At 39.6% G+C, this 72,089-nt stretch overlaps 1 long non-coding RNA gene across 1 annotated transcript; it reads left to right on the forward strand.

The window, feature by feature from the left end:
* Positions 1 to 11,508: 11,508 nt before the first annotated feature.
* LOC123378740 lies at positions 11,509 to 45,526 on the forward strand. The gene is made up of 4 exons (XR_006582720.1): positions 11,509 to 11,583; positions 26,521 to 26,622; positions 28,380 to 28,533; positions 45,130 to 45,526. It is a non-coding gene; the product is annotated as an uncharacterized LOC123378740 (long non-coding RNA).
* Positions 45,527 to 72,089: the final 26,563 nt, after the last annotated feature.

Consider the following 72,089-nt stretch of genomic DNA (forward strand, 5'->3'; position numbering starts at 1 on the left):
CACTAAACTGGGAGGAGTGGTTGATACGTTGGAGGGTAGGGATAGAATACAGAGGGACCTAGACAAATTAGAGGATTGGGCCAAAAGAAATATGATGAGGCTCAACAAGGACAAGTGCAGAGTCCTGCACTTAGGACGGAAGAATCCCATGCACTGCTACAGACTAGGGACCGAATGGCTGGGCAGCAGTTCTGCAGAAAAGGACCTAGGGGTTACGGTGGACGAAAAGCTGACTATGAGTCAACAGTGTGCCCTTGTTGCCAAGAAGGCTAATGGCATTTTGGGTTGTATAAGTAGGGGCATTTCCAGCAGATCGAGGGATGTGATCATTCCCCTCTAGTCAGCACTGGTGAGGCCTCATCTGGAGTAATGTGTCCAGTTTTGGGCCCCACACTACAAGAAGGATGTGGATAAATTGGAGGGCAACAAAAATGATTAGGGGGCTGGAACACATGACTTATGAGGAGAGGCTGAGGGAACTGGGATTGATTAGCCTGCAGAAGAGAAGAATGAGGGGGGATATGATAGCTGCTTTCAACTACCTGAAAGGGGGTTCCAAAGAGGATGGATCTAGACTGTTCTCAGTGGTAGAAGATGACAGAACAAGGAGTAATGGTCTCAAGTTGCAGAGGGGGAGGTTTAGGTTGGATATTAGGAAAAACTTTTTCACTAGTAGGGTGGTGAAGAACTGGAATGGGTTACCTAGGGAGGTGGTGGAATCTTCTTCCTTAGAGGTTTTTAAGGTCAGGCTTGACAAAGCTCTGGCTGGGATGATTTAGTTGGGTTTAGTCCTGCTTTGAGCAGGGGGTTGGACTAGATGACCTTCTGAGGTCCCTTCCAACCCTGAGATTCTATGATTCTATGATTCTGTAATTGGCAAGCCATTCACAGTCTTTGTTTAATCCTGAGCTGATGGTGTCAAATTTGCAGATGAACTGGAGCTCAGCAGTTTCTCTTTGAAGTCTGGTCCTAAAGTTTTTTTGCTGCAGGATGGCCACCTTAAGATCTGCTATTGTGTGGCCAGGGAGGTTGAAGTGTTCTCCTACAGGTTTTTGTATATTGCCATTCCTAATGTCTGATTTGTGTCCATTTATCCTTTGTGGCAAAAAGACCACCTTGGCTTAACCTTGGCTTAACCATGAGATCTTGCATGATCTAAACAATAAAAAGGAGTCATATAAAAAAATGGAAACTAGGACAAATTACAAAGGATAAATATAGGCACACAACACAGGAATGCAGGGGCAAGATTAGAAAGGCAAAGGCACAAAATGAGCTCAAGCTAGCTACAGGAATAAAGGGAAACAAGAAGACTTTTTATCAATACATTAGAAGCAAGAGGAAGACCAAGAACAGGGTAGGCCCACTGCTCAGTGAGGAGGGAGAAACAGTAGCAGGAAACTTGGAAATGGCAGAGATGCTTAATAACTTCTTTGTTTTGGTTTTCACCGAGAAGTCTGAAGGAATGCCTAACATAGTGAATGCTAATAGGAAGGGGGTAGGTTTAGAAGATAAAATAAAAAAAGAACAAGTTAAAAATCACTTACAAAAGTTAGATGCCTGCAAGTCACCAGGGCCTGATGAAATGCATCCTAGAATACTCAAGGAGCTAATAAAGGAGGTATCTGAGCCTGTAGCTATTATCTTTGGAAAATCATGGGAGACAGGAGAGATTCCAGAAGACTGGAAAATGACAAATATAGTGCCTATCTATAAAAAGGGAAATAAAAACAACCCAGGAAACTACAGACCAGTTAGTTTAACTTCTGTGCCAGGGAAGATAATGGAGCAAGTAATTAAGGAAATCATCTGCAAACACTTGGAAGGTGGTAAGGTGATAAGGAATCTGTTCTCTGTCTACCATCCTCAGTCATATGGCCAAACAGAAAGAATCAACAAGATTCTAGAGCAATTCCTATAGTGTTACATCAACCATCACCAGGGTGACTAGTCTGCAATATTGTCATATGATGCGTTCTCCTATAATAATGCAGATCATGCATCCACAGGCCACAGCCACTTCTTTGTTAACTATGGGTACCACCTAAGTTCCCTCTAAGCTGTGTGGCTGCGCAGCAGCCTATTAAGTGCCACACAGGCACTCAGGGCTCCGGCACCCCTCCCCATCGGCCCCAGTGCAGCCCAACTCTGGACCCGCCGCAGCCAGTGGAGATGTGCCCCTCCCCTGGCCCCAACCCAGCCCCAGCCCAGACCTGCTGGGGCAGGGAGAGGCGCCTCTCTCCCTCAGCCCAGGTGTTGCTGCAAGGAGAGAGACATGGGGGAAGTCCTCTTTCCCTGCTGTAACCCTGGGGCAGCCTGCAAACCCCTCATCCTTGGCCCAATCCCAGAGCCCACACCCCCAGCCAGAATTCTCACCTCCCCCACACCCCAACCCTCGGCCCCAGCCCTGAGCCCGTCCCACACTCCTGCCCCACTCCTGCCACATGAATTTTGTTATGTCACACATAACCTCCATATTGGCGCAGATAACAAAGTTCATTCTGCACATGCATGGGAAAAATTAAAGGGAACCTGGTTTCACCCACAACTAGCAGGATCCTCCCCCAATTCATTGGCCTTGGACCTAGTACAGGGCATTCATCGCATCTGAAAAGAGGTGAAGGGACACCTTGAGAAGGCAAAGGAGGACTACAAAAAACATGCAGACAAGCACAAGCAATAAGGACTGGCCTATTCTGTAGGACAAAAGGTATGGCTTTCTACAGAAAACCTCCATACAGACAGACCCTCTCGGAAAATAGACCACTAGTTCCTTGGTAACAAATCAAGCCTTCTTGATTTAGTCCTAAGTGGAGCACAGGATCTCGTCCAAGCGGTGAATATAGCTGAATTCCTTGGTAATGGTTATCATAATTTATTAAATTTAACATCCCTGTGGTGGGGAAAACACCACAGCAGCCCAACACTACAGCATTTAATTTCAGAAAGTGGAACTACACAAAAATGAAGAGGTTAGTGAAACAGAAATTAAAATGTATAGCGCCAAAAGTGAAATCCCTGCAAGCTGCATGGAAACTTTTTAAAGATACCATAACAGAGGCTCAACTTAAATGTATACCCCAAATTAAGATACATAGTAAGAGAACCAAAAAAGTTCCACCGTGGCTAAACAACAAAGTAAAAGAACCAGTTAGAGACAAAAAGGCATCCCTTAAAAAGTAGAAGTTAAATCTTAGTGAGGAAAATAGAAAGAAGAATAAACTCTGGCAAATGAAGTGTAAAAATATGATTAGGAAGGTCAAAAAAGAATTTGAAGAACAGCTAGCCAAAGACTTAAAAACAAAACTGAGGAACTGTCCCAGATTGAGGTTATTAGAGGAGGTTTGGGAACAAATTGATAAACTAAACAATAAGAAGTCACCAGGACCAGATGGTATTCACCCAAGAGTTCTGAAGGAACTCAAATGTGAAATTGCAGAACTACTAACTGTAGTCTGTAACCTATCATTTAAATCAGCTTCTGTACCAAATGACTGGAGGACAGCTAATGTGATGCCAATTTTTAAAAAAAGACTCCAGAGGTGATCCCAGCAATTACAACCAGTAAGCCTGACTTCAGTTCAGTTCAGCAAACTGGTTGAAACTATAGTAAAGAACAAAATTATCAGACACATAGATGAACATCATTTGTTGAGGAAGAGTCAACATGGCTTTTGTAAAGGGAAATCATGCCTCACCAATACACTAGAATACTTTGCGGGGGTCAACAAGCATGTGGACAAGGGGGATCCAGAGTATATAATGTACTTAGATTTTCAGTAAGCCTTTGACAAGGTCCCTCACCAAAGGCTCTTAAGCAAAGTAAGCTATTATGGGATAAGAGGGAAGGTCCTCTCATGGACTGGTAACTGGTTAAAAGATAGAAAACAACGGGTAGGAATAAATGGTCAGTTTTCAGAATGGAGAGAGGTAAATAGTGGTGTTCTCCAGGGCTCTGTACTGGGAACAGTCCTATTCAACATATTCATAATTGATCTGAAAAAAGGGGTAAATAGGTGGCAAAATTTGCAGATGATACAAAACTACTCAAGATAGTTAAGTCCCAGGCCACTGCAAAGAGCTACAAAAGGATCTCTCAGAACTGTGTGACTGGGCAACAAAATGGAAGATGAAATTCAGTGTTGATAAATGCAAAGTAATGCACACACACATAACACAACATGATGGGGGCTAATTTAGCTACAACGAGTCAGGAAAAAGATCTTGGAGTTATCGTGGATAGTTCTTTGAAGATGTCTACGCAGTGTGCAGAGGCGGTCAAAAAAGCAAACAGGATGTTAGGAATCATTAAAAAGGGGATAGAGAATAAGACTGAGAATATATTATTGCCCTTATATAAATCCATGGTACGCCCACATCTCGAATACTGTGTACAGATGTGGTCTCCTCACCTCAAAAAAGATATTCTAGCACTAGAAAAGGTTCAGAAAAGAGCAACTAAAATGATTAGGGGTTTAGAGAGGGTCCCATATGAGGAAAGATTAAAGAGGCTAGGACTCTTCAGTTTGGAAAAGAGAAGACTAAGGGGGGACATGATAGAGGTATATAAAATCATGAGTGATGTTGAGAAAGTGGATAAGGAAAAGTTATTTACTTATTCCCATAATACAAGAACTAGGGGTCACCAAATGAAATTAATAGGCAGCAGGTTTAAAACAAATAAAAGGAAGTTCTTCTTCACGCAGCGCACAGTCAACTTGTGGAACTCCTTACCTGAGGAGGTTGTGAAGGCTAGGACTATAACAATGTTTAAAAGGGGACTGGATAAATTCATGGTGGCTAAGTCCATAAATGGCTATTAGCCAGGATGGGTAAGAATGGTGTCCCTAGCCTCTGTTCGTCAGAGGATGGAGATGGATGGCAGGAGAGAGATCACTTGATCATTGCCTGTTAGGTTCACTCCCTCAGGGGCACCTGGCATTGGCCACTGTCGGTAGACAGATACTGGGCTAGATGGACCTTTGGTCTGACCCGGTATGGCCTTTCTTATGTTCTTATGTACATTGGAAAACATAATCCCAACTATACATATAAAATGATGAGGTCTAAATTGGCTGTTATCACTCAAGAAAGAGATCTTGGAGTAACAGTGGATAGTTCTCTGAAAACATCCACTCAATGTGCAGTGGCAGTCAAAAAAGCAAACAGAATGTTGGGAGTGACTAAGAAAGGAACAGATAATAAGCCAGAAAATATCATACTGCCTCTGTATAAATCCACGGTACACCCACATCTTGAATAGGGAATAGAACTGGCTTGGTCCTTGAGGGAAGAGGATTTCCCTTTATACTAATCCTCACTGAGCTGCACCTCAATACCCAGTCAGGGGCTTCCCATTTTCAGGTGCCTATCCAGCTGCACATCGCAGAGGACCCCGACAGATTTTCCCTCCAACAGGCCCCCATTGATTCAGGGGCAGTGGATAATTTTATGGATGCTGCTACAGCTCAGGCCCTACACATTCCCCTGTGGTCACATCGGACATGCCAAACTATTGATGGCTCCCCACTGTCTTCAGGTCCAGTTGTGGAGGAGACTGTCCACCTGGGAGTTGTTATTCAGGGACCCAGAAAGATAATGATTTGGCATGATCCATTCCCTGCATTTTCCCCTGACCTTTGGCATCTCCTGGCCAGCCCTTCATGACGCCCCCCCTCATTCAGTGGTGAGAATGGAAGGTCATTTTCCCATCAGAATTTTGCCAACAGCATTGCCAGGAACCAGTGAGTGCTACACCCAGGTCCAAGAATGTCCAAGGAGGTTTAGTCACCCACATCAAAACCCCTATCAAGAGAAGTATGGGATTCTCTGGATAAACAACGTAGGCAATCTTCATGGCCTCCTGGATCACTCCCCATCTCAAAAAAGATATATTGGGACTGAAAAAGGTTCATAAAAGAGAAACAAAAATTATTAGGGTTATGGAACGGCTTTTGTATGAGAAGAGATTAATAAGATTAGACTTTTCAGCCTGGAAAAAGAGATGACTAAGGGGGGGTATGATAGAGGTCTATAAAACCATGACTGGTGTGGAGAAAGTAAATAAAGTAAATTACTCCTCCTCATAACACAACACAAGACCTAGGGGACACCAAATGAAATTAATAGGCAGCAGGTTTAAAACAAACAAAAGGAGGTATTTCTTCATACAACACACAGACAACCTGTGGAACTCCTTGCCAGAGGATGTTGTGAAGGCCAAGACTATACAGGGATTCAAAAAAGAACTAGATAAATTAGAACATAAGAATGGGCCCACTGGGTCAGACCAAGGGTCCATCTAGCCCAGAATCTTGTCTTCCAACAGTGGCCAGTGCCAGGTGCCACAGAGGGAATGAACAGAACAGGTAATCATCAAGTGATCCATCCCCTGTCACTCATTCCCAGCTTCTGGCAAAAAGAGGCTACAGACACCATTTCTGCCCATTCTGAATTGCTGCTGCATGCTCTATGGCCTAGAGGGCTTCACATACCAGAAGGAGAAAAGTATGAGACACAATCAGATCTCACTTTTCCAACCCACAACCCAGCCAATGGCAGCAGGTAGAGGAAGAGAAACCTCTTCTCCTTTCCTGCCACATTCACACCCAAGCATGATCTCCATATGCATTCTGGATGGAAGGAGAAGTACCCCAGAGCAGCCAAGTCTGCCATTCCCATTTCCCCACCTCTCAGGACTTCTTTCCCCTGCTGAGTCAGGGTGGGGGCATTTATGTAACATGCATCTGCTTATTCCTGTTTGATCCCTCATGTTAAGGTTGATTAGCATATTCACATACCTACACACACACAAACACACACTTCTGTGTCCATGGTTCAAAACAATAAAAACTTGTACACTACAAAAGTGCAGTTTTTGAAAATGGGATAACATATCTCTGCTATTTTGAAGTGGAACATCTTCTATTATATGTCTCTGAACTTTTTTCTCTGTCTAACTGGGTTGTAAGCGCTGCAAGTTTGGGACCATCATTTTCTCTGTTTTTTTAAAGCACTAAGCACCATGACGGTGCTCAATAAATAATAGTAATTGCAGGGTGAGTTCAAAGCTGATCAACTGCAAGTTTTTAATGCTGGGGAACGCAAACAACAAGTAATGTCTACTCAGCTATCAAGGAAGATATACTATAAGTCCAATCAACCGTTATAATTGTGTGCATTTATTTATGATAATAAATTGTATGTAAATGTGTATGTAAATTAGGTGTGGCCCTCAAGCTTCTGGAAAGTTGCCAATGAATCCTTCAGTGTTGCAAAGTTTGAGCATCCCATTCTGACATATGGTGGTAACTATCAATCTCTGGGTGGGGAGGAGGATATAAGATCTTCATACAGATGGCACAGATTATAGTACCTATAAATGTTTGGGGTTGAAATAGTGAATAAAAGGCCTATTTAAAAACAGTGAAAGACATAGAACCTCCTAAGCACAGTTTATTTAACTATTGAGGCTTCTACAATATGTTGCAATAAGTCATTGGATAATCCTTTTGTAAAAGTCCTTTAGAATTTAATAGTAAATTTCTATATGTTTTCTGGGTCATCCCATAAAATGTAATAGAACTGTATATCCCTACTATAGAAATATCCTATTGAATGGATACCAATTTCCCCACTAAGTTCTATAGGCTCTAAGATTACTTTCTCTAGAATCCTATTGATTTCATCCCTATTAAATTCTAAAGGACTTTTCCATAAGAGCTAACACCAAGGAAACTAATAGTAAAAATACCATTTTCTCTCTCCTACAGTAGCTGTACGTATCTGTGTACATAACCCAATAGGTATCTAGAATAATGATGAAAGCTTGCTTAATGTAAGGATTACCGTGAAATGTTTTCCCCCTAAAATAAGAACCCCATACTAATTTTTGGATGAAATAATGGATTCATGTGTTAAATTCAAGGACTTTCCATCAACATTTGCAAAACAAGATAGAAAATTTCCTTATGAATAATGCTGTGGAATGTGTCTGTTACTGCCAAATGTTATCATCATTGTGATTGGAGTACAGGATTTTTAACTCTTATTCTTATAAAAGAAATTCTCTATTTTTAGAAACAGTCTTGATCCAAAGCCCACTGAAGTCAATGGAAAAAAAAACCACATCTATTGACTTCGATGGATTTTGAATCAGTTCCAGAGTCTTAGATTCTCAGTGCTCCTCAGTAAGTTCTGGGTACAGCAGAAGCAAAAAAGGAGCTGCAATGAGCCACTTGCACTGCCCAGTCCTGGGATGATTTCTATGTTACCTCATTTTCCAGTGTAATTTAGAGTAGCCTCAGAACTACTCTGAAATATGACAGTGTTCTACAAGATCCCCCCACACACACACACACCTGTGCAGGATCTGACTTAACCTCAGAGGAATCCTTGAAAGATGGCTATGCTGCAGTGGGGCTCAGGATCTGTCCCCAAATCTCTATTTTGCTTAATGATTTGGGGATTTTTCACTTCACTGGGTGGTACTAGCTGCTACCCTTCACAGATTCCAGTAATGCCCTATGCCAAAGAATGCTAGTTGGCATTCTCAGTTTCCCCTGTGCATAATACTAGTACAGTGTACTTCCAATAAGTAATCCTTATTCCTAGGAATATAGACAACTGCGTAACTAGACCAGCATGCAGGCAAATAGATACGGCAAAGAACTGGGAGGCTAGAGACCTATCTTCTACTACCTGTTATGTCACTCACTGGCTTTGAAACTCCCGACAAGTTATAATCTAAATACAGTGTTTCAGATTCCCTATTGGTAAAATGACTATAACTTCATAGTTCCATGTTGATGCTCAGTTAGTCAAGTTGGGTGAATAATTCATAGTGAATAACTTATTCAATGAAATTTGGCCTTTGTCTGCTCACAAATTGTTAATTAATAACAACACAGTGAACCCTGCTGTTTTTACTCAGGCAAATTGCTCACTGAAGTCAATAGAACTTTTTCTGAGTAAGAACTGAATATGAATCACAAGACTTGGTCTACTGGGAGTCGAGGGTGCCGGTTGAATCAGACCATCAGAAAGAAGCAACTGTTTAATAGCAGGTTGACAATTTGTTTCAGTCTGATGCACTGCCAACCAAGATGTGTAGATTTTGTGTAGTGTTGTCTGTAATCATTATGGCATAATTAAGGCATTGGGTCAGTCAGGTTAGATATAAGAAATGGGCTGTTTCTCAAATGCAAAATTGGTCAAGGGGTTTCAGATTCTTGGCTTGTTATGTTACAAGAGAAAAGAACATTTATAATTTCTGCTTATCTAATGTTGTAAATTGTGTAGTGCCTAAAGTTTAAAAAATAACTGGCAAGCACACAGTGCGCATTACACTCCACATGATTAGTATAGGTCTGCAGATAACTTGAATCAGCTCAATGAATAAAAATAAGTCATTACTAGATGCACAAGATTTGAGATGGCAAATGTATTAATGGTTGTTAAATGAGGTATGTTGTATAAAAGGATTGTATTCTGAACGGTGTTTGAATGGTTTTAGGAATGAATATTCTGACTAATGTTATTGTTTGTATATTTGGACTGCAATATGATAATACTGCTGTTCCTCAGGATAGGTTTATAAAGACTAGAAACAACTTCTCAGTGTTTTCCCTTTTGCCCTTTAAACAAATATGAGGGTGTAAGAGTGTCTGAAGATGGCTAGATTGCAGCTCCATCTGTTTTGTATTGTATTTAGAGCTGGTCGGAACAAAACCTTTTTTCAGCAAAATATGCCGCAGCATCAAACTGGAAACATATTGATCCTGACTGAAGTTTTAAACTTGGACTCAGAGTAGATTTGAGAGAGAGAGCTCTTTTAGATCTGATAACAGACCCTCTGACACAATTTTGTTTTGTGAACACCGTCACAAGGTTTTGTTTTCATTCCAAAGCACAGGAAAAAATCCCAAAACAAATTTTTAAACCTCACAAGTTGTCACAAAACCAAATTGTTTTCCCCCAATCAGCTCAAATTGTGATATTTGTTGCAAATTTTGTGATGTGTATGCCCAAGATTTGAAAACTCTGTTCTGGTTCTGATGTGACTTCAAAACACTGATATTAATGCAGTGCTAAGGCCGTAGCGTAGGTCCACAGCTATATTAAGGCAGCTTTATGCCATGCCACTGGCACAAAGCACCCCTAAAATGACCAGAGCCATCCACAAGAGAATTGCCTCCTATTCTAGCGATGTAAAAGCAGTGGAACAGTTCCTGTGCCACCCTCTACCCCACAACTGCCTGAGTACGCGCATTACTTGGGATAAGTGAGTGCAGCCACAACCCCCAAAATTCCTGGCTAGTATTACAGCCATTCAGGGTTCTTGGCAGCTGATGTTAATTCTATCAAAGTACCAGCCTGGCACACAATAACAGCAAGATCATGGAGCCAAAAGTTGCCTTACATGAGTGAACAAACAAACAAATAAATAAATCACAATCCCTCGCTCCATAAATGTTGTAACTGAAATCAGCCAGATTCTGATACCGTTATGTGAGACACTCCCATTGAAGTCAATTGTAAGTGTTCTGAGTGCAGTTTGGCATGGGGCTTGGGACAAACATATTCATTAAACAAAACTCTGCTTCTTCATGGAGATTATGATCAGTTGTATTTCTTTTTGAGGAACTAAATTCTCACTCGGGAATTTATTCTTCCTTGCTGTAAGAATCATATTTGCCATTAGGACTTTATTAATCTTTTCATTGTTCCTTGGGTCTTTTATTTATCCTTATTTATTGTCAAACTCATCTTTTAACTCCATTTTGTTTTTGCTTGTAAGCAACTGGCTCATTACTAGCCCAAACTTTTTACCTGTAAAATGTTAGCTTCGATCTTATCTTTAGTTATTCCAATTGATCTCATCCTAGGAGGAAGTGTACAGCTTTCTTCTCATTTTTCTTAGCCTAGGGCCCAATTCTGCCATCCTTATTCATACTGAGTAGCACTTTCCATGTGGATTCCAAGTGAGACCAACAGCACTACTTGTGGAGTAAGGTATTACTTAATATGAGTAAAAGGAGGCAGTATTTGGTCCTTTGTCTGTTCTATGGCTGTGTCTAAATATACCTAAGGCATATATTTCATTCTTTCTTGGAAAAATCCTATTTAGATTATATGTCCTTATTTAACTATTTTTTAGATTCTCAACTTCTAAGGTGTTCATCCATTTTTTTCACTCCTACCTTATCAGTTGAGAAATTATTTCTAAAAGTATAAACTTTTCTGCTCTCTCTGTCAGGCTTGGTCCTCTGCCACTGTTGAAAGCAAACTGGCACACTGTCAGTTTATTTTCAGCAAGTTTATCTATGTTTGTATTTCTGGTATCACGATTTATAGAAACAATTTGTTCCAGGAGTGAACTTTTGTGATCTTTTCAGAGGAACACTTGGCAAGATAGACCCCCCTGGGGGGCAGAGGGAGGAAAAAAAGCTCTATCCTCGCCACACCCCCAAAAAGCCACTTCTGTGTTTTCTCTGTTCTTCTTTTAGACGGTCATCTATACCACCAGCCGGCATTGTCCAGGCACTTCAGTGGGATGGCTCTCAATTTTATCATTTCTTTCAGGTATCTCTCTTTTCCATTACAGTTATTCTCATCTGTGGGGTGGTTGAAATAGTGGATTGTCTAGGACTCTCCCTGCAGTTTAGACGTACTTACAATGCTATCCAAATTGAAACCAGAAGGGTGGGGTTTTGGAATCAGAATGAGAGTGAGTGCATGACTGATGGATCCACTCTGCATGAGGGCATGCATCAGTCATGAAGTGCCTTGGCTGGCACTTTGAGGCAAAGGATTTAATGCATCTCAGATTCCTGTCCGTAGAACAATTAAGAATTAAAACTTTTTGGTACGCAGTATTAATTTATCATCCAATCTGTGTTATTTTTGTGAGGTGAACTGTTTTCTTTTGCGTAATTATCTTAAGATTTCTTTTACAGTTAGTCAATAAAATGTTTTTTTCCTTTCTCACCCCCGCCCCCCGAGAAAATATGATGAGCTTCACTCAACAAAGATCACATGCTTTAAACATGCTATCAGAGATGTTTCTCTTTAGCTGAACAGTTCTGTCCTCAGCTAGTGTCTTGGGCAGCTTTACTATGCCAATCGCCTGAGAGATATGTGGTGTCTAGGAATCTAGACACCACGGTGCAAATAAGTGATGGTCACATCAACACCACCCTATACCGAAAACCTACCGACCGCTATGCCTACTTTCATGCCTCCAGCTTCCATCCCGGACACACCACAAGATCCATTGTCTACAGCCAAGCACTGAGGTACAACCGTATCTGCTCTAACCCCGCAGACAGAGACCAACACCTAGAAAATCTCCACCAAGCATTCTCAAGACTACAGTACCCACACGAGGAAATAAGGAAACAGATCAACAGAGCCAGACGTGTACCCAGAAGCCTCCTACTGGAAGACAAACCCAAGAAAGAAACCAACAGGACTCCACTGGCCATCACATACAGTCCCCAGCTAAAACCCCTACAACGCATCATCAGGGATCTACAACCCATCCTGGACAATGATCCCACACTTTCACAGGCCTTGGGTGGCAGACCAGTTCTCGCCCACAGACAACCTGCCAACCTGAAGCATATTCTCACCAGCAACTGCACACCGCACCATAGTAACTCTAGCTCAGGAACCAATCCATGCAACAAACCTCGATGCCAACTCTGCCCACATATCTACACCAGCAACACCATCACAGGACCAAACCAGATCAGCCACAACATCACCGGTTTATTCACCTGCACTTCCACCAATGTAATATATGCCATCATATGCCAGCAATGCACCTCTGCTATGTACATCGGCCAAACTGGACAGTCTCTAAGGAAAAGGATAAATGGACACAAATCAGACATTAGGAATGGCAATATACAAAAACCTGTAGGAGAACACTTCAACCTCCCTGGCCACACAATAGCAGATCTTAAGGTGGCCATCCTACAGCAAAAAAACTTTAGGACCAGACTTCAAAGAGAAACTGCTGAGCTCCAGTTCATCTGCAAATTTGACACCATCAGCTCAGGACTAAACAAAGACTGTGAATGGCTTGCCAATTACAGAACCAGTTTCTCCTCCCTTGGTTTTCACACCTCAACTGCTAGAACAGGGCCTCATCCACCCTGATTGATCTAACCTCGTTATCTCTAGCTTGCTTCTTGCTTGCTTATATATACCTGCCCCAGGAAATTTCCACCACTTGCATCCGAAGAAGTGGGTATTCACCCACGAAAGCTCATGCTGCAAAACGTCTGTTAGTCTATAAGGTGCCACAGGATTCTTTGCTGCTTCTACAGAACCAGACTAACACGGCTACCCCTCTGATACTGAGAGATATGCTATCCCACTCCCACTGAAGTCTATATTCTTCCTTTCTAGTTTTCACACTGAGAATCATCGTTCCAACGTTTTGATATGCACTGGACAGGCAATCTGTCTCTCTCTCTTTTTTTTTGTACCAATAATAAAGTGTTCTTAGCTCTACAGAATTTGAACACATTTTTTTTCAGTAATTGCTAATTCTTACAATTTATTGAAAGCAAGATTTCAAATTTTGCCAACAACACTAATACGTACCCTATAATTTTGTACATGAATATCCATGGACCTAGAATAATCCCTGCAATATACCAGTAGTAGGGGCGGCTCTAGGTATTCTGCCACCCCAAGCACGGCAGGCAGGCTGCCTTTGGTGGCTTGCCTGCGGGAGGTCCCCAGTCCCGCGGATTCAGCGGCACGCCTGCAGGAGGTCTGCCGAAACCGCGGGACCAGCGGACCCTCCGCAGGCATGCCGCCGAAGGCAACCTGCCTGCCGCCCTCGTGGCGACTGGCAGAGCAGCCCCCTCGTCTTGCCGCCCCAGGCACACGCTTGGTGTGCTGGTGCCTGGAACCGCCCTTGACCAGTAGTAAACTTTTCAGTTGGTAAAGCCTCCCTAGATTGCTAGTATGCAATTCTTTGTTTTATGTTTTAAATCCATTAGACCAACTTTCTACTTATTCTGTGGCTCTATCTTTTAGCATTAACCTCTTCTAGGGAACCTTGTCAAACAATTTTTGAAAATTTAAGTATAGGATGTCTGTTGCATTGCCCTGTCTACCCTGGCAAAAATAGTAATGATCAAGGATTCCAATACGTTGGCCAGACATAAGGCCTCCCTCCCCCCAACCCCAACCCTAAAATTAGATTAGCTTTTCTTAATCAGGCAATGCTTGTCCCAATGTTCCGCTCATTTGATACCTTAAAATATTATCTAGGACATTCTCCATTCCTTGTGTCAAAAGATATGTTTTGTGCTTTCCCAATGTGTCCCCAGGCCATTTTTAAATAATGCCATTATATTAGACTTTGCCAGTCTTCAAGGATCTAAAATTTCTAATATAGGTTCTCCAATTTCTCATCCTACTTCCTTTGGCTCTTTTGGATGTATATTGTTTGATCCTGATGTTCTATCAATTTTAAAAGCCTCTAATCTTTTAATAGCCAATTTAAATGGTATCTGCATGCTTCCTAATTCCTCATTTCCAAGCCCTTAAATCTAGTATCAGATATATTAAAATGAAGGGGACAGGTGTACAAGGATTGTCTCATACCATTTCATTTCTGTCTCTCTGCTTTATTATGCTTAAGAAAGCCTCTTGTTTGTATCATATGCAGTTACAGTTAGGCTTAAACTACAGTTAAGATATTGTGCACAATATTCTGAGTTGAAAATGTTTGTGTGACCAAACTACGTTTACAGTATTATAATGGTGCACACTAACTTTACTATAGCTTAAATTCTGGCAGCATTTCCATTTTAAGCCAGTGTTTGGGGCGCTGTAACTCAGCTGTGAAAATCAGCCCCAGGCTAAAAACTAGGCACTGGATGTTTCATCCAAAGACAGATATTTTTATTTCTTTTATAATGGTTTGAATTTGTTTTTTGAATACATACTTACATTTAAAAAAAAAACTTTTGCAGACCATTAGACTGTAATGGGGACCAGGCTTCATGTGCACGTCTGTTTATTTAAAATAAATCAATAGATATAATGTGACATTATTACAAGGTAAAAAACTGGGAACTGTGCATGAGATGTTACTTTTTCAAATAATGTTTTTAATAAGGATAGACTTTAAAAAAAGTTTAAGCTTTCTTACAGATATTCAAAATGTCAAGCTACCAAAGGGACAGTGAGTGAAACTCCAGAAGTCACGAACCCAATACAGGATGCAAAGCATCTCAGCAACTTGGCTGATATATTGCTTCCCTTTCATCCATCTGTTAAGGCCCTGTTTCTGCAATAGAATTCACTAGAACCATATGGAAGCTTAAGGACTGCTCCAACTTGATCAAGTCATCGACAGCCCCAAGAGGCCACTAACAAAAGCCAAGAATTGCCACAGTACCAGGATATTCCGACTTCACTCCCTACACTGCCCTTGAGGAGCAGCCAAGCTCAAAAATCATGAGACTAGCTGAAAATCATAAGATTTTTCTTTAAAAGATTAAATTGTGTTTCCATCTTTCTTTTGCTTTTTCATCAACTCTCCCTGCCCTCCTTCAATGTATGAGACACAATGGTCATTGTTGCCAACTCTCTCAAATTTACAGTGACTAAGAAAACTTTGTCCCCTGCTTCAGGGGTTCTTGCAAGGAGAGCCAATGCAGATCAAGGCCGCTCTGTGCTTGGTGTTGTATGTAGACACATAGCAAGAGACAGCACCTGCTCCAAGGTGCTTACAAACTAGTGCAAGCATGATGGTAAATCTGTGATGAGGGATCTAGAACTGGGGCTCAAACTCATTTCATATCATTTAGATGTGAACAACTTTAGTTGAGCCTGGTTCAAACTGCTGAACTACCAGAAAAGGCTCTATAGCTCATTAGCAGTGCCCTGAGGCATCCTTTCTCTATAAACACTAATGGTGCACCTTTGAGAATGAGGCTTACTTTCTGGGAAGATGAGTTTATTAAATCAAGTTCTGTCCTTTTTGGATCTTGCATTGGCAGAGTCTTCCATTCTTTGCACAAACAAGCAATATCCCCCACATACTGCTCTCAGTCTCAAACACATTCTTAGTCTATCACACCTTCTTCTGAATGGGATATCTCCCATTAGTCCAATGAAAATAACTTACATCTAACTGTAAAACAATATTAGCACAGCATCCAAATTTACTTTTTTAATAAATATTTTGTTGTATAAAATCAGATCAACAATTACTCTAGGGTCCTTACACACACAAGACATGGGCAAGGTTTGAACCTAAAGATTCACAACATGAACCTCTTCCACATTCGTGATAGGAGTAACTGGTAGTGGAAAGCATGATTTTATCATCCATGTGGACGAGTCCAAGACAAGAGTGAAACACTGGGCATCAGGATTCATGGTTTCACTTCCCGCCTTTGGGAGATTATGGTTTAGTGATTACAGAGAGCATAGCCAAATTAACAACACTCCTTCTCGGGTCATCTTGAGGGCGGGGCAATGAGCCTGGTGCGATGTAAAAGCAGATTTTAAGAACCAGACCTAATAGCACATAAGCAGTAGCAGAGTCATAAACTTTTATATGTGATTCAGGTGCTAATGAGTGTCACGGAACCACACTGTGTTAGTGTGGATTACAGAATCACCTAATCTGACATGCTTCCCTTGAAAGACTGCAGGGCAAAGTGGAAGAGACTCCACTCTCCCATTTTAAAACCTGAGTTAGTTCCCAGTTCAGCCTGAAGCAACTGTTAGCCAAAAGGGCCCGTTGTGCTCTCATCTCGGCTCGTGCCAAAGAGAGAGACACACCTTACATGGCCAGATGGGCCTACCTTTATACCCCGAAACAAACAACTTAGCCTACGTTTGTCTACGTCATTTGGTTGACCTGTAGAACCTGTACATGCATCTATTAGGGGATAATTGGATACGCAGGATACATATATCATTTTGTGGGGGCTACAAGAGACATACAGCTGTTGAGGATACATTTGTCATTCTGAAGGGGACACAAGATACATCCGTTGACCCTTTGTACTAGATACTTTGGATGCATACATGTGAACACAGCTGCATACACTTGGGGAGCCAACATATACTTGGGGAGCCAAACAAAACTGATAAGCGAAATAGCTGACTTAGGTAGATACACGGCCTTCAGTCTAATGAGTTCTGTAAGCTTTCCAACACAGTTTGGACAAGCATAACATAACTTTGGTTTACTCAGGCCTAATACAGAAAGGCTTCATTAGCACTATAATTTTCCAACACAACCTTGTACAAGCTCTCACTTATCTTACCTGTGAAACTGGTGAACGATAGATAGCTAGTCCGCACAAGGTCTGAGACCTTGGCTTACAATAAGAGTTGTTAATCACAGAAATATAAACAGCAGTCACTGGAACTCATGGTCTCCAGGCTTGCAGTTTAGTGCACATTTCACTAGGCTACAGGTCACAGTGTATGTGAGGTCACACACTATGATTTTGCTTTCCAAACATTCAGGAATGCTGGAACTTTTTTCTAGACTGCAAGCAAGAGGGGCCAAAATCAAATTATTCACAATAAAACTGCAGGAGTTGTAAACACCATAGTTGTTGCTACACTGTTCTAAGATCACCCCACATCAGGTGATCCTCCCCACAGAGCAGCTTTAAGGCTGATTTCTGATAGCAGCGTGGCGTGAAGCAACCATGCCGCAGTGCAAAATCTAGCTCTGTATGTTTTTATTACTTCATTGCTTCCCATTCTCCTCTTACCTGGAAACAGAATAGAACATCATCATAACCTTGCTATTCTCATGGTTCATCTTGTGTATGCACCTGAAACGGTCTCACATTCAATGCTATAAACTGCTGGAGTGGATCAGATGTCTCAGCAATTTATAAAACAGTCTTTCCAATGGCAAGTTTCCTCCTCAAGGTTGTAATGATGAGAATTTTAGAGTGCAATAGTTAAAAAAAGTGAAACAGAATCAATATGATGCAAGGTTACCAACAAACAGAGAGCAGGAAAAAGCCTTAAGTTATGAAAGTTCTGTCTTCCAAAATGTCTTCTCACTTGTGACTATCAAGTACTGTCATCACAAAGTTTCCTCTGAAAGACTGTTTAGGACTTCAGCCCCCAATGCCTCAACACAATTGTGAAAGAAAGAGTTAACTCGCTGCTTGCTGGAAAGCAATTTGGGCCAGCATGTACCTGCAGTCCCTCTCCTTCTCCCTCTCTCTCTCACACACACACATGATTTGCAACACTCCTTAACAATGTTGCAAATCATCTCTGCAGTTGTAGCCTAGTGGTAAAGTATATAAAAATGCAGTTGTGTATTTAAAAAGCTCTAAGCTACCTAATGTGTTTAAAACTCAATAATGGTTATTATAGCTCCACAGTAGCTAATAAAATTAGCTGTAATAGTGACATCAATAATTAACAATAGCTCTAAGCTAATACGCGTTGCCATGATGGTTTCAAAAGACATGTTCTATAAACTCCTTTTTATACTTATTTACATGATCAAATCAATAATCATGCCAGAAACTTCCCACATCCTGTTTATATGCCTCTGACAAGCAGGAATGGCTGCAAAAGCAAGAACACCTTGAATTCCTTATTGTTTGTTAGTTTGTGTAATTCACCTTAACAAAATGTAAATATAGTACAAATCTGTTATTTTTACTTAATTCAAGAAACATATTTATAGGAAATATTGGGATAAAACAGTATATAACCATCAGAGGATTTATTTTCTAAAAATAGCATGGAATTCAAGAAATAATGGAATTCAAGAACATGGAATTCAAGAAATAATATTAATATAAATCATTATTGTGACATTATAAAGCCCCCAAACCAAAGGACATATAAATATTCTGATTCCCTGTGTGTTTTGCTACATGTTACATTAACTACTGCTAGGCATGAAATGGCAAAATTTACATCTGAATCTGGACTCCCTTAAAGGTTTGTGGATATTAGGATACGTGATTTGGTCATACTTCTGGCATAACATGCTCTTACCTACTATTTGAGCAATACCCAGAATTGCTGGAAGTACTTAGGAATATAAATAAGAGTACTTTACAATAGCATAAAGAAAATGGCAGGCGCTACAGATTTACATACAGATTTAAGTCAACAAAAGCAAGGAAATTCAAAACTGAGAATGACACTCCATTCATACTGTATACTATTGTGCCTTATCCATTTAAAACTATGGGAATTAAATCTGGAATGCAAAAGTGGATTACGGAATACACCGAAGTTCAAGGTTAACCTTTTTTAAACTTGGGAGCCTAAAGATAGGCTCCAAAGGAAAAATTTTCAGAAGCATTCTAGTGACTTAGGACTCAAGCCTCAGTACTATTGAAGTCAAGTCACTGGGAGCTTTTGAAAATTTTACTCCAAATCTATCTTCAGGCACTTACTTTCACAGGTGCTAAACAGTTGCACTGCCTACTTGGTGTGTGTGATCTTTGTCAAGCGACACAACCTTTCTATGACCCAGTTTACCCATCTGTAAAATGATGACAGAACATAATGAAGATAGTGATGCTTTGTAAAAACTAGTGTAAGTGCAAAGCAAATTATTATGTTTCTGTTTACACTGAAGTACCCTGATAATCAGCATACTGTGAAAGATAATACAGAAAAAGTATGTGAAATTATAATGGCCTCTATATCAAATTTTATATTTTAAGAAGCATGCTGGAATTTGCCAGTGGCTATTTAAGATAAAACATCCTATAACTCCAGAACTAGCCATAATATTTTTAATTACACATTCCACACTACTTTCTAATTAATTATTTGGATGAAAAATATTGCCAAATACAAAGAAAGTCTAAATTGTTCAGAAAGTGAATCAAATGGGAGCTAGAGAGAGGCCATAGGTTTTTGTTGAGCTGTCCTCTCAGGTGATTGGAAAGTTATGTGCCTGAAAGTCTGAATATTTGAAAACAGATCTGTTGTTGCTGCAATACTGGAACATTTTCCTAATAGGTATGACAAAGCACTAATATCATACCAGCATTTTTTATATTTCCACTTCAAACAGTAAATCCGTCTGAATTTACCTAATACTTCAATAATCCAATTATAACACTTTACTAGCACAAATCATCAGCACATAAGCCTCAGAGTCTTTAAATTAGGACTGTGTCGAGCAGTTCGCCAAAGATTCATTTTAAACTCTGGTGAACAAGTTCCTCCAAGTTTATAAGGCTCAGCTCATGATCTCACTGTCATGGGCCTATCAGGTTAGTAAATAAGAATGAGCATAAAAACACTACCTGCAAAGTAGGGCTGCCAAGATGCTGTGAAATCCATACAGGCACCAATACAGTAGCTGTAGATGGTGGGCAATAGCATGAGGTCACAATACCCAGCTGAAATTGGAATAAGACATGTTCTGAGTCAGTAACTTGGCAGAAATTGTAAATTTGGGGGTCAGCCTTGAAAACTGAAGATTTATAGACATGAGTCCATTTATACTAAATATGGTATGTTCTAAACACAAATGGGCAACGTTATTCAATACTGCAAGATTTAGTGCCCACAAGCACCATTTCATTTATCTTTCCACAGTCATATTACTTCCCTTTACTACCTTAAACCATAAATCTGCACTCTGTGATTGCAGTTTCTTGCATATCAATCTAACTCCCCTTTTCTCCACATGTAGTATTTATTTAATGGATCAAGGGAACTATCCTTCAAGCAAAATGGGATAGCCTGTTCACAATTAGGTCATTAATATGTCAGTAAAGTTATTTTCGTTCAAAGAATGAGAAAATAAATCTTGAAGGAGATTTACATTCATAAAGACCTGCTAATGAGCAACAACGATGTGATTTTTCAAAAATTACGTGACCTAGTCAGTTCTTAAAATTTAGATAAGAGTTTAAGGTCTATATTTTAATAATTACAGTAGAAATCATTTCTAACATTATGATAACATATAGCTTTCTGCCTACTGACTGCTTATAAGAACTACCTTGCTATTCCAATATAAGTGTTAATACATTATGACTGGACAGGGACTTGTGTCAGTAAGTTTGAATCCAGGTCTTAGTCCTAGTTCTGGAAAGCACATAAGCACATGCTTAAAGCTAAACATATTAAGTGATTTCTGGAACATGGATGCTTTCCTGAAGTGGTGCTTTAATGCAGATTTGAACTTCCTTGGGGATTCAAATCCAGTGTGGGAGGAGACACATTAGTTGATTTGGACTCATCTCTAATTGTTCTAAAGATATGTGCTTTGAATTAACTGCACATATTTGTGAAATTACTCATTTCAACAGACAGCTATTCTCTAAACTCCACTGAAACTTTGGGTGATGTGTTTTTATTTACTAAATAGAAAAAGCTTTTACTACCACAAAATGTCCAAATTAGGACACCTTCATTTCCTCAACCAAAAACTGTGCTATTTGGCCATTTGTACACCTGCTGTCCAGCTGGCATCACCTGCCTTTTCCATAGAGATATCCTGCTAACTGTACTGAGAATTCAGTAAACGTTTCAGGGTCAAATGTTCCTAGAAAAGGCATAACAGAGTTGAGGAGTGCACATTTAGGAAGGTATTTGTCCTTAACCCACTGCTGGTACTCCTCATGTTTATCCATTCTTTTGTTTCTACCTATCAATTACTGTACAACTGGTGGTTTTTCTAAACATTACCACATTTTTCTCACATATCATTATATTTTTAAAAACACTACAACTTCTAAGAACAGAGGTTTCTACATGTGTAACCCACTCCTTTGCTTTGCTAAATATATTAGGGACAAAAAGAATCCTGACAATTGTATTGGTCCATTACTAGAGGGAAATGGTAGGATTATCAATACTAATGCAGAAAAGGCAGAGGGTTCAATAAATATCTGAAAGGAAAAGAAAGGCCAGATCAGTGATTTAGTTTATTCTTTTTAGGCTCTCCAGCAGGAATGGCTGATAAGTGAGGCTAAGCCCCACTAATGTCATTATTGTTTAGTTCCCCCAACTCCCTAACTGTAGTACAACATCACAGAAAGTCTAATGCAGTTGCCTGGGCAGGGAATAAAGCTAATTTTGACCCTCCCTTCCTGTGATTACATTGAGCAGCCTGAGGCAGGCAGAACAACATAGGTATAAGCTTCTTTGAGGCTAATTTTCAGCCTCTCCCCTCACTCCTGTTCATCCCACAGGAGATAGTTTCCTTCAGTCCAGGGGCAGGGGAAAATGGAAAAGTAGTCTATGTAAGGAAAAGGAGATAAGGTGGCTAGAGATGTTTTGGAGCCAGATGGCAAAGAGAAGACAGCAGGAAGTAGCCAGTGAATGACTGAAGGGATGCACAACCATACCCACCAAAAGAGGTGTAGGTAGTCTTTTGGGAGCTGTGAATAGGCAACAAAAATATTAGATGGGGAGGCAGGTAAGTGGTTTGGGAATTCTACTCTGGAAAATTTAGAAATGAGAGGTTCAATTCCCTACGTTCAAAGTTTTTAAGGTGATTTACACTCACATACTCTGTTTCCACCCAATACAGGTATGCTTACCCTGTCTCTCGTTCACTCTCTATTAATCACACATGCACACACCTGTGCTCTTTTTGCTGCTATTACGTGCACACACTTCTGCTCTCCTTCTTCCCAATTTCTCTCTCTCTCACACACACACACACACTTGCTCTCTTCGCCTCCCCTCCCCCGCCCAACTCCCACCCTTCTCTCTAACTCTCTAATACACTCTGGCATGGGATGAGCAGAGTGGAAGAATGAGAGAGAAATCTATTCAGAGAAATAGGAAGTTGCTTTCTCTCAGTGCATCACACACTGACATGTAGTCTCATGTTTGTGTTCTCTACTTTATCACAGAGAATGGGCAGATTGTTGGAGGGATGTCTGGGCAAGGAGTGAGTGGAGTGTGAGAGAGTGAGCAGAGGGTAAAGAGGTCATGGTGGCAGGTGGTGTGTGTGCATATGAGATAAAAGGAACAGACAAGGGGGCCTGAAGGTCAGAGATGGAGCAGAGGAGGGTTAGGGCCATTAAGTGGGGGGAAGGTTTTTATTTTATATTAGTCTGTAGAATGTTAGCATTACAACATCAGCTTCCTTATTTTTAGGTAGCCTGTGGGAGAAGTGGCCAGGTCTGGAATCCTGGGTAGAACCAGTCCTGACATATCCAGGTCCTTCTAGTTTTAGGAACTTCCCCTCCTCCTTATACTGCATCCCACCTTTCTCATCCCTCCTGCCTCATGCTAGCTCTGAGAGGCAGCAGCAGCCTTGGGGATGGGATATCCTAATTTAGAGTCCAGAAGCAGTAGTATGCAGAAGGACTGGGAAACTAGAGAGGAAAAACATTTAGAGAGCTGTGGGTGCAATGAGGAGTTATTTAAATGTGTTCAAAAGAGCACAAAGTAAGGACTATGGCATAGGAAGCTCATTCTGCAGCTGAGAGAAAAAGGTGGTTCTGGCAGGAAAGAGAGCAAGGAGAAGAGATGTACAAACCAAGTGAGCCCACCTGTATGTGTCACTTTAGAATTCGGTAGAGCTGGGTGACATTTTTCGATGAAAAAATTATCCACTGAAAAATGAAGTTTGGGGTTGACAAACTATTTGTGAATTCAGCTAAATTTTTTTTTCAGTCTAAACATTTCATGTCAACATTTATTAAACAAAATGTTTCAACTTTTTGTTTTAAAATGATGTTTCCTTTAGAAATTTAACTAGGTTTATTAACACACTCAAAATGAATCTAACAAAAGAATATTGTTTCAGGTGGAACAAAAGGAGCAGAGAAAGGTTAGGGCTATTGGGTGGTCAAACAAATCATTTAGAGCTGAAATAAAATGTTTGGTTTTTCATTTTGATGAGAAAAGCTGAAAAAAAATGGTTTTGGGTCAAACCAAAATAAGATTTTCAGTTGGGCCACCAAACCAAAAAAAAAAGGAATTCTTCTCTCAGCTCTAGAATTCATAGGGTTAAAATGCATAATGTACAGATTCTAAAGGATCTATTACAATGTTCCAAATGTATATTTATAAAAAAGTATCCTGAACCAAAATCTAAGACCTAAAACACTCTCAAACCTTGTGGCGGATTAGAATTGAAACCCAGATCCAGTTCTGCATTTGATGGCTATCTTTATCATGAGTTGAACTAGAACCCCAGATCCATAAAACGCCCATGCTTAGGGGCATTCAAAATCCAGATTTGAATATAAACTTGGATTTCTCTCTTAAGTGTACAAGATAGATCCAAAAGACACTGTGGTCTGTTGTATCTTATCTGATCAAATACCATACTTTCAAAAAAGTCTTTAAACATGTTATGGTCTATCATGCCAGCTTTCAAACACCTCCCTGTGAATATATGCCAGTTGCATGCACATGTTTTTCTCTTGTGGAAAGAGAGTCAAAACAGCAAAGTAAATAAATTAGAAAAAGAATACACAAATTACATTGAAGTACTGTTACTGTGGTTTCAGAACTAAAGATGCCAGTCTATGTTTAACTCATCTGTTGTCCTTAACTCACAGACAGTTGGGTATTCAATTCACAGATACAATAAGGGTTATTTTAAATTTTAACTGTCACATTCTGTTATACTGTCTGATGGTATGTTGCACTGTGTTAGCAGAGAACGGGATAGGACTGAACATAATTCATTGTAGTATAAAAAGTATAACATGACTCGACAACTCAAATTTAAAGGAGAAAACACTTACTGTAGGATCATATGAGATAGCCCCATACATTTGAAAATCTAGCAGCAACAGATCCAAGCATAGGAGCTGGTGAGATACCCATTACCAGGAAATAATGTTCCATGGCTCATGATGTACCCAAATTACTATGGGTAGGTTGGAGCACCTTTAATTTTTTGATTGTGGAGATGACACACTGGCGTCTGTGGTGCTGAGAAAGGTGCTAGCTTGTGTGATCTTAAAAAAAGTTTCTTACAAGCTAATCAAAAAAGCAACGTTCACTTTTTAAGAAATCCTTTTTGTCTTCTCTCCCAGGCTAAAATAAAGGATGAAGTAACACATTTCTTGAACATGAATATGCTAACAGCCATAAATCTGCTCCACGATATAACAGTAGAACAAACCATAGTAAATGTTTAAAAATGTGTTTCTAAAATAAGCCCTGACTGAGCTTTGATGTCACTTTATTTAATTCACATTGGCATTGCATACATAGCTCCGTTTACCAGGAGAAGATTCATTCCTTATTGAAGCATAATTACATTATCAGATATTAAATAGAGGCCATAAACCACAAAATGGATATTAGACAGTCAATGGCCATTTTATACAACAAGGATTATTGTATTTTAACGTTTGTTGTCAACCACTGTGCTGGCAATATAGCATGTGGACCCCAAATTTCAACATCACTCCAACCTGAATAAAATTTAAATATATGAACGCTAAATTGAGCAATCAATAACAATCTTTTAAGCTATATAAGCCTCTGACTGGCACCAAGCTAAGCAATGACACACAGTCGAATCAATCTTAGGAAGCTCTAGCTTCATTAAAGGCACTAGGCATTTCAGGATATTTTAGAAGCTAAAGGAGAGTTGAAATGTTTTACTTTGGTGCATTGTTTTCCAATCTTCCATATAAATAAGCAGTGAGCTACAGTTTTCCCTTCATTGCCCACTAAGATTTGTAAATGGAATTTATTGCATGCAATGTCCTCTTATAGATTAAATTAATGTTATTGTAAAGAGGTTTAATACTCAAAGATATTTATGAGTCATGCTGAGAAAGAAGCTGTACTCTGTTATGATGATTAATATAATTTTTCCAAGTTCTCACAGATGAAACTGCCTCCATGTGCATATTTTGAGTACAAAACAGATAACCATAATTCTAAAAAAAAGAGGCAGCCATGATTGTGTTACTTAGGCATCATTTGAAATTAGCAAGTTACTGTCGAGTGGATGAAATATTTTTGTGGATTTGGTGTTCTGCTTACTAGGCAGTGGAAGCAAAAATGTTCATGTGCTCTCAACTTGCATTTGTGTTTTGATCTTAGGACATCGCAAGTTAGTATCTAGAGATATGTAAATGGACCACTCATAAGATAGCCCATGGTATAAAGTATATCCTCTCCTGTAGCTAAACTTAATGAAAAATAAAGGAAACCTGTATTTGACAACTTACAGCCAGAAACTAAGGAGGATTTACTAACTTTCCAATTTGTGGACTTGCAGTTGGTACATTCTCTACACTGTCACATCCAAAATGTGAAGTGGGGTTTTACTTGTCTTAATAGACCAGGGCTTCAATTGGTGTGGAGGGTCAGTGAAGATTAAATTAAACGTTTCTGCTCCTCACCTTTGGAGGCTCAGCCATCACTAATAATAATGATTGCGAACATTCATTTAGTAGACTGCCTATTAGAGACTTCACTCTTTAATAAAATTAGATTGAAATGATGTGACTATTGGTTTAAAAAATACTGCTCAAAGCTGTAATTTGTCTTTTTAGATTTTAGCTAATCCATTTGTATTTTTAGAATAGGAATCGGAGATCTATGTAAAAAAAAAAGTGGAGAAAATCTCAGAATGTGATCCTGAACCCAAACAAAAAGATTGAGGAGGAAAAACGTGCCTTTAAAGTAAGTGTTTCTTTAGGAACAGAGCAGTTAATAACTTTACCAACAATAAACTCCAGTTGGTGGAATGTTCTAGCCTATAGTCCTTTTTTTTTTGCCCTTACCACCACGTGCCCCATTTTAGGAAGTTGGCAGATCTTTGGGAATCTTCATAAAAATTGATGCTACCAGAGTGGGACTGTTTTTCTGCTATGAGTTTGTATTGCAGTTTAACAAATCATGATTGCCTACATATAAAGACAGTGCTGTTGTCAATGGCTATGGAACTTTGGGCTTTCACCACAAAATCAAAAGCCTCTAACACTGAGTTAATGGAGTGCTAGATTTGCTGTGAGAAAGCCGCATACTATATAGTCACTAAGACCAGCCACTAAAAGGAAAGAAGTATCTGATAATCACAGGGGTTGAAATCCTACCTGGGTTTTATTTTGTAACAAACTGTGGCATCATGTTCTCCATCTCTCTCTCTCTCTCTCTCACACACACACACACACACACACACAAACCCAAGGCACTCTGCAGCAAAAACACAGGCCTTTACCTCATGAGCTACAGAACTTTTTCTGTTAGAAAATATTAGGCTGCATTATTGCTGGGAGGAAGACATGATCACGTTCACTGAGCCAGTGTATTGAAGCAGGGCCCCCAAACAGGAATCCTGACTTGGGCATAGAATTTGAAAGCAGGTTTTGCATTCTTCCATTTAGCTAGCAGGTGATACTTTGGATGCAGGCTTTAATCTATAAAGGCCTACGTAAGTGGGAACTAGCTACCTAAGAGATTGCCTCCTTCCTCACACAACAGTTGAGGTCAGGAAAGGAACTCAACTAAAGAGCCATTCCTTCTCCTCTGTACACTTTGAATGTGACTGGGCTGTTGGAAGGAAATTGGCGACTCACTTCCTCTAGGTCCAACAAAGCGAGAATGTGTAGCTCTACAGAGCCCACATCCTTTGAGCTCATTTATTTTCCTCAGATTTTGCCCAGGGCCTGGGTTGATGAATATAGCATAATTGCTGAGGAAGGTGTTATTTTGTTGGGTCATCTAGAGTTTGAGAGTTGAAATTAGTTCAATTGGGCAGGTCTTCTTTAAACACTATTTTGTATTATTTGTACAAGCACACAGAACTTCAGAATAAGAGTTTTTAAAGACATAGCATTCAACCTTATTCTTACTTCCTGGAATACAAGTATGTGGCCCTAAATTTGTAGTCTCCAAACCCTTTTGAGACCAGAGTACTTTAGTTTAATTGCTTTAACCTGTCTTTGGGGGGTTATCTATTTTTATTTTCAATTAAATAACAAATATATCACCTATTGATTATGCAATAAAGGAGAGGATCTATAATAAATGTTAATGTTAAATGTCCCCTTAAAATGTTTTCTAAGAGTTCAGGCTCCTATAGAGCGGTAACTCAATGCAGAAAGTCAAAGGATTTTCATCTAGTTTTTAAAAGGTAAATTTTCATTTGTAAAGTATTTAACCTCTAAAGTTGGGAAGAACAGGTTGATTGGTAGGTCAAGAGATAGGGCTGGCTAAGGTTTTGGTGTCTGGTTTGCAAACAAATTGAAACTGGCTTTCACTATGTGACTATACAGTACACTGTACAGTAGTGTTAATTGCCTAGTTGGCTATGACAATAAGACTATTTTGCTTTCTAAGGCCTGACTTCAGTCAAATCTCCTAACAACTTCAGTGAGAGTAGGACATGACTTTATATGGGATGCTCACACTTGTCATTTGCATCTACTTCTTTTTAGCTTACCCTCTTCTGTGATACACTTGGAAATAACAATGGGCACCATTTTCTATGATGACATGAATAGTAATTTAAGTGAAAGCTGATATCAATTGCCCTCTTGAAGTCCAGAGCTCCAGAAACCCTCCAACAATGCAACAACATTATGTCTGAAGGTATATACAAGTATAGAAAATAAGAAACATAGAATCAATGATGACATTGCTCTCAAAAAGCACTAAGATGGTTTTAATAATATTAACAAACTGGTATACAGTATGATCCATGCCTGCGAATCAAATGTTTTTAAATGTTTCTTCTTATTTCTGTATGAAGCATACAACATTCTTACAACCACGGAGAAAGGGCCTATATATTAGAAACATTTGTAAACTTTATGGCTGTTTCACATCAGTATTATTGACTAAAGAGTATAGCAAATTGTTTGACTACACTCATGAACTTAGCCAAATGTATTGTCTAAAGACAAAGCAGTATACTACCTACCCTCCTTCTGGGAAGCAATTCTTACCTTGCAGCATATTCACCTTTGCACAGAAAGTGCTGCAAAGGTATACATTTCAGCTAGTGGTATTTATAGTATAATTTTACAAATTACCAAACTTTTTACGTCACTAAAATCCAACCCATCAGTCTGGTCATAGATGAGATTTTCAAAAAGAATGTTGGCCTAACTCTGCAGCTGTTGAACTTAATGGGAGTCCATCAATTTTGGGTATTTCTGCACTGCAATCGGGAGGAGTGATTGCAACATGTATAAACCTACCCAAGCTAATTTTGATCTAGCTAGATCAAAACTACCTCAAGTAACAGTAACACTGAAGCAATGGAGACAAGGGAAGCAGCTTGAGTATGTACCTAGGGTCTGGGTGGGCATGGCTAACTCGTACAGCCTCTGGTGCTGCCGTGACTTGACTATTATTGTCATTGCTGTTGTTATTGATATGCCCAGGTCAAAGACAGCTCGGATATGTCTCCATGTGCTGCAATCATACCTCCAGATTGCAGTATAGACCTACCCCTTTGGATAGGAGCAACTGAATGCTTTTGAAATCCCATCCAATATTTGTTACTTACAAACAGATACAATATATATTTTTAATAATCTGTAAATTGCAGTCTGACAAGCCCAAATATTCAAAAAATGCCAGAATCAGATCAGGAGATTTAAAAAAAAAACTAATGATTTTTAAGCCAAAAGCAATATTTTGGATTTTATTTGTTTTCTGAACATGTAAGTACACATGGCTCATGTTTTCAAGCTTTTCTCAGCAACCATGAGGACTAGAAATTCATTCCTCTCCATGAAACCTGAGATTCTCATTGTTTTTCCCCAACTAGGTGGGGCTTTTAAATAATCCACACATCAGAGACTTGTGATAAAATCATGAGTTAGCAACACTGAATTTATTTCCATAGAACAAACAATGATGGTTCAAATCCACAGAATGTAACTGTATAGCTGTCATTCAACTCAGGAGAATATTTGTTCAAATCTGCAAAGGAGCACTATGGGAATTTTGATATACTGGCATACACAATCCTTCAGTTTAAATCATACAAACAGTAGTTTACAAACAAGAACGAGCAATACATTATAAAAATATTTCAAATAGTAGAACACAAAGGCACAGAAAAGTAAAGGAAAAATAAGCACCAATACTTTATAAATACAAATTTCATTGTGACAGACACCTCTCTCTCTCTTTCCCTCTCAGCTGCTGTCAGGTTCTGTGGCAAGCCCTTAGACACCAAGTACTCTAATGGTCAGTGCATCTGAGTTCAAATTCCTGCTGCATAAAACCTTAGCCATTCAATATCACTGTGTCTGCAAACCAGTTCTGGTATTTGATGCCAAATCCTTCTCAGGTCTTGAAAAACACAGTTATCCTGTGTAATGCTCACTTCCAAAGACATTCTGTTGGGGTTACAGGAGTGAATCTCTCACTAGTTATTTGTAAAAGTGAAAAAGGAATTTATTCATGGCTATATTCAAATGAGACCTAGATGGACTCAATATCATCATTTGAAAGCCACACATTTTCTAACAAGCATTGTAATGCAGCTTGATTGCTATGAAAAACCATAAAATGCCAAATCACCATACAGACGCTTTGTATATCACTGCTATCAATTAACTCAATGACAACCATAGGAAGTTAAGTCAATCCAAACATTTTCCAACAATCCTTTGCCACAGAACAATATTCCAGTCTTTCTATCCTCTTTCCCCTTATCTTTAGCTCCTGTCAACTACCATTATACATGAGCAACACACAGACTTAAAGACATACCCTCTGGTTTGAAAAAAAGTCTCACAGCTTTCAAGTGTGAACAGGATTAATCACACATAATAATTATACAAAGTGATAACACTTACTACAAGATCATATAAACACCGTTAAACGAACAGTGGCAGTAACCTTTAGGAAGAAAAAAAATAAAGCCACTAAAAATAATGCAAATCTAAGTTTTAATTGGCAAAGTTTTCTGTGTATGACTGCTTTAAAGCCTCCTCATGAAAATAATATGCACTATTTCAAAGCCTCTTACAACTGATTTATATGCTTTACGCATCTTCCACAAACAATGTGACAAACAACAAAGGTATGTGTGGAAAAAACCCAGTCTCTGATCCTTCAGCAGTTCTTAACTTAAACACTTCTTCCTATGTTTGTTTTCCGGGTCATCAAACATTTTTCCATTGTAATCAGTATAGCTTTAAATATGCCCAACCTTTTTACTAATTATTGCTCTGTTCTTCCTAAGAAAATCCAAAGTGTCTGAAAATTAACATTATCTTTCACTCTGTTAATATTGATTTGCAGTAGCACCCACAATGTGCTAGAAGCTTTCCAAACATGCAAGGACAGTTCTTGCTGTGACAAAGAGGTCACAGTCTAAAGTCAAAGTTCAGAAGAAGGGGAACAATAATAGACAACTTATATATCAACAAAATTCATTATGAGCAGTGTAACACAAATGGATCTTTAAGAAGTACTTATATATGAACAGGAAAGGGGTCTTGCAGATGAACTCATGGAGGTTTTATGAGACATAAGAGCATAAAAAGAAGCATGGGATGACATTGTGAAAATCTGACAAATGGGCACAAAGATTGGGAACATTAGCAGAGCAGAGGATATGTACAGATAGGCAGAGTTCTCTAAAGCTTTTAAGGTTGTGAAAAGAAGCTTAAATTTGAGACAATATCAGACCGGAAGTCAACGGAGGGACTTAAAATGGGGAGTCACATGATCCAACCAAGACAATTTTAGTAGCAGCAGCACTTTGTATGGACTCAGGGGAAAGGGAAGGGAATGTGAGTTTTGGAGGCCAGAGAAAGGGATATCACGGTAATCAAGATGGGATATGCTGGAGGCCTGCACGAGAGATTTGGCTATGTAGTTGTAAAGAAAAGGAAGGATCTGAGAGGTATAGGGGAGAGAGAAGCAATAGGATTAAGAAATGGCCTGGATGTCTGGGGAATGGTGGAAGGAAGGCAGGAAGGAGTCAAAAATAACTTGTGGGTTAGCAGAGGTGTTGCTCGTAGTATTTGAAAATGAGGCTGGAGGAGAACGTTTAAAAGGAAGAAGAGAAAATCAGGTTTGGTCTTGTTCAATTTAAAATGATGACAAGACATCCAAGAGGAGATAGAGAGAAAAGGTGAGATGCAGGACTGGTTGGAAGGAGACAACTTAGTGGGAGAGAGAGAAATGTGTGAGTCATCAGCACACAAATGGTAGCTAAAGCCATGTAAGCTGATGAGATAGATCACTTAGAGACAAGGCATCAAGTGAGAAGAGAACCGAACCAAGGACATTGCTCTGGGAAACCTCCACAGAGAGAAGGACAGAAGATAATCCACTAAAAGAAATGCTGAAAGAGCAGCCAGAAGAGAAGAGAGAAGAATCAGGAGAGGAGAGAATGTTAAGAGCCCAGAAAGGATGGGACATCATGAAGGACAGGATGAGGATAAAATAGAAACCTGACATTTGGACACGAAGTGGTATTTAGAAAACTTAGTGAGAATGATGAGAGTAAGAAATCAATGCATTGAAAGGGCTCCAAACACAGAGTTAGAAGAGAGGAAATTAGTGCTCTGGTTGAAGACTACATATTCCATTATTTTAGGATGAATGGAAAGAAAGAAATAGGATGGTAGCTAGAAGGGCAGATGTGGGAGAGGGATGGTTTGTTGAGAATAGAGGAGATCATGTCAAGCTTATATTGAGAGAAAGGAGCCAAAGGAAACTGAGAGGTCAATTAGGAAGGTGAGGGAGAAGGTGATTAAAGGCATAAAAGACAAAATGATGCAAGAAGGGATGAGATGAGGAGGGCAAATGGAGGGATTAGAGGTAGAGAGAAGATGGGAGGTCTCAAGTCAGTTATGAGGGAGGAGGAGAAGATGGTGCAGGGGGAAGAAGGTGAAAATCAGAGGGAAAAGGAAGAGGAGGCTGGTGGATTCTCTCTTTGTAGAAGTCAGCAAGGAGTAGAAAGTTTAAGTAGGTTGTGACACTCTGTATCTCAGGGAGAGTCCAATACCTGCTTCCTCTGTTCCCTATCTTGAGTTGCTGCATTTTTATGGAGAGATTCCCTTAAGTTTGCTGACTTATTCCATTGAAGATTTGTTCTCCCTTCACCTGCACCCCCATGTTCATCCTTATAATATGATTGTGTGGTATCCAATGCAAAGTTTGTCATGTCGGGTGTCTTTGGAAGGCTCATGATGCACTGAGCATTGTGGTTTAGTAATGTTATAGGTTGTAATTTCATGTATATAGTTATGAGGCTGAAAAGGTGTCCTCATGGCTTAAAGCAAGCCAGACAAAACTCTCCAGGAGCAGAGGGGCAGTTCACACCTCATCAGGGCATGTATGGGACAAACACAGCCCAACCTCACAGGAACAAAGGACACTGGCTTAGGCAGCAACAAAGATCTGTTGGACTCTCTAGTGAGTCACCCCGCTTTGCTTGTGCAGTTTGGGACTACAATGAGGTAAGTCTCACCTGACTCAGAAGGCGGAGGAGGACAAAGCCAAGGGGGAAGAAAGAACATGATAAAAGGGAGAGACATTTGCCATGCTGTCTCTCTTCCATGTCCATCTAGAGACACCACCACCAAGGGACTGAAGCACTGATGAAAGGGGAGAGCCTGGCTGAAAGGCAACCAGCCAGCCTGTGGTGAGAAGCATCTAAGTTTGTAAGGGCACTGAAAGTGTTAAGATCAGCTTAGAATGCATTTTACTTTTATTTCATTTGACAAAATCTGACTTCTTGTGCTTTGACTTATAATCACTTAAAATCTATCTTTTGTAGTTAATAAATTTGTTTGTTTATTCTACCTGAAGCAATGCATTTGGTTTCAAGCTTGTCAGAGACTCCCCTTGGGATAACAAACCTGGTACATATCAATTTCTTTGTTAAATTGACAAACTCATATAAGCTTGCAGTGTCCAGTGGGCATAACTGGACATTGCAAGATGGAGGTTCCTAGGGTTGTGTCTGGGACCGGAGATATTGGCTAGTGTCATTCGGTTGTACAATCCAAGGAGCATCTTACATGCCAGAGGCTGTGCAGGAACAACCCAGGAGTGGGGGTTCTCACAGCAGAGGAAGGTAAGACTGGCTCTGAGTCAAGGACTGGAGTGACCTAGCAGATCACTGGTCCAGATAACACCAGAGGAACGTCACAAAGGTGACAATAAGTGACAAGGAATGCAGGCATGAGATTCAATAAGGCAGCAGCACTACTGATGTTTTGGAAAATGGCTGAGATGAAGGGAGAACAAATCTTCAATGGAATAAGTCAGCAAAGTTATGGGAATCTCTCCATAGAAATTCAGCAACTCAAGATGGGGGACAGAGGAAGCAGATATGGAAATGGGCCAGAGCTCAGGTTTTGTGGGATGGACCCTACAGTTTAGAGTGGGGGCCTCTGAGAGTGAACTGCTGGGTCTATTGATGTGAGACCTGGGAGGAGTGGGGCAAAGAAATCATGGAGGCTGTCAGGAGACAAACTCTCCCATTGACAGAAGCTTAGGAGTCAAAGATCAATTGTACCTTAGACTAGCAAGATTAATCCTGGGTATAATTAGGAGCACTCCAGCAGAATAGTGTTAATCTTCACAGTAATTAACAGCATACTCAACAGCTACTGCAAAGGAAAATATTGGAAACATAACAAAAGAACAACTGAAAGTAGCAGACCACTAAAACTCATCCAGCAATTTGTACTGCTCCATAGGTTTTTTCCCCTCCCATTTCATCCAAGTGGCATTTTTTACTATTTTCCTATTGTCTACCAAATTGTTTGGGAATCATTAAATGCACATGGTAATCAGATATACCTTTATGTCAAATATTTACACGTCATACTTAGGACTTCACCAAGGAGTTGTGATTAGTTGCCAAGAAGCATCAAGAATCAAATACAATTGTTAGTGTTTAAAGGTTTTCCTGTTTATTTCTGCAAATATAGAGGATAAACACTGTCATTTCAAAGTAAACTCTAGAGTACATATTATTTTCGAAAGACGATAGTCCTATAAAGCCCAAGGATTGTTGAAAACTGCATTTCCAACCAACCTTTTCTGGTTATTAGTGCCATGTGTGAATAATCAAGCAACTGCCTTGCCATCCAGCAACTTTACTAACTAATTGGAAACTAACATTAAAGAGATGCACCTGGTGGAAACCTAATAAGTGAAGAAAATAATATAAACAGGTCAGACACAAAGCACAACAACATTTGGGTCTGATCAGAGTAAGTGATTCATATATGGAATATAATTTAAAAAAAAAACAAAAACACCAAACTTTATTAGCTCAGGTTTTTAAAAAACAAACAAACATACACACAGTATCATAAAATCTAAGCCGCAACACTAGGGAATGAATTTTGAATGATGCTCAAAAGATTTTCATTAAAGCATCCATTTGTTTCAGTCATTCAAGAACTATTTAGTCACATTACTTTCCCTACTGAATTTTTTTAGATGCTGATTGACAGTCAGAAAATTCATTCCTACCAAAGATAAATCCCTACTTTCTCTGCCAAGAGTTTCTCCTGGCATAGACAATTACTGGTCTAGAGGGGGCTCTTTCTTCCTTCTTCAAATTTAGTTCCTTCTGAGAATCCCATGTAAAATTGTGTACTTTATTAAACTGACAATCTGGTGAGCCTACATACCTTTGTGGTTTGTTTATGCAATAGTTAATCTAAAGGACACTTGAAACACAGGACACTAAGGTGGAAGAAGCACTAAGTATAGTAAAAAGTTACATTTTACCTTGTCTAATCTCATATCATCATATATCCTAGTCTATATAAATCTAAACCAATACTGTCTATGACTTTGTCAAATTTCCCAAGCTAAGCAGAGAACCAGGGTTTGGCTTGCTTAGTAGTTGAATGCGTGGGGGTGGGGTCAGTGTTTGGAAGGTGATCCCAGAGTCAGCAGTACTGAACCATTGCTCCAACATGATGTGAGGGAGGAGGATACTGTGGCTTTAGAAGGTGCAGTTTTCTGAGTAAGACTTAAAATAGAGATTTGCTCACTTGTGGTTATCAGAGATCTCATGACACTTTTTACAAACATAAGGGCTAATACCAATATCCTGATTAAATTCCAATGGATATCATTATATTTTACCTACCTAAATTCCCTCTGCTGTTTCAATTGAATATGTTATTATTTCTGGCTTTCTCTCCTAATCTGTTAATTGTTGTACACTATTCACCCTTAGAATACTGAATAGAGATACTCTCAGCAACAGATCCTCAACCTGCTTTGTGTGGCTAAGATCATGTGAAACAGCCAAGAATTCCCAACACAAGAAATGGCAGTAATGGGGGAACTGTAGAATGACATAGTACAGGACTCTAAGCATTGTCAAGGAAGAGAGCGAAAGAACAAGGATAATGGATTTAAAAAAATACCTTGAGAGTCCGTGGGTATGGTCGAAAGGAGAGGGAAAGATATTGACGATAGCTAGAGATTTCTAAAAAGCATAATATTCAAAGTATGGCATAAAACAAGCTGAGTGTAAGAGAAACATATAGAGAAAAGTGTAATGTCAATATGACTGCATCCGTGGCTTTTAAAGATCTAGAGGTGAAAAGGAAATGGAACTAACGGTGAAAAAAGAGACGTTTTGGAGGAAGTACAGGAGTATTGTTAAGACATATTGGGAAAGACAGAAGCTTCATTTGATAGTATGTGTTACATAATGTGATGTCTTTTGATTATTATTGCTGCTTGAACACAAATGAAATCAAAGCAAAAAGAAAGGCAAAGGAATAAAATGATGTGACATCAGCAAAGGATCTAAGAGAAAATGTGAAAGAAAGATTAAGTTCATCGTTAGAAATCATTCTTGAGGATTTAGGAAGGACTGATGAAATCCAAGAAAAAAAAATGAAGAGGAGAAAGCTCAGTGAGACAAAGTAAAGCAGTAGGTTGTTGTTAAGGAACCCCTGCCTATCACATTGTGAGACAGGGTATAAGGAACAGGAAGGTGGTCCTGTTACCCGGGGTTCTTTCAATCCAAAGCTCTTGGTAACTTTACTCTGTGCGAGGAGGTGTCAGGAAATAAATCAGGGGAGACATGGCCGTCCGACCGATGGATGGCTGGCACAAACAGGACAACACAAGAGTGCTTTCACTTAAAGCTAAACTTTACTTAGTCTCAAGCACTTACACACATCCGCAACAAGTTAGTAAAACACCCCCAACCCTTGATAATTACCAAAGCTGAGTGTGGCTCTCGAGTGACACAGCGGCAGGCTTCCGGTGGCCAGATCTTCCGTCTGCCGGTGGGGACTGCAAGATGTATCCAGAGGGAGAGTCCAAAAGAGTCCCCAAATGAGTCCAATTATCTCAAACTTTTTCCCCTTATTTATACATTAGTAATAGAATGACATATCCCTTAAAGAAACCTTGTCAAGTAAGCAGTTTCAAGCAAGAGGTTCCTTCTGACTATTGATTAACCAGGTGTGGGTTTTCCAAAGTCTCCAGTTCTGAGACCCCAATAAACATTCCTGGCTCTTTTTAACATGCATGTATCAACAACTTCAACAGGAGTCTTCTCAGCGGGGTCAAGCTGCCCTCTCCGTGGCACCCAACCCTCCCCCACTCCTCCTGCCTTGGTCAAGCTGAGTTTGCTGAATGATCAATTTACAGCTTGCTGACTAGGTTGCTTTTTAACAATAAGCCATAGTGGTTTTAGGCACTTTACTGGTTTGCCAAAGTCTCCCCGTACAGTCCAAGGGCATCACATGGAATAGGTGTTTCCTCTTTTTCCCTGACCAGACAAGAAAAAGTCACCCAGGGCTGTGACCAGTGTTTTTTTGGTTCAGTTGTTTTGTTCTGTGTTGTTTTTGTCCTTTTTATAAGGAATGAATCATGTCATATGGAAAGGGTCTTAAAAACAGATTTGGATGTGGAATTTGTATCCTTTCTCTGGCTGATGAACCAGCCCACGAGCCTACACAAAGTAACTGCTTTTAAATAGAGGGGGAAAGGGTGACACCTAAATTTATAGTCCAGAAAGTCTGAATTTAATATTTGGTATATTGCTGATATATAACTGAATAAAACAGTATATAAATAATAAGCAATATGGGTCCATTGGTAAGAAATCTAAACTAAATTTAAATTGTAGGTTGGTGGGTTGTTTTTTTAAATACATTAAGAAGTTTTTTTGCATAAGGGAAAAAAAAATCCCATAAGACCTTATCATAGGAGGCCTGATCCAGAGCCCTTTGAAGTCAAAGGAATTACTTGTATTGCCTTCAATGGACTCTGAATCAGGCCTAAGGACACTAAAGAAATGTAAATGAAATGGAACTACTATAAGATGCACACAATTTTCTATCAAGAGTTATTTGTAATGATTTATTATCCAGTTGTAAAAAAGTGTCAGACATCCACTGTTGGTCATGTACTATTCAAGAATGTTTATTATGGAGTATCTTACTGTACTAAGAGTACTCTTCTCAGAGTTGGAGATAATAAGCTGGGAAACATGACAAATATTTTAGAGGATACGAGTGAGAAAGAGGGACTCAATCCTGAATTCTTTATCCACCCGGAAGTTCCCATGATGCATTTTCACATCTTGATATTGATCAATCAATAGTTCCTTTCCTGGGAGGAGCTGTGTACCCTTAGCTCCCACTGACTTCACAGAATTGAGTTCATTTTGCTCCATGAGACAGTATTTATCTTTTAGCCATTCCACTTTGTACAGGTTTCTCTCATTGCACTATGAATGTATTATGTGGGAGTATATCAAACTCCACCCAAAAGCTGACATATTGTGCCAGTGGGAGCTTTCATGTAAATGGACACATTAGGAGGGCAGGATCGGACCCTAGGTAACAGACAGTTTTTACATTATTAATAGAAATGGGCTGAAATTAACAAAATGAGATCTTAGAAGTAACAATCAAATGCAAACATTTTGTATTGGGCAATGCTGCGTGGATAACATAACACAGATCCTATCTGGGGGCTTTGGATGAGAAACTGAATTATAGTCAACACTGCCACAATATTAAAATGCAGGGAAATGCTACTGTATATTGGGCTATGTTAACATAATATGTGATAATAATATGTGATAATAAAAACAAGATAATGAATTCCTCTATGTTCAGTACTGTTTTGGCTTCGGTTGGGTAACTTCAGTTTTGGGTGCCATATTTAAAAAAAAAAAAAACCCCAGACATTCTCAGAGACCAACAAAAATATAAGATTTGGAAAATACGTATAAGAACAAATACATTTATCTAGAGGAAAAGAAAACTGAAAAGCAGGATAACCGCCTACAGATGTGTAATGTGACATTATCAAAAGTAAAGGGATGAATTCTCAGTCAATTGAGACTGAATAAAAACGATGAGGTTAGGATGCAACAAGAAAATCTAAGGTTACATTTAGGGGGTGGGAAAAAATTCTAGAATGAGCTGACAAAGGAATTTTTAGGTCAATTAAGATCTTCAAAGATAGTCTTGATGCCTATTAACAACCCCTGCCACTAAGGAGAAGGATGGACTACTTCACCAGCTGGGGGGATGGCCTAGCTACCAATATAAATTCATATGTTCTATGACACTTTTGTGGAGAACCACTAGTTTTGTTGTTTCCTAGGCAAATTCAGGTTATTTTGTTACCACCACCTGCCTCACTTGGAACAACCTTTCAAACGCTGAAGATTTTTACTGGTACTGCTCTCAGTTACAGAGCTGTGGTGCACGAATGTAACTGAGAATTCGGACCTGTGTATCCAGTGGCACCTAGACTGTGCTCATGCGTTATCTGACTGAACAAGAGATTAAGGGTGAACACAGCCTCCTTCTGGCTCAGCCTACCTGGATCTGGGTGGAGTATAGCCTCTGCTTTCCAGATACTCCCCACTGCAAGAAAGATGGTGACAAAAAGGCCAGAGTTGAGCAGAACCTTTGAGCTGCTGCTGAGCAGCGCCTTGTGGCTACGGTTTCCTATGCGGTCTTCCTGCCTGTCTCCCCTTCCTCCAGGGACCTTCTCAAGCCTTTAATTCATTCTTCACGAGCTCTCCTAAGACTGGCAACAGAGCTTGTCAAAAACAGAACTCCAGATAATAAACACACCATTTTTCAGCTCATCTTTCCTTGTATTCCCACTCACAGGCTTCATTCTGCAGGAGCCAAACTTGCTCCTCATTGCTGCTTCTTCCACCAGCTCCACACAGTCTGTGTCCTGAGCATCCCCAGCTTGCTGCCTGACTCTGGTAGTCTCATCTACTCTCTCCTCCACACCCCTCCCTGCAGCTTCCTGCAGCCTTTTATACTGGAATCACCTGATTCCTCTCAGGTGGGACTCATCTTGTAATTAGAGGTGGCTTAGCGCCAGGCTCTCCAGACCATGGGCCAGCCACTCTGTTACAGGAAGTACGTTGCATCCTTTCAGTTGCTGTAGTATCTTACTCCCCATCCAGATCAAGAGGGAAGCAGAGGAAATATGGGACTCCTGAAGTCACAATTATTTTCCAGGTCTGCTTCTGGAGTGGAACATTTATCTGCCACCCCATGCTCCATAATGAGGCTACTGGTGCCAGTGTAAGATGCAGTTACATTAATGTTATTTGTTCACATTAGTTAGTAGCAGCTTTAACAGCAATGTATGTTTCACAAAATCCATTTTTATGTTTGTACAGCACCTAGCACAATGGGGCCCAACCTGGTTGTGGCCTTCAGGCATTAACATTTTAACAAATTAAACATGATCTGGGATGAGTTGGGTACATCACATTGCTCTTATCAACATGGCCTTAAAAACACTGGGGAGAAATAAGCTTTAAGATTTCATTTTCAAAATAAACATAATTCCTTTCATAAATACAAAACTCTGATATATTTAGAGCAACAAGACCATAAAATCTGCAGTAGGTGACTGCATATCTGTACCTTTAATTTGAGCAACTCCAGCACTGTTAATACACGTTGACAGTAATGTAGATCACGTCATTGCCGAACTTCAAAAGAAATATATTTGAAAACAAAATGAGTTGCTATATTTTTAGTCTTAGTATTAAAATTACACAAGAATACTTACAGAAGGGAATTTATAATGCAGTAGCACCTATATAGCACTTTTCATCAGTACCTGGCAAAGTGTGTTACAAATGAGGTATGAATCTTTATTCCTATTTTACAGATGGGGAAACTGAGAGTCAGGTGAAATGACTTGCCCAAAGTCACTCAGCAGGCCAGCAGCAGAGCTAGATACAGAACACAAGTCTGATGAATCCCAGTCCAGTGCTCTACCCACTAGGCAATACTGCTCTGAAGAGAAACCAGATTAAATAAAATTATTGTGTTTCTGCTAGCCACATTCACAGCCCGATCATATATTTTTTAAATATTTCATTTATACTTCTCCAAAAGTACTTTAAATGTTATAAACACAATAATAGAAGGCAGGGTTATTAGGGCCTGACTCTGATCTATTTTTACGCATGTAAATCTTCTGACTTCAGTGGAGTTGCCCCTAATTTACACCAGCATAAGCGTGATCTCAAATGGTGTACACTTTCTACGCGACAACTGCTTTTCAGGCTGCAAGATTGTTTTTCTATAGTTCTGAAACAAAACAAACTCCCAAAATGTGAAACTGACCTCAGGATATAGGGTTACGTATACAGTTTCAGTGTTGGATCACAACTACACAGAGCTCTAGTAGCAGAAACTGCATCACAGACAAATGCAATACAATAAATGACAAACAGTGTTAACTATTTTCACAAAACAGAAGTGGAGATCAGCATCTCAAACTTCACATGTGAAAAAAATGAAGTCTCCAATCAATAATAAAAGAACATATCCTACAAATCACCAGAAACAAACATGCACTCTTTAATTTCAAACATGTTTACCTTTCATTATTATTTATTACTTGTATAGTTCCTACAGCTTGCAGGCACTATATTAACAACGATGAAGACAAGGTCGCTGCCCCCAACGAGATTACAATCTCTGGGCTGAGTTCTGAAAGATTCTGACTTCTGAGCATTGAATTCTCATTTACATCTGTTGGAACGGTGTGTGCACAGCACCTTTAGGATCAGCCCCAAATATACTGGAATATCAAGGAGAAAGATTTTGAAGGAAAAAGTCTCGTCTACAATCCTGTGAGAAAGGTTACAATATATGTTAACTTTAAGATCCCTCTCATAAAACATTGCTCTGGCTAGGAAAAAAAGACTTTTTTTCCCCCTCTAACAACAAATTACCATTTGCTCTTTCTAGTATTACATGAACTGTGATATATATTCTCTGTATATGCCAAATAAAATTACTAGACTAAACATGCATGCACTTCATACGCAGTGGTATAGGCGTAGGATATAGAGTTCTATTTGTGATTGCCAAAAATTGGTTTTGTAGGTTTGGAAATGCTTTAGTGACCTGAAGTAATAATGTTTTCAATTTACCTAACTGAGAAACTAACAATATTACTGACTTCATTTGTGACATGCAACTTATTTAGGCAATCAACAAGCCGTGCTATAAGCTGGTAGCCATTGCTCATGGACAATTCCACAGAATGCTTTATCTGCCTCTCTGTTACTAGCAGAATAGCCATGAAACAGTACATTCTGCAAGTGGACAGTCAGTATAGTCTGAAAACAGTTACACTCTATGGAAAATTCACAACTTGAACTTCCAAAATTGTTAGTATGACACGGGAAACTTGTACAAAGGCCAAACCTTTAGCTTTAAGCTTATGCAGATATTTTTTCCCTAAAGCTTACAAGTTTCCTTTGGGTTCAGGTATTTCATAACTCACAATGAAAACACAATGCTGCAAAACTGCAAAGCATGAGATATGCTCTAGTAGCTTCCTGCGATGCACAAAAATTAACTCAAATCCCAAGATCCACCCTCAGGAGCTTAATTGCTTCAAAGAATAGGAACCTTGTCAAACTCACTCCAAACAAATATAATCAGTAGCTTTCAAAGCTTGTTTGACATTGAGAAAGCATGGAAAACAACATAGAAACCAAAGAAACACACATCGATGGTCTGTCAAAAATTTTTGTTAGACACGATGCTATTATCAAGGCACATCAGGATGAAATAAAGTGACCTAGCTGACCACAGGCTTACAAATGTCTTGGGAAGGAAGGAAAAACGGTGAATCAAAAGGTAGCTTTGTTGCATGTCCCCCCAGGCTGTCTTATTGACAAGAATGACAATGGTCCCAAGATGCACCATTATCTATGACCAGCAAGCAGACATCAAATGCTACTGAGCTGTCTCTGTCAGAATAGAAAATGCTGCTCAAAATATACAGGGCTTGTTACATTTTGTTCAGCTAAGGTTTGTCAAAAGCCAGGGTCACTGTGTGTGTGCGCATTGCCCTGAAGGAGAATTTTAAAAGGAGGAGAGATGCACTTGATTCTTCAGTGTTTCTCCTGGAAGGAGACTTCAAGACTGTGGATGACCCAAATGTTTTGAAAAATCAAAGACAGACTCAAATAAATAAATAAAACAAAGCTAAAGTACACTCACTAGGGCTATGCTATAAGTCTGCAAACCACTTTTGAAAATAAACAGGTTTGGGAACTATTCCCATAGTTGGATTTATTTCTAATTAAAATGCAGTTGCATTCTAATACATAGGGGTGGATGCTACCGTAAAGGCATGACTCAAACTGTAGTGCATAAATGTGCTCTCTTCCAGCATCTGTACCGTAGCATGCAGCTAATTGCAGTACAAAATATTTATATTGGTGAGAAATGCCACTAATTTGCTATGCTTTGATAAAAGAGTAAGGTTTTATATACAAAGTCCAGCCTCAGAAATGTTTGAGTAAACTTTGTTTTTGGTGAACATCTGCTAAGCACACGCTAAGGAATGAGAGTCCAAGGGTGTTTCTTTCATTGAGTCAGAAGTCTCTCTTTAAAAGAACTGGTCTTTAAAAGAAAAAAAAGTGAGGGTGAACAGAATATTCTGAGAGATGAAAGGGATTATTTATGTCAAACGGCATTATGGGGTTGGTTTGTTTTTCCTTGAGTGTTTGTCATTTATTTTTGTTTCCCTCTGCAACAGGGTCTGCCCCCTCCTATGCACCTCCTCATAGTGCCACAAGTACGCCTGTTCTTTTTGCGGATACAGACTAACACGGCTGCTACTCTGAAACCCCTCATAGTAAAGGTGGCTCAGCCTCCATTTTCCATCTTCAAGACTCCTTAATAAACTCTACAGAGGCTTTTCTTCATGCAAACATCCTCCTTAGGGTCTGGTTAATTAATATAAAAGTTCAGAACAAAATTCAAAGTCCCAAAATAACATCCACAAAGTCCAAGTCAATTCCTTGTTTTTGGCACGCCACTCCCGGCCCTACCTGGCTGAAGTCTTGTTTCCCTTGTTTCTCAAACTCGCCTGTAGCCTTCTGTTTTCTACAACCTGCAGGAGCCCTCAGTTCTAATTTTCAGCAGCTCTCCCCTAGCCATTCTCCCTCTCTTCTCTGCAGATTCCTACTGCTCTTTGTAAGAGAATAGCTCCTCCATACCTCAGTGTGTCCACTTAGTCACCAGGGATGGCTGGGCCCACGCCTCTAGCCCTTAAAGTGATACGCCACCATGTTCCACCCTCCTTCTCATCATCAGATTAGTCATTATAATTAAATGCCATTGGAACATCTTCTCCTGCATTAATACACACATGAGTTCATCAATTCAAAGCCCTTGTGTGGCCAGCCCAGAGAGAGAGGGTTCTTTCCCCTTTACCTACCTGATGGCTGACTTAGCAGACATCTCTCTTGTTGTGCTTCACGGCATCAGGCCAGTTCACTTCAATCTCCAACTGCTCAGAACCATTTTCCTACTTAGCTTCGGCTGTTCATAATTGCAGCTCATGCGACGATCAGTTTTGCTTTGGGGAATTTTATTAAGACTCTTGTATTTTCTTTTCCACCTCCTTGTTTGCATCACTTTCTTTTTCTATGGACTGGCACATAGTGTATAGTTTATATGAAGAGAGAGTAATCCTGAGACCATCCCTATGTCAGAAGGCCAGAGGTTCCCTAATGTGTAGCAGTGAGTTTCAGCTGGCCTGACCAGCTCAGTGTACCCCAGCTCTTTAATGTTATAATGTATGGTGTCACCAGAAAGCTAATACTATACTGGTCATTAATATCATTGTGAAATGTTTGTAACACTGTAAGTGAAATTATGGATATTCTCTGATATTATGTTTTAGAGACTAAACAGACAAAGGAAACAAAACAGTTTTTTCCTCCGACAAAGGGGAAGGCAAACACCTCCAGCTCACTGGCAACCCATATCAGGTGTGACCGATGACAACGGATTATTCGGTTGCATTGGAAGTTGCAGGAAGGGTCCGTGTGAAACACAACAAGCTGAGCCCCCAGGACGGATTCCTGACTTGTAACACAAAGACAGTCCCTTTGAGGATATAAAAGAACAGAGAGAGACTCCATCTTTATCCTTCACCTCAGGAGATAAAAGAACCAAGAGATTGGATCTGAGTGATGGATCCTGGCCAGGCTGGCAAGTAAAAGGAGACTGTGGGTGGAAAAAAAAAGCCATCTTAAACAAAGGCTGTATCTTGATAGATTAAATTTTCATCTTTTTTATGTGTGTGTTCACTTTTATTTGATTGTTACCATTTTTACCTGTATCCCTGCCACTTGATATCATTTAACCTAAGCCCTGTTATTAGTCAGCTTGTTTTATTTTTTACCATAAACCAACTCCGTGCTGTGCTTAAAGAGAAGGATGTATTTACCACAGTTAAGTTAATAAGCTGTAATGTAGACTCTTTTAAAAAAAACGTTGAATTTAATGTCTTCTTTGAATGAACAGTGATAAGAGTTGTGCATTGCAAAGAAACATCTCTGAGGAGCTCAGGGGCTGCAGTTTACTGACTGCTACCAGCTAGGAAAGGTTTGGGCTGGGAGAGCCTTGAGGAGCTTGCTGGTGAGGAAGACAGACTGGTGTGGCAGAAAGCTGACACACAGTCTAATCTCCAGCAAACCTCACTCTTGCTGAGGTAGAGAGAAGGCTCCCAGCTCTGGGTATCCCCAGCAGCATGTTACAGAGGGGTTTTATTTTGTTATATTGTATTCATTATGACATTTCCTACAAATATCAATCATTGTTATTTTGTCCAACAAATATACAAGAAAAAGAAAGCAGGAACAAGCTGTTCTGCAGTAAATTCCAGGTTGGGGCTGGAATCTTCAGTCTGTTAGAACAGCTTTGCACTGGTCTCCTTGCCCGAAGCTGCCTTAAACCTAGCAGATCTGGCTAGTGGCTTCAATGGCCCAGAGGAATATTTGTAGTCAGTGTATGATTTAAAGCAGCCTTCAGGGTGCTCTAAATCTGCACCAAGAGACCAACCGCATCCTAAGATGGATGACAACCGGGAGTAAGGGAGGGCACAAATACAGTGGAATTCTTTTTATCGTATCTAATTGGGATGGGGACAGATCAGATAATCAAAAATTCCAATCATCAGGAGAATGGGCAAAGAGCTTTCTATCCCTTATTTTAAGATGCAGGGGAGAGGAGGGCTCAGGCTGTCAGCCCCGGGTAGCTGAGGCTTGGGTGTTGAGCGGCTGGGGCTCAGGCTATTGGGAGTTGGTTTGGTTAATATGGAGAGCCAGATAATGGAGGCTCAGATAAATGGGGTTTTACTGTATGTCTTAAAGCCACCTTTGCTTACCACTCAGTCTCTTGAGCACAACTTGCCTAGACCAGAGAATCTGGACAAAATGTAGGTGTTCAAGATTACCCAATTTGTTCTTTTAGGACTCAAACCAGAACACACATTCCATCAATACAAAAGGGTTAGCAAAGCTTCTTTATAAAATCCCGTTTAACAAATAAGCTCTGTTCCAGTCACCATCATATTGCATTTCTTACATCAAAATATAATTAGCCTTCCATCCTGCTTTCACAGAACTTCACTTTTTTTTTTAGTCTCAAATTATATAGAAAAAGTAGCATCGAGGTCTTATAATTATTATGCGTCCTCAGGGGTGAACAAAATAAACTACCTAGGGCTAACAGATGCACATCACACACATTACAATCTACCTCTGCACTCCAAAAATATGCTGAAATCTGAACAAAGAAACACATCTGGTTTGTTGCCATCAAAAAAAAAATGCTAGGCAATGCTGATACTGTCATATTTTTGTATCACTATCACCTTAACTATATTAATGTCTGTGTAATGGAATGGTTTAAATTAGCAACAACTGGGTTGATAGAAAGATAGATGCTGAACCAATGAGTGTGATTGCAGATGTTTAAGAATAAATGTGAAAGGAAAGGAGTGGGCATTTTAAAAAAAAGTGTATTGATTTAGTGTGACTGATGTGAATGAGTTAAATGATGGACTATGAAGTGTGAATTCAAATTTACTGTGAATGGAATTTACTATGAGTGGAACAAAGTATGCATGACCATGACTGAGTGTGACTAGGTATCATTAGGAAGAACTGAGCGAATATGAGTGGATAGCACTGATTATCTCCCCTGTAATCTATAAATAAACAGTATTGCAGGAAGTTTTGAAAAATGTATTTAATAAGGGATTTCCAATGCCTGAATAAACTTGCTGAGGCCAGATAGCTAGATCTAAAGGAAAATGTATCATTTTACTCAGAGTTTTGTCATGTAATAATATGTGAGCTCATATCTGACAGGAACAAAATGTGCCTAAATGTAGAGCAAAATGCTCTCTTTTTTTATTTTAAATGGCTTTTCAATTACCAAGCAACAAACTTGCAAACATATGAGGTGTCAATTACTTGCTTTCATATATATACTTAGGTAGTTTAATAGCATATATGTTAATTTTCAACCCACAGATATATTTAGGAACCAAGACTACCTTCTGTAGCTCTGTATAATGTAATACAATTCGGTGTAATGTCAAAATAGCTATACAATACATCTTTAGCTCCACAGAAATGATCTGTATGAAAATCCTGTTGACTTCAATGGGAGTGGAAGGTCTTCAGTACCTGACAGTATCAGACCTTACATAAGAATTCACTTCTACACTTTTTCATTCTGATAATCCTTACTCTACAAATAGCCCCATTTATTTCAATGGAATAACATATTAATCAGCATAACGGTATCAGACTCTGGCCCTGTGGAGCTATACAGAAGAAATGGGTACTAAGGGCCTGATCCTGCCTCACTTGAAATCAATGGCAGGCTGAAATGCTGACCCCATTGCTGTCAATAAGAATGTCTGCTACTGACTTTTAACTGGGCCAGGATATCATCCACATTCTCTTAACTGGTATAAGATCTGTCCCTTAAAGGCAACTCCTAGTAATACATCATCTTTTCTCATTACCTGGTCCACTGTTTCTTCTTTACTCCTAATCTACTTTAAGGATTTTTTTTCTCCTTCCAATCCTCATGTGCATCCTTAACCAAACACATGGTCCTCGTATCCTATACTTAGGGCTTCTAAATTTTTGGTTTTAATCAATAAACACCGATAAAACACTGCCCATAAATGAGGTCAGTGTTTATCCAATAAACAATGAAAAAACACCAGAAATGGTTACTTGTATCCAAGGGATTGTCTACATGGAGCAGCACTGCCCACTAAAGGGGTGTGATTTCTACAGCGGATTAATTGGTCTGCGTGGACACAGCTGGTGCTTACAAAAGGTTCCCTGGTACTGTATTATGTTAAAGTACACTAGGGAACATTATAAAGAGATTATTCATTACAGTATATACTACTGTAATGAGTAAATGTATACTATATAAATGACTCATTACAGTATATACAGAGAATGCCCCGAAAACCTCCAATTTTTGGACATCCACTCAAAAAATCCTAAAATGACCCCCACAACATGAAATTATAAACCCAATTATAACACTAAATTAATATAAGCCCTACCTATGTTTTCTCTTCCCAGGGTGCCCCGCCACCAATTCCACCAAAAAATCAAACTAATCAGTTCTCTGTTTACACTGTAACGTGTTTAAAAAAAAATGACCAGGGAGACTATTTCAATTGACATTGCATGAATGACTCTTCTTTTTCTGGAAGCCTGCACTTAGGATGAGCAGATGTCCTGATATTAGGGTTTTGGGTTTTTTTCTTATATATGCAACTATAGCCCTCTCTGCCAAAAAATGTCCTGATTTTTCATACTTGCTCTCTGGTCACCCTACCTGCAATGCCTCCTTTTTCTGCTGATGTCTCATAAGTAACAATCAGTACTGACTAGTAATTACATAAGTAAGAGACTGAAGCAAAGAAATGCCACATCAGTCTGAATTAGTGATGGATCTAAACCAAAACCCTCTGTCCTGTGAAATTTGAATTCACAGACACTTTGGACCAGCTGTTTACATTTTCCATACCCTTCACCCACTCAGGGTGATTTTTGGCTCAGATGATTGGTAACAAGATATAGATATTCACCTCTAGCTAACTGGTTCAGATAATCTAGCCTAGCACAGCAAGTATCAAAAACTGTCCCCATCCAATTATTCTTTGATGCCCTCTGTAAATGAACTGGTGATTTTTGTTCAGTTCCGACTGGACATCTGTCCATCATGATGTCCAGTTCCGACTGGACATCATGAAGCTTCTTTCACATTTGGCACTAATTTTCAGGCTCATTAGCAGAGGTGGTTGGAAAATTTCCATAGAAAACTATTCAAAGAAAAATGTTATATATATATATTTCTTGAAAATGGTCTCAACTCCCCACCGCTGACAAGCTCTACTTATCACTGAGGTCACGGTCTGAATCATCAAGGAGACTGAACTACCCCCTCACCAAATCTGTCCCCCAAGACCGATCTGAAGCACACTGGCAGGGCGGACTGGTGAAGATTACACTGCTAATGCCAATGCTGTACATGTTCTGTGGCAAAATGGAGCACCGAATTCTTGTGGCTAGCAATCCATGCTTTTCATCAGCATACAATTCACTCATTGGCAAAAGAAAGCTTTTCACGTGTAAGTATAGAAGAACAGAGTAAGCAGGTTCAAAATGTTTCTATGTAGTGTTGTAATGTACCATAGATCTGGGGGTGAGATTATTAAGAGTTTTTATTCCTATTCCTTATACCATGCATGCTCGGCTGTATATAATAACTTTCCTTGTCTACTTATGTTGTCATAGAAGATTTGTAATATATCAGAATCAGCAATTCTGACACCTGGCACAACAGGGCTAGAAAATGATGTGGAAAAATCATTTGACAAATATTTTAGCTACTTATATGGCCCCATTTACCATAGTATCCAAGCACTATAGCCATCAATATATTTATCTTCAGAACACCCCTCTGAAGGAGAGGAATACTATTATCCCCATTTTCCAGATGAGCAACTGAGATAAAGGGATGCTAAGTGCCTTGCCCAAGGTCACATAAGAAGTCTGTGATTGAACAGGGACTTGAACTCAGCTCTCCTGTCATAGACGCATGCCCTAACTACTGGACCATCCTTCCTCTCTAAGAGTCTGTCCACCAGTTTCAGAGTAGAAAACCATGGTGAGTTTTTCAGACCTCTTCCATCTAGAATAAAGTGTCTGATTCCTGATTTGCTGCAGGGTTTATTAAAATATGTTAAATGTTGATTCCAAGATTCTATCTTTAGGCTCCAGGAAAGCTGAAGCTCTGAATGGGCAATTAACACCCAATAGGCTTAAAAATCTTCCCAAATATGTCCCCTGAATGTTAAAAGACAATGAACTATTTCTGCTGATGTTCTGCTTTTTTCTCTCTCTCTCTGCCTATCCTGGATTTTACAAACCAGCTTGATCTGGTATTCATTTGAATTACATGTCATATTGAGGAAGGATGTAGTTTCCAATTCACAGCAAGACAGACAGCAAGGATGCTATATTAAAAGAAGAGTTACAGGCCATTTTTAACAGCCAAACATAATATGACACTCTTAAGTAAAATCAGGTTGTCTGTTCACCTTACATTATAATACAAATTCTTAACATAGCTTTAGGTTATCCAGCTTTATTTAGCTGCCGACAGAAGGACTTTTACTATTGTGGATCAAGGCAACTGCCTCCAGAATTGATCTCATTAGCAAAGTTTCCATGAGAAGAAGATTAGAGAAAGCAACTGATTTTCTTGACTTGTACTGGTATTTCAATGGCAGTGATGCAATTTCATCCTCCTCCAAGGCATTGGTTTCAGTTCACATTTTAAACTATTGCTAAGCCCTCCAGTAATGCTGAAGACAATCAAGGATAAGTGACCATTCTCTTCCATGATAAACTAAATGTCCAAAACAGTCAACTCCAGGCTCTTGGTGTATTCCATGCTTTGTTATATGACAAATTCAATATAAAGCATATTTAATGGCTATATTCTACATCCAAAGGCACTCTGCATGGCTCCTATGTCAACAGAGCCCAGTATGTGCATCTGAAGGCAAAACTGACACGTGGAGTTCAAAATATGTTACAGTTGGCCTAAATTCTTCTATCCCTCATATATTTTGTTGGATGTTTTGGGATGTGTTGGTTAGTATGTTTTAGTCTGGTATATAGCTTGGAAAGTACATTGCGCATTTTTAAACATTTAACTTTTTTGTGTGATTTAAATATTAGTAAATGCACCTAGATCTTTCTGGGATAAGCCCTTTAATGAAATCTAAATAAATAAATGAGTTATAGCTGATGAGTGCTGGCTATGATTTTCCTGCCTCTCTCTTGCCCAGACATGGCAGGAACACCATTTTGACCACACTGTGCATGGTGGACAAGTTGCAGAGAGGCTGGAACGGTAAACTCCGTGGCTCCTGTGCATTGTGGAACAGTGCTTTTCAGGAGCTCTGTACAGTATCTGCAATAGCATGGGGATGTGGCACACCAGGGGAGGAGCTAGAGTGGGAATTGTGAGGGTCCACTAACCAAAATTCCTTTGGCAGGGAGAGAGCAGGAGTAGCAGTGATTACTACTACACATGGGCTTGAGTGCTAGCTGCAGAGCAGTAGTGATGAGGCTCTGTGGCTGCTGCAGAGGTCACCTGTGCAAATCCCATTTACTCAGGCTTTATGCAAGGATACAAGATTTGGAGAGTAGTTACTACGTTGTCTCCAGATTACAACTTACATTGCTACAGAAATCACATCTGTAGTTTGATCTGTCATCCCCAAGAAAAAGTTAGGAAGTCACTCTTGCTGTTATCCTATTTATGCACATTATATAACTGTGACTATTCTCTCTAAGGCTTCTCTGGGAAACTTTCCACCATTCTCTCTCTGTTAGGTCTTAAAGTTATCAGAGTCAGAGTTCATTTATACTACAGACTGTTGGTTAGACAACATCCTCAGGGTTATGAACTATAGTATGGCAGAACAGAAACATAATTTTCTGCCTTCTGTACTCTAATTCATTTAATTGGAAATTTTCTTGAAATTTTTTTCTGTGTGTCCTTTCATGTTTAGAGGTCTCTACACAAAATACCTCTCAATTTCAGAAAGACAAAAAGAAAGTTTTGCTAGAAGTGTAGATTATTTGCTCCCTCTTTCTCATTTATAACGTATCACACCACTGATAGAATGTACTGTGTCATTTATCTGTATTCTGTCTGATAAAGCATTTTTGCATAGTATTCTTCCCTAGAAATACATTTACAAACAATTAAAAGTCAAGTCTATATTTCTGATGTTTTAGATTAGCATGAAGAACCTGAAAAGGTTTTGACCAGAGGTGTTACTCTGCTTCTTGTAAGTGAAGGAGTTCTAATTATGGAATATCTTATGACAACAAGCTCTTGATCCTGCAAATATTTTGTACAACAGGCAGAGCTCAAATTGTTGTGGAACTGGTAGGATCGAACTTTCTTTTTTTTTAAATAAATGAAATAAATGAAAAGGAACAAAATTATTATATTAGTCCTTGGTATTGCAGTAATGTCTGAATGCTCTAATCAAAACTGCCACCCCATTGTGCTAAGTTCTCTGCTCCGAAAAGTTTGCTGTCTAAATAGAAACCACAGACAAAGGGTGAGAGAAAGGATGTATTATTATGCCCATTTTATAGAGGCACATATAGATTTAGTGACTATCTAAGAACACACAGGAAATCTCTGGTAGTGTGGAATTGAACCCAGAGCTCCTGAGTTCCAGTTTGTGTATATATAGTTTTTTTTCTTAAGGCTGCCCAGTGCCTTAACCAAAATTATCCTCTCAGATATATATTGTAAATTTCAACTCTAATGTAATGCTCATGCAACCACACAGTTTTATCTTTAGTTTAATATATAAGGAAGAACGGAGGAAAGGAGAATTTTTAGTACTAAATGTGTATTGTTCAAACCCTAACTGTATAAAGAGAGTTCTTCTATCCTTCTGGTGTCAATATATACATTAAAAATGGAAGAAATCAAGAATTAAGGTTAAACTTCCATACATGTATGGATGTCTAATCCGTGCACTTCCAAACAACCATAACTGTGCCCTGTAATGATGTCACGCAATAACCATGCATTTATAATTAGTGCATAACAATGTTTGTACTTTTAAATTGGAATAAAGAAATTTTAAAGAATATTACAGATTTTCCTCCTCCTTCCCCCTACTGCCCCCCGGCCCCCAGTGTCACTACAATCACAAGAATGGTTCCTGAAACAATCAGATTTTACATTTGGGCATTTATCTTATGGTACTCACAGCTATAGTGTCTGAGTGAAAAAGTTCCTAGGGTGCTACAAGACTGATCATTTAGCATTGGCACACAACCACAAAACACTGACCATCATGGAACATAACCAAAAAGCAAATGTAGTTAGTGCACTATCCTTGACATCACCTCCCCCAAAAACTCTACTCACTCATGTGCTACAAAAAATAAAAAGAGCCTAGGCAAGAATTATCCTAATCACCTTACATTGGCCAAACAGAGGCTAGGGGAACCTAAATTCCTCTCCCGACTGCAGATCCTGAACCTAGCAGTCTGGCTGCTAAGTGGAAGACAAAGATGAGGGAAGCCTTCACACTGAAAATTAAAATCAGCTGATGGGATGCAAATGTCTCACTACTTCTGAATGATATTCTAAAAGCTGGAGTAAGTTCAGACATTCATGCAGAAATAAATAGACGACACCAAGATTGTTGGCATCCTCTAATTCCTCCAGGATGGTCTCTCCAAGATGCTGGCTGCATCCCTTTTAAAAGGAAAGGCATCAGCTCTAAACTCCGCACTTCCAGTGTCTTCAAACAGTCAACCACCCAAGCCTTATTAAAAGATTTCATTTAGCAGCTGTGAAACTAAAGCCTTTCAAATATGTTTCAGATGACTGAGTTGGAGCCTTAACTTAGCATGACACGTCTTACAAGTAATGCATTTGCACCTCTACTATTAACTTGTTATAATTCTTTTTGATTAATATGACATTCCTAGTTGCCATAACCTGTGCATGGTGCACTACCAAGCTGCAAGCACTCACAACAACTAAGTAAATACCTTCCACTCAGGTAAGTGACAAAGGCTGGAGTTGAACTGAGTTCTTGGGAAGCTGAGTGGAAATTGGACTCCCTCCAAGACCTAACAATGGTAACCTATAATCTCCCTCCAATTTCAATCCAAAGGAAATGCCAGCTTTAACAAGTCTCAGGACGCAGCAGGGTCCCCCTTATATTGCTTGAAATTTAAGCAAGAAATTATGGCACATTAGCAATCAGAAAAGTATTTAGGATTTATTAGAGATGTGCACAGACCTTTAGGAAACAATCCATGTTTTCCACCATCCTCAAGGCAGAGAAAAGAAAGCCTATAATGGCAAAAGAGAGAGGATACAAACTGCATAAAAAAGGGAATACGAAGCAAAGTGCTTGTGACTCAGGGTACGTCTACACTACGGGATTATTCCGAATTTGCATAAACCTGTTTTGTAAAACAGAATTTATAAAATCGGGTGGAGCGCGGCCATACTTAAGCACATTAAATCGGTGGTGTGCGTCCATGGTCCGTGGCTAGCGTCGATTTCTGGAGCGTTGCACTGTGGGTAGCTATTCCCTAGCTATCCCATAGTTCCCGCAGCCTCCCCCGCCCCTTGGAACTTCCGGGTTGAGATCCCAGTGCCTGATGGGGCAAAAATCATTGTCGCGGGTGGTTCTGGGTAAATGTCGTCAGTCACTCCTTCGTCTGGGAAAGCAACGGCAGACAAGCATTTCGCGCCTTTTTCCCCTGGATTGCCCTGGCAGATGCCATAGCATGGCCAATCATGGAGCTTTTTTTGCCGTTTGTGACTCACCGTATGTGTACTAGATGCCGCTCACAGAGGCGATTCAGCAGCGCTACACAGAAGCATGCTTTTGCTTTTGCATGACAGCAGAGATGGTTACTAGCCATATTGCACCATCCAAACCCTTCCATAAATTGGAACTGAGGATGATCATGGCTACCAGTCCTTTTGTACCATTTGCTGCTAGTGCCCCTGGTCAATCAGCCAGGGGCGCAAAAGCCAAGAGTGGTTACTAGCCATATTGCACCTTCCATCGTTTTGTACCATTGGCTGCTGTCATAAGTGCCCCTGGCCGATCAGCCAGGGGCGCAAAAGCAAAAATTGGGAATGACTCCCTGAGTCAATCCCTCCTTTTTGGTATCTAAAAATAGAATTCAGTGCTGCCTAATATAGGCAAGTGTGCTAGAGAACCACCTGCTCTGTGTCAGAGCCCGCAGAAATTATTATCTGTATGCTATTCACAGGGGGTGCTCCTGTAACAACCCCACCTGTTGATTCCGTTCTTCCCCCAGCCTTTCTTGGCTACCGTAGCATTGTCCCCCCACTTGTGTGATGAATTAATAAAGAATGCAGGAATAAGACACACTGACTTGTTAGTGAGAAATGAGTGGAAGGCAGCCTCCAGCTGCTATGATAGTCCAGACAGGACATTAAGCAGTGTGTAGGAGAGAAGCCCAGCATCCCACTGCTAGTCCAGGGGCAACTGAATCTTTTCTTTACACATGAAGGGTGGGGGCTGATGGAGCTCAGCCCCCTGTTGCTATGATGAGGATGGTTACCAGCCATATTGCACCATCCATCCACCAGAAAAAATTAGGGCCAATAGGCTGATGACGAGGACGGTTACCAGTCCTTTTGTACCATCAGCTGAGGCTGATGATGAGGATGGATTTCCATCATTTTGTACGATCAGCTTATGCTGATGATGAAGATGGATTTCCATCCTTTTGTACCATCAGCCGCCCATGGCGGGGGGGGGAGCAAGGATGTTGGTGTTGATTGCTGCACTATCGCGTCTATCTGCAGCATTCAGTAAAGATAGGGTGACATGTAAAAGAGTCAGAGGATTGTTTTACCTTTCGCTTCTGGGGGTGGGTGGGGGGTGGGTGAGTAGATTGCCAAGCTATGCCCTGACCCGCGGGCACTGTGTTTGACCCTAGAAGCATTTGGAGCTCAGCCAAGAATGCAAATAATTTTAGGAGGCTGCAGGAACTGTGGGATAGCTTCAGTCCTCCAGTCCATGCGCATCCATTTGATTCTTTGGCTTTCCGTTACGCTTGTCACGCTGCAGTGCGCTGAGTCCCTGCTATGGCGTCTGTCTGGAGATTTTTAAAAAAGGATTCTGAATTTCATCTTCTGTAACGGAGCGCTGATAGAACGGATAGAACGGATTTGCCTGCCCTTACAGCGATCACATCCGCATGGTCCATGCGGGAGCTCTTTTTTTTATTTTGATTTCGGACTGCATCGCCACCCGTGCTGATCGGAGCTCCACGCTGGGCAAACAGGAAATATTCAAAAGTTCGCGGGGCTTTTCCTGTTTACCTGACCACTGCATCCGAGTTCAGATTGCGGTCCAGAGCGGTCACTGGTGCACTGTGGGATAGCTCCCGGAGGCCAATACCGTCGATCAGCGTCCACACTAACCCTAATCCGATATGTTAATACCGATACTAGCGTTACTCCTCTCGTTAGGGAGGAGTACAGAAACCGGTTTAAAGAGCCATTAAAATCGATATAAGGTGCCTCCTAGTGTGGACGGTTTTGGCGTTAAATCGGTTTTACGCTCCTAAAACCGATTTAAACGCCTAGTGTAGACCAGGCCTCTGTGTAAAAACCACCAGGTCAATTGCTACATCCAGGGAAGAAAAGTAATCCAGTTCCAGACCAGAGAATTTGAAAACTGCAACTGTATACTGTACAGTTCTCAAAGCACTATAAACTGCATCTGCCAACCTCAGCAGACAGAGCATTCAGCATAAGGGAACTCCATATTGTGATAACCTCCAGAGCAATATTTTTCTCATGCCCTCTTCTTGCCAAGGGCTATGCCCCCTACTCTGTTTCATCTTCCGTGCTTGCTACCTCTGACCCATTACAGATCAGGAAATCAAGACTCAGAAGAAAAATATCCCTCAGTAGCTAGATTTTAGTAGCTAAAATCCTGGATCCAATGATGTAGCCTACCCTTTAGAAAGGAGAGTAAACCTGGAAATGTTGAGCGACCATTGTCTCCAGATTCTGTGTTCGGAAAGCAGGGTCCCTGTGTACTCCTGTACACAGTAGTATGCTAAGAGACAAATATCTGACTGTCTCTACTGGAGAGGAGTTAGATTAATTTTTATTTGATGAGCACTTGCAGCTGTGGAAGAACTTATTTTGTGATGGGCACCCTTGCTCCAGTGACTGACACGTCTAGTGTTCTCTGAATACTTGCCAGCCCCAGTCTATCTGTTCCCAAGAAACAGTCTATCTGAAACCCAAGATCTGATCAAATAAATTGCGGGGATTAGGAGAATTGTTCCTTTGCTGTGAAAACCTGTTCTAGTTCTATCCCCTAAGACCCAGTGCCTTGGGATCCAAAGTTGATGCTATAAGGAAGTCTATGCAGATTCCATGAGATGATTTGTGTCTGCAGAAAGAATGCAATTTTCTGGAACAATAGCTTTTGCGGAAATTTTCTTAGCCATGCTGTTTCGCCTTTTCTACTTCACTTTGTTTTAATATGTTATTTAATACATAATTTTTACCTATGGAATATTAATATTTGCTCATTTTAAAATTATTTTAATTTATCCTGGACATCATAATCTTGAGATTGCTTTTGCTCATCCATCTATATGGTTAAGGTTCTCCCTAATTTTTGTTTTCTGATAAACATATCTCCAATATCACCACTCCTACATCCCAGGCCAGATCTTCAGCTGCAGCCCAGGAGTGCTCAGGACTGCAGCAGGACAGAGAGCACACAAAATTGCACCACCCTGACCCTGGGGCTATGTGACAGTGGACCAGCATCCCACCACAAATTAGAGCATACTAAAGCCTACTCTAACTTGTACCAGCTACTTATTGTCTTGAGGGACCGTTAAAACAGCTAGGGTTCCCTGTTCCTAACCCACCCCTGGCATCCGCTTCAGAGAGGGAGGGGCAGAGAAGAATTACCGTGGCAGTATAGCACAAAGCTCTAATGCAGATCAGGATTTGCCCACAGAGTCCACACAATCCCCTTATGAAAGAAGCAATTCTTCCCTCAAGACCTTTGTCAGTACCAGCCAATGAATCAGCCAACATGGGTACACAGCAAACTAGTTTCCACAACAAACTTTCTCCCACTGACCTTGGAACTAGATGTGCTGAAGTCATTACCAGCTCTGAACTTCATCACAGCCATCTGCTGTTGCTCTGTCCCTGACACAGAGCCAGCTAGGTGCTACAAGCATTTAAACAGTGATACGCTATTTTAATGCTGACTATTATTACAAAATGGGCTAATCAAGTTGTCCTGTAAGATCATTTTTGTCTTGTCAGAAAGAATGCCTCACTGGGCTATTATAAACTAGAAATATTCATGGTACAGGACTTACAACCAAAATGTGTCAATTTAGCATAAAGTTTTTAGATATTTAATTGTATATCTTAATAAAAAATTATACATTCATAGACTAACTGAGACAGATTATGATTACCTGTCTTTGAGGGAACGGACTGCTTTAGAAAATTATTTGGAGTGCTCTACTATTGTACCTGTCATACACTTTTAATTAAAAATGTATTGATGCATGACTAAATTGCACACAGTGAAAAACAGACCCATTTTCGTTCAATTGCAGTAATGCACACATAACCCAGTGAAGTAAGCCTATACAATTATAACATGAAGACAGCCCCAGCAGAGTTGTACTTTTTCAGGTCAACCTCATACCAGATGTATGTGCTGTGGAGCCAATCATCACAAATCAATGTGGACTCAATCAGCACAAATGAATTTACTAATCTACTCTAAATACCTGTAATGAAGTTGTTTCACTAATTTATTGTAAATTAAATATTAGGAGAAATGAATACAGAATAATGATTAACATTATTTTTTGGAGTGTTTCATGCCAGAGCTTGCTAAGTAAGGCAATCCACACCCGATATTTTAATATACAGTATAGGCAACCAAAAATTCATTTGCTACATTCTATTACAAGCAGAAACTATGAAATCCAAAGCACGATTTACAATAAACCATCTTTGGAAGCCAAAGTCCTGTCTATTAGTGACACGCTAATTTAAACTGACCCATGTTGATTCCGTAGAAACAAAACAGGAAAGAAATATGTAATACGAATGTCCTAAAGGAAAACTTAGTATTTAGGGGGAAAAATTAGTTTTATCATCAGATTTTAAACAGTTAATTCCTGTCTTGTATAGTGTCAAAATCTGTCATGAAATATGAAATTTGAACTAATCTTTAGCATATGTAATCACATTTAAATCATTAAAAATATTTATCAAAAATTCAAGTATCAGAGGGGTAGCCATGTTAGTTTGGATCTGTAAAAGCAGCAAAGAGTCTTGTGGCACCTTATAGACTAACAGATGTTTTGGAGCATGAGCTTTCGTGGGTGAATATCCACTTCATCAGATGCATGTAGTGGAAATTTCCAGGGGCAGGTATATATAAGCAAGCAAGAAGCAGGCTAGAGATAACAAGGTTAGTTCAATCAGGGAGGATGAGTCCCTCTTCTAGCAGCTGAGGTGTGAAAACCAAGAGAGGAGAAACTGGTTTTGTAGTTGGCTAGCCTCCTACTGCAAGACAAACCCAAGAAAGAAACCAACAGGACTCCACTGGCCATCACATACAGTCCCCAGCTAAAACCCCTCCAACGCATCATCAGGGATCTACAACCCATCCTGGACAATGATCCCACACTTTCACAGGCCTTGGGTGGCAGGCCAGTCCTCACCCACAGACAACCTGCCAACCTGAAGCATATTCTCATCAGTAACTGCACACTGCACCATAGTAACTCTAACTCAGGAACCAATCCATGCAACAAACCTCGATGCCAACTCTGCCCACATATCTACACCAGCGACACCATCACAGGACCTAACCAGATCAGCCACACCATCACCGGTTCATTCACCTGCACGTCCACTAATGTAATATACGCCATCGTATGCCAGCAATGCCCCTCTGCTATGTACATCGGCCAAACTGGACAGTCTCTATGGAAAAGGATAAATGGACACAAATCAGATATTAGGAATAGCAATATACAAAAACCTGTAGGAGAACACTTCAACCTCCCTGGCCACACAATAGCAGATCTTAAGGTGGCCATCCTGCAGCAAAAAAACTTCAGGACCAGACTTCAAAGAGAAACTGCTGAGCTTCAGTTCATCTGCAAATTTGACACCATCAGCTCAGGATTAAACAAAGACTGTGAATGGCTAGCCAACTACAAAACCAATTTCTCCTCTCTTGGTTTTCACACCTCACCCACGAAAGCTCATGCTCCAAAACATCCGTTAGTCTATAAGGTGCCACAAGACTCTTTGCTGCTTTTATCAAAAATTGTTTAGCTGTTTCTAGGGTTGTGGGGCTGTTTGAGAAAGGGATATACAATGTTTAGCAAGGAAGCATTAGTCATAAAGAAGAAAGGTAGTCCAGTAGTTAGAATACCAACCTAATAATAAATAATAATTGGAGATATACCAATCTCCTAGAACGGACCTTGAAAGATCATTGAGTCCAGCCCCCTGCCTTCACTAGCAGGACGAAGTACTGATTTTTGCCCCAGATCCCTAAGTGGTCCCCTCAAAGATTGAACTCACAACCCGGGGTTTAGTAGGCCAATGCTCAAACCACTGAGCTATCCCTCCCCAAACCTGGGACTTGGGAGACCTGAGTTCATTTCCCTGTTACTCCAAAGACTTCCTATAGTCTCTCCTGTGGCTCAGTTCCCCATACCTGATATGGGGATAATAGCACTTTTCTAACTCACATGGGTTTTGAGGGGATAAACTCAAACATATTGTGAGATACTCAGACACCAAGGTAAAAGGGGCCATAAAATACTTCAGATACATTGTCGGATGTGAATACTGTCCATAACACAGGACTCTTTGTCGCTTTTTACAGATCCAGACTAACACGGCTACCCCTCTGATACTTGTCCACAGCTAGAGAGGTTAGTCTCTGATTCCTATGAACATTTAAGGCATTCCATACTTGGGACCCATCCCACTGACTTCAACTATAGTAATTGGGGCAACATACGTACCTAAGAATACTCTTTCTTCACTCTGAGAATCAGCCATTTAATATGATTGTTTGTTTCCTTCCTCTCACTCAACCAGCTTTTAAACAATAAATTAGTTTTAGTCACATGCTGAATTCATTACCATGGAGGACATTATGATGGCAGAAACATGGAATTGTACCATTCCTAAATTAACTGAAGAGGAAGATCATGCAGATTACACTGGGAAAAGGTACTTGCACAAAAATGCCATTTTACAACCTTGTTAACATATTAGCTTAAAAGCCTGTTAAAGTAGTCGTCTATACCATAATTCCAACTAGCATGGCTACAACCATGTTTTAAAATGGATATCAAATGCAATGCTACTTAATAGATTGTGTTTCAGTGCAGCCAAAGACTAATTACTGTAACATGAGGTGATGTTACTTACAAGACTTCTGTAATACTGAGGAAAGGTGGGATGAGTTAGGGATTGAGTTTTAGCTGTAACTCTCTACATTTCCTAACCTTTTACATCAGATCATTAATCCGAATTTGAACATAGTTTTCTGTTTGTGAATTTGCTGATCATCTGAGCTCCAGAACTAGCATAGTAATAAATTCTGATCTCATTCAGTGTTCATCGTCAGGTATAAATAAGGCCTTTCCATTGTCATTCTTATTTACTTTATGCTCTACAAAGTTAGCAATCATTATTTTGTTAAAAATGTTTTTGGTGCATTACATTTGGCTGTTTATGCCTGATAGGTAATGCTTCCACTTGAATAGTAGAGACAGAGCAACAACTGTCAAATCCTTGAAATGAAAATGAATATTAAAAAGATTCTGGAAAGAACTATACTCAGTGTGTACTCCAAATATTCTATATTTTAAAATATATACATCCTTAATGTACTTTAGAAATACTGGTATGTGCAATGGAAATGCAGATAATCTAAAAAATAAATGACTAGATTTTTATTTCATTATAAGCTAAGTACATAAGCCAAAAAGCCATTAAAATACATTATATCTTAGTTCAAAAATTTAAGGTCACAGAACTATTTCTTTGAGCATGTCACTTATAATAACTCATTACTTTCTAGAGCTTTCAATAGAAATGACTGCATAGTGCTATCTACAAACAAATCTAGCAGATATATGTGGGTCATTCTATAAGACAAATGTGACCTAAAAAGTAACTAACTGATGTCGTGTTATTTTCCTAAATATACCATGTTGTAAAAATAAATAAAATAAAATCTCCAGAACACACAAAACAGGTTTTCAGCTTTACAAACCTAAATATATCTAGCTTTCCAAAAGAAGACAGTGACAAAGTGCTAATACTAGTGTATGTCACTTATTCAAATGTACAAACTGTCCAAGATGTAAAACTTAATTGTAGAGATTGGTGGTGGGATCTTAACTTGTGCTCTTAACTCAGGTACTTTTGAAGATCCCATCTGAGGTTTTACCCTTCCTAGCCTTCTGACCCTTATCTTCAACACAGCTGATCCATGCGCCACGTCTCTTTAATTATGAATCTTTGTGCTTAGGAATATTCAGAAACAGCTGGTTTTAGAAGATTAGCATAAACAATTAAAATTTATGTGTGATTTTGAGGACTAGTATTGGTATGGGGCCCAAGGTTATGGTTCTTCTCTTTAGACCTTAAAATAATTTACTCCAAAGTCATAGACCCTGCACACCATCCATAGCATTATATTTCACCAGTTTTTTAAGCTGGCCTTAAATAACTGGGACTAAAACAGATCCACGGTGATATGGAAAGTAACTAGAAAGGATAACTAAGAAAATATCCTCTCGCTAGTTTCAGCTTGGATTTTAACTAAATAAATTCAATCACTTCTTATGATGATGGGGGGAGTAGGAAGGGGAGAAGAAACACAACGACAAAGCAAAGTGCAGCTCTGTTTAATCCATATAGACATGTCTGCTCAAATCCCTTTGCTAATGTATTTCTAATTTAGATAGACTAACTCATCCTGTAACGAGAGTCCCTTTGAAAGTGTGGTGCATTTTTAGCGTTCTTCATATGTATTAAATAGTCCTATACTTTTTTTTTTTAAGGGCTTTAACAGCCAAAAGTACATGCAGCCTTCTGAGGTGTGCAAGCTTGCCTGTCTGTGTAATGGTCCAGTCCAGGGGTTGGCAACCTCTGGCATGCGGCTTGCCAGGGTAAGCACCCTGGCAGGCCAGCCAGTTTGTTTACCTGCTGCATCGGCAAGTTCGGCCGATCGCGGCTCCCACTGGCCGCAGTTCGCCACTCCAGGCCAATAGGGGCGGCAGGAAGTGGTGCGGGCGAGGAATGTGTGCCCGTGGCTTCCCACCACCCCCATTGGCCTGGAATGGCGAACCACGGCCAGTGGGAGCCGAACCTCTGGACGCAGCAGGTAAACAAACTGGCTTGGCCCGCCACGGTACTTACCCTGGTGATCCGCGTGCCAGAGGTTGCCGACTCCTGGACTGGACCATTACACAGGCAGGAGGGCTGGAGGGGAAGACTCCAGGGAGAGCTGACCTAGGAGTCAGTGCTCCATGAAGAGCAGGGGACCAGTCAGGGAAAAGCCTTTGAGGACTGGAGCCTGTGTTGATCAGGGAAATCATTTTGTTTTGATGCCACTTAAGAGGGTTGTGTCTAGACAATAAATTATGCCATGAGGTAAGGGCCTGAGGTGACACGGACATGGCACTTGTTCCCTTTTGGGCTGGAGAGACAGACAGCCTCTTACAGAGGATAATTAACCTCGGGAATAATTTAACTAGAGATTTGCTGAATTTTCTGTCACCTGAAGTCTGTAAATCAAGACTAAACGTGTTTTTCTAAAAGATGCTATAGCTGAAACAGAAGTTATGTGCTTGATGCAGAAATTATTCTGCTTCTATGGCCTATATTATGCAGGAGGTCAGATTACATGATCATGATGGTCCTCACTGTCCTTAAAAAAACCCTCTATGAATGTAGTCCTAGTGAACAAGTCACTCACAGCTAACAAGATTAATGCCTGTGACTTGATTGTCTTTGTTCAAGGGAGCAGTGATCTCTGCATCCGTTAGAGATCCAGTTCTGCACCATATTATGGCACATTCCACTCAATACCAGTTTGGGCAGAAAAAGGCAGCATTGAATATTATTTGTAATCGAGACTAAGATTAAAATCGTTCCCTTGATCGTTAGAATCTACATAGATTAACAGATTTACTTTCTGACTCAAGTCATGGGCTTACAGTAAAATTATTATTACTTAATTCATATTTTATATTCAGTTGCAGTGCCATATACATTCATGGTGCTTCAGATAGTGTTGAGTTCTATTTGGCACTGAGCACTCTCTCCCAAATCCAGCAAGGTATTTAACAGTGTGAATAGTTCCACTAATTTGTTTGGTACTATTTACAGCATGTAAAGATATGCATGTACATATTTCTTTGCATGATTAGAGCCTAACAAATCTCATTACAACTTTAATTTCCTCCTGCAAGAACTGAGAATTATTTTGAAACAGAAAGACAAATGGACATTTTAAAATTTTAAAAGTCAACCTATATAGTGGTCTAATTATACTCAGAATGTTATTTTAAGACAACATTTTGAGTTTCATTAATGCAAATATGTTTTACTCTCGACCTTTATTGTCAAAATATTTTGTTTCCAATGTTGTAAAAAGTATAATATGTACAAACATACATATACACAACTTTTAACAGGCTGAGCTGTCTACATTATGTCAATTTTAAATGTAGTATAGAGGTTTTTCTTTTTCAGTGGTTGAGTAACAATACATAACCACATGAAAACAGTGGTTTACAATGGCCCTTAGCTACAGTACTATGAATAGTGCCCGTATAATATTATTTGGTCAAGAAAAAAAGCTTGCTGAAGTGATATAACAGACCTTACCATCAAATTCCTTTCCTTTTTGCAGAATTGCATATGTATTGTTGATGCCAATGACTGCTTTGGTGATAAAATGCTGCCAAAAGCACTCTTTCATGAATAGTGGTAAATTCAAATGCCTTATATCACAGTACAATTTTTAGGGGGAAAAGAACAAACAGAAATCCATAATAAATTAGTGCAAATATTTGACACTGTAAGGATGGGACAAATAATCATGGCATGAAATATGGAACTCCTCCAGCAAGCCTACCCTTTCTACTCATGTCTGTACTAATCACTGGGAGATTTAATACAAAGCACTTTACCAAGAATGAGAGTATTTTATGAATGATGTTAATGTTCAACAATCTCCAGAATATATATGTGAAAATTAATCTGATATTACACGGGATAACAATGAATAGTCCCAGTAAATAGGTTGTGTGTTCAGGGAAAGACTTGTAAAAGGCATGGGGTTAAGAGGTTGAATCCTCATCCACAAGAATTCAATAGATTGCATCCAGGGCACATCTACTGCTGTTTGGTACTGGAAGAAGCAACAGAAAGGGGCCTACTCAAGCTTTCAGCCTCCTGAATCTGCACTCTGAATGTTGAACTAATAGTCATGTCCTTACAACATTCCCAATATGTCCATTCCTTCCTCCGCATTCCACATCTGTAAGATGCTGCAGCATATAAGAAGCTGTGAAGGCCTCCTGCATGAGGCCTCCAGTGCCTGGATCTCCTGCAGAGCACAAATACAGTCTTATGCTGCTGTCTCAAGGCTTCCCCTGGGAGGCAGGGCAACTCAGGTTTAGACCATAATACGGTATGACTGACTCCAGTGCATTAAATCTCCCTTTCACCAAGGGGCTGGTTCTAAGTAGACAAAACAGACAGTTTAATCTCTCTGATGATTTCCTGATGAGAGAAAATCTCTGATGGTGAAGGGCTGTTCCTGCATTACTCCCTCCACCCCTCAATGCAAGGGCCTTCATAAGAGACTAGCCAGCCCCAGGATTGGGGGAATGTAAAGGTGTCACCTTTGCCTTCACCTGAGTCCTGCATCAGACACTGTTTGACTTGACCAGATTGTCAGGCCCTATATTTCTTCTCAGAATTTAGGCATATGTACATGATATAATTTGCAAGATTTTAAGTCACTAGAAATTATACATATTGAGGAAATCTTGAAATTAGTCTACAAAAATACATTAATAGGAGTTACGGGACTAAATACCTTTAAGGATCTGCCCCAAGGGTGAGGCCATATATGTCCATTACATTTATTTCCACACACTGTGATACAGGTGAATTAGGCACAGCCACTTTTCTGTTGCTATAAATAATGACTGTAAATAAATTTTGATTTTTCAGATTAGAAAAAAAAATCAATGTGCAGCAAAGGCCCTTAGATGTACAGTATTTATTACCAAGTTCCATAGTTTGGTTCCAATAGGAGAAAAATATGGGACCTGTCTGCCTCTGTTGCAGTTCATTCCCCCAGCTCTAGCTACAACTAAGCCATCTTTCCTAAGGATGACTGTCAGCCCAAGCTCACACAAGTACTTTTCAGACCAAAGTTTGTTTTTTGCATACGATGGAACCAAATTAATTCCCCTTTTCTCATCCCGTCTCCACCATTAACTCAGTGTTTTGTGGGCTGTTCACAAGATATTGACTAGCCCAATTACATAGTTTCTCAAGCACAACTGCCCTTAGTAAAAGCAGGACACAAAACCCCCCGAAGTCTGATCTGAAATAGCCCTCAGATCCTACCATTCATATAACAACAATACAAACTAGCTGATTCAGTTTCTCAATATGTGAAACATATATTTCATCATTAGATATTTCAGTATACTAATCACTAGTGTAGCATCAGTTTTCATCCTTTATTGGTTGATAATATCCTAAACTTGCAGGGATATAAACTCAATGATAAGATTGTATGTAAAACACTCTGAAAGTAAACTAGCAAAAATAGTCTGAGAGCTCATTTAGCTACAGTTAAAGTTATTACCTGATAAACAGGAACAACCTTCCAGTGATGATCTAAGACCCAATAACATGATTTGCCACAGTATGGATTCTTCCGTATACAGGCTAGGGATCAGATTAAAGTCACTCATTAATCCCGTTAGATTTATTGTACAGTTTGATTCCATTTTGCTTTTTAACTTCCTTTGCTTTACCTCTTAACAGATAACCTTTTGTGACTGTATTATCAGCTCCATAGTTGTTTGTAAACTATATCCCTTTGAATTTTGCTGGTTTCCAATGCAAATGGCCATTGAACCTGTACAGAGATCATTAAGCAGCAAACATATGAAATGGTCTTTAGTGTATTTTCATTTCTTTGCTCACAATAGGCAGACACAAATAGTTTGATTAAAAAGAGAATAGGGAAAAAATGCAGAAATTTGTCTTGTTTCTTTAGTGAATTTTATCATGCACACAATATATTGATGATTATTTTAGGGTTTTTTTTTTCCCCATTGGCCTTGTCTGACTCTCACAGACTTTCACATGTATTGAAACATTTTAAACGGTAATTTATGTCATAGGTTGATTCACATAATAATGACATTTATAGTTTATCATACTCATAGCTTTATGGGTGTGTACCTTAGAGGCAAAGTAGCAAATTTTTATTAACACATGTTTATACATAATTGACCATTTGGGAAGTAGGAAGGAGAAATGGCTGTGATTTACATAGCTTAAGAAATGTCTTAGAGCACCTCAGCCAGTCTGGAGCTCCCACTGTGACAGATGAGCAAATGCCCATGGGAGATGACAGCATGGTATTTATGGTATTTCCTTCTGAGACAATTAAGTAACATATGCCAAGACCATAGGGATTATCTTTGAGCTACACAGTATGTAACTTTATCTGAAAAGAAATATAATATTTTATAAATCTGACAAACCATAAGAAAGACTAAATTGATTCACCCATTTTAATATTACTAACTTTTCTCTGACTTTATCAGATGTTTCTTGATTATGTTTAAAATAAAACATTAACATGAATGTAAACATGCATGTATATCTTCAGAATTATATATATCCCACTACAACCATCCTGTGATTTAAGCCATTATATGAACTACTTTATCTAACACAACCCCCACTTCACACACCTATACTAAGCAGTTTATGTTTGGGCACTTTAAAAAAAAAAAAGATTTTCAATTAACACTAAAACCAAAACCCAATACTTATTCACAGATATATCAAAGGCCTGGCTCTTCATTGCCTTGCACCATGTGTGGTCATTTACTTCTATGTGAAGTGGATGCAAAATGCTGATCTGCCACTTAGGTGATAACATTGAAGAAATCAAGCCACAACAGCACAAGTTTCCTCAGTGGAGGGACCGTTTCTGACTAACAAGGTAATTCAACCGCACTTTGTTATCAAGCTACACTTGGTGGGCCAAGATGACCTGCCCACCACAGAGTACGGGGGAACCAAATGAACAAAAACACAGAGCCAGAGAGTATGCAGTAATAGATATAGAAGTGTGCAACAGAAATTAATTTATCATCTATACTTTTAGTCCCATTTTCCCATAGTTTTTTTACCTCTATGGAAAATCCATAATTTCCAAGGGAGGTAGGCCTCAGTCTGTGCCAACCGTCCCCCAACCTAGAATCTTTTGTCTAGCAGATGTTTGTTCTTTCTTCTGACCCATTCTGGAGCTAATTATTTTCCTTGGACACTCCTGGGTACTGCTTCAGCCTCCTAGTCTTCCAGAGCACTGCCTCATCCTCCTCTCTCCCTGGAATGAGCTGGGTCTGATGTATACAGGCCCAGACCCCACCCACTCCAAGCAACCTCGGATAGGACTGATTAATTAGAGTCAGCTCCTCCCCTGCCCCTTTCTTCCCATGTGACAATTCACTCTGTCAAACCCTGGCCATTCAGAAGTGTCATCTCTACTAAGACTTCCACTGAACTGTTAATTGTGCTTGTGTGATGTGGACACTTACCAATGAGGAACTGGACTGAAAGCAACAACTCACTTCGCATATCTATAATCTTTAACTGACACATGTGTAAGAGTGTGAGCTGTAATTTATGCATTGTCTTTATCTTTTTATGGTATTTATTTATTTATTTATTTATGTTGTATTCCATTAAGTCATAGATTTAAAGCTCTTTTGGGGCAAGGATGCTCTTTGTACAATGTCTAGCACAATGGGGTCCTGAACCATGACTGGGATTCCTAGGTACGATCAGAATACAAATAATAATAAACCTTCCAATAATATACTGTTTATTTGTTACAGGCTTAAACACAATGTGATGTTCATGATATTGTAATCTGATATATTCCAACATTCTCACTGACTTCCTGTGGTGGAGGATCAGATCCCTACAGAGTGCACTGTATATACTCAAGTTATACAGTATTTCATGTTCTAGTCCTCAAATGGAATCAAATTCTGAACTCAAGTTTTACTCAGTCCTTAATCAAGCAAATGCCTACGGAAATGAACAACATGGTTTGTGACTTTATCTTCAAATGCTAATGTAAGAGCTAATGTGGAAAAAAAAAGAGACTAAAATAAATCCCAGGCAATAAACTTATTGACACTTCAGACTAATGTAAAATAGGATTCGAGAGTAAAATAAAGCTACACATTGCAAAATACAAAATATACAAAAGTTATAAGATTTATTTTTCAAATAGTCATGAGTAAACTTTGAATTTCTGTTAATATATACTATGTGATAATAGGGTGATGCTCTAGAGAGGACATTACTGGAAGTATGAATGGACCAGTTTGGTAACTAATAGATCCTTAATGGCTTCCAAACTAGCCCATAATCTCTGGTAATGCTATCTCTAGAGGATCTCCATGATGTAGAATATATCATGCTTCAATATATAGTTTGTTTTACACTGTTTACCTTAGTGTTAAGTTTGAATAAGATCATAATGGAACTTTAGGTGTTTGTTCTCGGTACCTAAATTAGTATTAAAAATCTTAACATACAAATTAACAAATGTGAAGTTGTGACAATAACTTGGTTTCAGGAATAGCATCATGGTCCCACCACATGTTTATTTCACTGCTGTATTACCAGCCATGTGTGTTGGTGAAATAGGGGTTGCGCCTGCTTCCTTATTTTTACAAAAAGCTCTGGTGGGTGAGAACCCTAGTTGCATACAGTCTGAATAAACAGCCTATTTTTATCCAGAGCTACTGATGCATGGAGGGTGTTGTATTTAATATGCAGAATATTACATATTTTACATATCTGTCCAATGTAAGTCTTTGTGTGTGTGTGCACGCATGCAGAGAATTGTTCTTTATACACATTATGAACTGTCATGCACATCTATGGAGAGACAGAGTAAGCAAATAATGAAATCTTTGTGGAAGTACCTGAAGATATATACCGTGCTTCTTCTCTTCTGCATATCATCCTATCAAACATATTCAGAGATTATTCTCAACATAATACCTTCAGAGAACTGTCACAAAAATACCAGGATTTGATTCTGCAGCCTTTACAATCAGGTCCTAATATTACACAATAGGTCTATCCAACTAACAGGGGTTATTTGCAGACAAGAATTCCATTTATCAACACACACAAATTTAAAATAAATGGAAAGGCACAGGACTAGTGTCTCCCCCCCCACCCCCCGCCACTGATTTTTAAGCCTAACTCTCCATTCAGACCGATGTCAAGTTCTACTTAAAAAGTGACAATGGCAAAATATGGCCCAAGAATTTTATCCTTAAATCTGGATTATTTATTTATTTTCATATGTACTGGAAATATGAAGTAAGCATTACAGTGGCATGAAATTTAAACTTTGCCAATACTGTAATTTTTTAGGACGAGTACAATTGCATCAATATTATTGTAATTAATGATTACACCATGCTTTGGAAGAAAAGTACAGAAAAGGTTGGTATTAACATGCAAGACACAGCAGAGTGATATCAATACTCATTTTACCGTTCAGATTTTTTTTAAAAAGCTAATAGCTGTCAAAAATACCCATTATAGGCTAGTCTATAATTTGTAGAAGTCAAGTAATACATTTTTTCTGAAGGTATAATGGATGCTCCATGGAGCAATTATTTTAGAAAGACAACTTCATCTCAGCTGTCTCATGCCAGCAGAACTATTTAAGAGCCAGAGATGCATAATTCAACATGGAAGAGCTGTCAGATTTGAGAATACCTTTAAATTATAAAAACTTAGCACCACCAGTCAGTTATAATTATAATGGAAATGTAGTTTTCTGTCATTTTATCATAGCAAACATCTCTCAAGAAGCAATTTCATGTGTTAAAATATTTTGGCAAAGTGACTTTTGATTCCAAAGGGATACAGATTATCTAGTTTTACACCTGAATATTTTTCCTATAAATTGAATATAACAGTTTACACATTGTACAAAGTGGCAAATGCAAGGGTATTAATAAAAACCCATTGGAAATTGTTACGGTGGAAACAATGGGCTGTGTAACCCCCCTGGACTCATCAAGTTATGCACAGAAATATTTTATTTTTATTATAAGATATGACAGGTCAGTTTTTCACCAGACATCCAATTATTTTATATAACAAATGGTCTGTGGTAAGAGGACAGTTCCCAGTTTGGCTTGGGCCCTTTTTCGTGACCAGCAATCAAGATTCAGTGTGGCTGATAGCTCTAGTCAGGGCCGACTCCAGACCGCAGCGCGCCAAGCGCGCGCTTAGGGCGGCGTCCCGCGGGAGCGCAGCAGGCGGCTCCGGTGGACCTCCCGC

Source organism: Mauremys mutica, chromosome 10 (assembly GCF_020497125.1).
Source record: "Mauremys mutica isolate MM-2020 ecotype Southern chromosome 10, ASM2049712v1, whole genome shotgun sequence".
Lineage (NCBI taxonomy): Eukaryota > Metazoa > Chordata > Testudines > Geoemydidae > Mauremys > Mauremys mutica.